The following is a 70,370-nucleotide window of genomic DNA, read 5'->3' as shown; positions in this document are numbered from 1 at the left end:
AAAAGTATTTGTTTATGCCAATACGCTGCGTTTTGATTCGTTAATTGTCGAGGCAGAAAAATTGTAATGTTTACTGAAATGTTGCAGAGGAAAGTGGGAGAGAATTTAAAGATACGATGTTGAATCAAGAAACGATGCACGTTGAACTCCCAATTGCCTCAAACTCCACTGCTCCCATGCAATTAGGTAATTCAATATGATTGGATCAAACAGGATGAAGACGTTGATGGAAATTTGATTTTTTTTTTCTTTTCTTTTTCGATGATTGATTAATGTGAAGCTGCCGGAGAAGCCATTCGAAGGAGGAAGCCACTGTGCGACGTTTCGGACCCGCGAGTCGACATCTGCGAGATGAGCGGCGACATCAGGATCGCCGGAAACTCTTCCTCTATCCTATTTATTGAGCCCGAGGCGGCGGCGCGGCCGCCGGAGCAATGGCGAGTCCGCCCTTACCCTCGGAAGGGCGACGACACTTGCCTCGGCGGCGTCAGACAGTTCGCCGTCGTCAGCGCAGGCAGCGACGGCGCCCCGCGGTGCACAGTCGACCACGGCGACGTCCCGGCCGTCGTCTTCTCCGTCGGCGGCTACACCGGCAACCTCTTCCACGACTTCACCGACCTGCTCGTGCCGCTCTTCGTCACCGCTCGCCCCTTTCACGGCAAAGTATGTTAAAATTACCCGTAATCTTCGATGTTCTGATATAAATTAATGATCCCAACGGATTTTGTCAAGATTCAATTCGTCGTCGCGGATTGGAAGAGCTGGTGGATCAACAAGTATCTCGTCGTCTTCCGTAAATTGACAAACTACCAGTTGATGGATTTGGAGCAGCAGAGTGCCGGGCAAGTGCATTGCTTCAAACAGGTGGTGGTCGGACTTCGAGCTCACAAGGAGTTCTTGATCGATCCTGCCAGATCGCCCAATCGCTACACCATGGCACGCTGCATGATTTCGATCTATTCGAGAAAACATTCAAATTCAAATTCAATAAAACAGCACTAATTTGACAATGTCTAACAGGTGGATTTCAAGAGGTTCATGAGGATCGCGTTCTCGTTGGAACGAGACGCGCTGAATAACGCCACCGACGGCGGCCACCTCCCCCCGCGCCGGAAACCGAGACTCATGCTGATCGCGAGGAAACAGTCGAGGGCGTTCACCAACGTTCCGGAGATCGTGGCCATGGCAGAGGAGCTAGGATTCGAGGCCATGGTGGCGGAGGCGGACGCGGGGTCCGACCTGGCGCGCTTCGCGGGGGTGGTGAACTCCTGCGACGTGATGGTGGGCGTGCACGGTGCCGGGCTCACCAACATGGTCTTCCTGCCGGCGAACGCCACGGTGGTGCAGGTGGTGCCGTGGGGCGCGCTGGAGTGGCTCGCCATGCTGGACTTCGGGAACCCGGCGAAGGCGATGGGGCTCCACTACGTGCAGTACAGCATCGGGATCGAGGAGAGCACGCTGAGGGAGAGGTACCCGAGGGGCCATGCGGTGTTCACCGACCCGATGTCGTTCCACCGCCGCGGCTTCGCCGTCGTGCGGTCGACGTTCATGGTGCGGCAGGATGTGAAGCTGGACGTGAAGAGGTTCCGGGAGCTGCTGGGGAAGGAAGTGGGCCACATGATCCAGTAGTTCTTCTTCCAGTATTTAATGTTTATTAAAATTAATAAAATCATAAACATTGCAATTTTCAGTGGAAAATTTAAAATATTATTTGTGATTATTACACTTAAATATCTATAGTTTTAATTGGCATATATTCAGCTTAATCGATTAATTCATTCTACACTTATTATTTTTTTTATTGATCGTATTTCAAGCAATATTATGGGTATTTTATTTTCGAGCAATCAAACGGCCCCAATTGCACGAGCGAAGGGGCCCACTGGACTTTCCAATGAATGATATTTTTATACATTTTAAAAACGCATAACTAATATTTTATGGCTTTGGCGGTTATATAATACAAAGAAACAAAAGGAATTTTCTACGCTGACAAAGACACGCTACATGGATGGATTATCGTCATTGATGGGAGGTGAATTTGCTAATTGTAAATTCGAATTAGGTGAAAATTACTTTTCCTTTTTATCTAAAATTTTACAAATTAATATAATGGCTCTAATAAAATTAATCTTTTCGCCTAGAATTAGAATCCTCTATGTTGGTAATTAACATCGCTTAATGGCATAAGAGGACAGGCCTTACTACTAGTTTAGCCCCTAAAACTATAAGTCGGCCATCTTTTGATTGAGATGGCGGGCCAAGTGGAGAGCGATGAACATATTGTGTTCTATATAGCAATAAGACAAATTGGACCACACCACTTTGATCGAAACTAATTAATAATTTTTTTCCTCTTGATTTATAAAAATCAACTCAAATCCAAATTCCTCCCTAACTCGTCCAACATATCGGGGCCGAACCGGGCGAATCTACCAAATAACGGCCAGCATTTCGTGGCGCTGTAATCGCAACAAAAAAGGGCTCCGGAAAGAAAAAATAAATAAAAATCGTGTCGGGTTTTCCCAGGACGATACCGTTACAAACTCGGCAGCGGCGTAGCTTGCCACGTCATCGAATTTTCACAGAATGGAATGTTTGGAACGGTGTTGCGTGGCCCGGAGAGAACACGGGATGCATGCTTTTTTATTTTTGATATCTGTGGGGGCGACAGTTGGGATACAGTCGATAGAAGCGATTCGGGTTTAAAATCGAGGATATTTTCGGTGTTTTACGACAAATTGTTTTCTCCACGTATTCTCATGCGTTGATATCTCCTTTCGCTCTCGCTCTTTCTGGCTCGCAGCTGCAGGGGCAAGAGAAAGCGGTGGCCGAGGCGTCTCTTTCTTCTTCTCCTCGTTGCTCGCTGTCTCTTGATCATCCGCGTTTCGATTTCTTCGAATTTTCTTCTCCGTTTTAGCTTGGAAAGGGAGAGTGAGGGAGAGAGAGTTTGATCGAAGTCTAGTGAAGGAATGCTCGGCGGAGCTGCCGGAGACTAGGGCGTTCGCTTGCAGAAGGTGGGGGCGAAGGCGTATGTAAAATGCGACGTCTTGTCGATGACGAGGGAGTCGCTAGTACCGCGGCGGAGGACTTTGCAGAGAAGTCCCTTGTGCAAGCGAGGGGTAGATCTCAGGGTGGGGGTGGGGGAAGACGGGTGACTCCCACGGTCGATCTCGCTGACGACGGGGAGGATCCGGCCTTGGAGAAGGCGCTGCCGAACGGGGATCTGTATACCGGTGGATTCGCCGGCAACGCGCCTCACGGGCGTGGGAAGTACCTGTGGGCCGACGGGTGTATGTACGAGGGGGAGTGGCGAAAGGGGAACGCCTCCTGGCGCTTCCTACGAGGGTGAGTTTCGTTCCGGCCGGATGGAGGGGTTCGGCACTTTCATCGGTGCTGACGGCGATACCTACCACGGTCAGTGGGTGGCTGACCGCAAGCAAGGATTTGGCAGCAAGTCGTACGCTAACGGAGACCACTACGAGGGCATGTGGCGGCGCAACCTCCAGGAGGGCCACGGCCGCTACGTTTGGCGGAACGGCAACCAGTACGTAGGCGAGTGGCGTGGAGGCGTGATCAACGGCCGGGGTGTACTCATATGGACCAACGGAAACCGCTACGATGGCCAGTGGGAGAACGGCGTTCCGAAGGGGAGCGGCGTGTTTACCTGGCCCGACGGCAGCTGCTACATCGGCAGCTGGAGCCGCAGCGATCCCAAGGCTCTCGACGGCACCTACTACCCCGCCACCGCCACGCCCCGGAAAGAGATCGTCTCTGGTAGGAGAAGCTCCTTCTCCTTCTCGCCGCTGGACGATGGATCACCGATGGCGCCTTCGTCCAGGAAGCGGTTGTCTGTAGACGTAGTCCACCGGTCGCCTGGGCGGATCAGCTCGGTGGCTGAGAAGAACTTCCCCAGGATCTGCATCTGGGAATCGGACGGCGAAGCTGGGGATATCACTTGCGACATCATCGCCAACGTCGAGGCATCGTTGCTGTACACGGACAGATCATTGCACGATCATGTCAGTGGGACTCTCATAGGTACCGTGCAACGGAGACAGTGCTCCCTCCCCTTGTTTACGCCGGAGGTAAAGAAGCCAGGGCAGACGATATCGAAGGGGCACAAAAACTACGACCTGATGTTGAACCTTCAATTAGGCATCAGGTTAGATGGTTAAAGAGATGAGTTGCGAGCATTGACCTGAGAATACGTTTTCTTAATTGTTTGGTGGTGTTGGTTTTGATTCAGCTACTCAATTGGGAAACCCTGCTCGGCACAGCTGAGGGAGCTACAGCAGGAAGATTTTGATCCAATGAAGAAATTCTGGACGAGGTTCCCTCCAGAGGGATCAAAGAGCACTCCTCCGCACCAGTCACCGGAATTTCGATGGAAGGACTATTGTCCTATGGTCTTTAGGTACAGTTTGTCGTGAGATTTATCCAATGTTCTTTCTAGTTTTTTTTTCTTCTTAACAGCTAAATTGAAATGTTTGATTTGGTTCCTGGATTGCAGACACCTAAGGAAATTATTTTCAGTGGATCCAGCAGATTATATGTTAGCTATCTGTGGAAATGATGCACTGAGGGAGCTCTCTTCACCTGGGAAGAGCGGGAGCTTCTTTTTCATGACCCAGGATGACCGTTTCATGATTAAGACGGTAAAAAAATCAGAAGTGAAGGTTAGATACTTTCTGACCTTTTTCCATTTGACAAATTTCCTTGAGACGACTTGTTGATTTTAAAGGTATAAATATCCAACCAACATGTATTTCTTGCTGTGATTCTGAGACTCCATTCTGAGTATTCTTCTTTCCCAATCGTTGACATGTTCATATTTGGAATTTGACTTCATTCACTGTTTCTCTTAGTATTTTTCCCATGAGTGTCGATGAACTTCAGTCGGTGGATCCACAAATTGTGTATTAGATCAGAAAATTACTGAGTTGTATTGACTGCATTTAATTTGAAACTCTCTCAGGTACTTATTAGGATGTTGCCCAGTTATTACCGGCATGTATGTCAGCATGAGAGGACTCTAGTGACAAAATTCTATGGAGTTCATTGCGTAAAACCCAATGGTGGCCAAAAGGTTAGCAAATGCTAACATATGAATTGATTCATGCATTTGTTATCCTCTGATCTTATCCACATGTTTGATGAAGCCAGGTCCGGTTCGTTGTTATGGGCAATTTGTTCTGCTCCGAATATCAAATACATAGGAGGTTCGACTTGAAAGGTTCATCCTATGGGCGGACAACCGAGAAGACTGAAGAAGAGATTGATGAAACAACTACACTCAAAGATCTTGACCTGAATTTAGTATTTCACCTTCAAAATTCTTGGCGCAAAGAGCTACTTGAGTAAGTTCTCATCTTAGACCTAGAAGTTTAGTTTATTCTCTTGCATCTCTGCTTCATTTGGTCTAAGAGAGCTATGCTGGTGTAGACAAATCAAACAGGACTGTGAGTTCTTGGAATCAGAGGGGATCATGGATTATAGCCTCCTTGTGGGAGTACACTTCCTATCACCACTTCTTGCTTCACATCGTAAGTTGATAGTCTTCTGGAAGCCCAATTTCTTCCTTTAACACTATTGGACTAGTTGACAATTATCTAATAAAATCAATGCCGCTTAATCAGAGTCATCTAAGGAGGAATCATTTCAATGCGGCCTATCTGTCTCAACATTCAAATGCCAAGATATGAATCAAATTCCAGACACACGGTATGTGTTTCCCATTTCAACCTTGATTTTATTTTATTTGATTAACAAAAAGCTTAGTGGTGGTGCACTCTCCTATAAGCAATGTCAATTTATATATCTATATAGCCATTATAGAGATTATTTCCTTCCTGGTTCAGCTTCATTCATTGCGTTGAAAATAGCCAATAATGTCTTCTCTCAATGATCTTGTTGCTAATTGGTCAAATGCGCATTTCTGAACCTGGCTTTAGAAACTTATGGTAGAGTAAATTTAGGAGTCATTGTCTGCTACCATCCAATACTGGGGATTGCTGTTGTTAAATCCTGTCCACGTTTTTATTTGTTTATTTTTATGTTTTCATCCGTTTGTATTGGATCAAACGATTCGATCATGCCACCCACGAAATAAAGGCCTAGCTTTTAAAATTCACTGTCGCCAACTTGTCATCAACCAACGACCAATTCTGTTCCCATGGACGGACTGCCTAATGCAATTAAAAACTCGTGGACTCTACTGCTTCTACAGACCCCACGTCAAAAATTTAAGTGGCGCAAGTGTAGCTTTCATTATGCTGTAGCCCTATTGTCATTGTGGAAACCTGGGTGTTTGCTCCAACGAGAATATATGGTCCCTCTGCTAATTTGTTGGATGACCTTCTTTCTATTTCCTAGACTTTTTGTTTTTGTACATGCTGAATAACAAGCTTTTTTGATGATCAGGAAACCATTGGCCCGGTTGGGTGCGAACATGCCGGCGAGAGCAGAGCACGCTGCAAGAAGCGCAACAAACACTGGAATGCCAACGCCTACAGCAAGCGGCGAACTCCATGACGTGCTGCTCTACTTTGGCATAATCGATATCCTTCAGGACTACGACATCACCAAGAAGTTGGAGCACGCCTACAAATCGTTGCAGGTCGATCCCAACTCCATCTCCGCGGTGGACCCAAAGCTCTACTCTCGGAGGTTTCAGGACTTCGTCAGTAGAATATTTATCCAAGATGATTGACACACGGTAAAAGAACACAATTGTAGAGCCTTTTTATTAAAAGCAGCACTTCAGTGTCTGCTACAGTCGGTGGTGGGTAGTGGGCTGAATTTTGAAGCTCAGCCATGGATAGATTCTTATATGTAAGTAAAGGGTGTGTTGAATTCCTTTTATTTTCACATTTCCTTCTTGAAAGAGTGAAGGGATAGTAGAGTTTGATAGGGGATGGATGGAACAATGGTTGTACAGATGGATAGTGATGCTGATTGTGCACATTACAAAGAAAAAATTTTGATGCATGCCAGTCTCGAGCAGCTGCCTGTGCCCTCCTTTTCCAGAACTAAAACGGTGAAAGAGAATGGCTTTTGCAGAGAAGCTCTTTGAAGGACTGCAGGGCAAAGTCAAGAGGATGGTAAATAAATAGCATGAAAAGAAGAGAAAGTGGAAGATGGAAGATGCGGTGGTGATCCAATCTTCTCTTTCCCTCATGTTTCTTTATGTTTTTCTGCACTGCCTAGGCTTTCCCTGTTCCTAGGTCAGGTTGAATAATTCTTCTTTTCTTTGTTCTTTTTGACCGTGGAGCAAATGCGCCATCTCCACGTGGCTGTTCATGGTGTCTTGACTCTTGAGGTCGATATGCCCCACTTGCTGAGTTAGATTTATTAGTCTAGGCGAGTCCATCCAACCAAATCAGGCCTGCGCAGTTCAATTGTTGAGATTAGAGTTCCTCCGGATCGAACGGCTGCACAAGGAGATCAGAGTTGCCTGGCTCCGTACAATTTCGCTCTTTGCGGGTGTAGAATCAGTCTCTATAAAACCCGACAGCAGACCGCGCGCGAAGGGTCTGATCTCGGCCCTGTCTCCGCTCTCTGGCCACCCAATAAATGTGATGTCGGCATTTGACTCCGTCCCCGTCCTCGCCGGCGACGACGCATCCCGTGACTTTCGCCTCTCTGTCAGGACTCGTCTCCATCGCATGCACGATCGAGCTGTGTTAATGAATCTGCTGCATATTCATACGCAGGATCGGCATTATATTCTGATCTTTCAAAGATCGGCATCATTATTCCCTTTACCATCCGTCAGCTGGCCGTGACGTCGTCGTCGTCGCACTCGCATCGATCGGCGCAATAAATCTGAGAGCTCCTTTTGGGTCACTGTGTGACTTTGCCGCTCTGACGGGCTACACGAAGGGAACCGAGGTTACTGACAGAACGTGAAGGTACGCAGGCATTGAAATGGTTCATTAATGCTCATCAGCCACTGTTGAACATGCATGCGTATTCATGGAGAGATCGAGCTCTTTCTGTCTTCGTCCTGCATGTTCCCTTATCTACTCCTTGCCGAACGAGCTGCAATTCATAGGGGATGTTTGGTTGGATGAAATGAGAATAGAGAATGGAAAAAGATTAGAAAGTTGGTGTTTGGTTGAGGGAAATAGCTAATTTTAAAGTCAGTTTATTTGATTTTGATAAAATTTAAGTAATTTTTATAAAATTGTTAAAAGTATTTTAATATTATAGTATTTTATGTATAATAATGTGATTAAATGAAATAGCTAATTTTTTATAATGTAGTAGTTTCAGGGTAGCTATCTGTAATAACTATCCAGTAGCTAGCTAATAAATAAATATTTTTAATATAAAATATCTAATGGATGTTTTTTTAAAAAAAAATAAATTTAGAAGGCATCCTTTACATAATTCAAAATGCCCTTTTAATTATTGTTCTAATTATAATGCACTCCACCAATAAATGCATGCAAGCTTGTTTAGAGTGGTCATTGAAACCATCCACACAATAACATTACTAAGTTAATTAGCTATAGTTAACGCTAATAAAATTTAAAATTTGAAAAATAATAAAAAGAAAAAGAAAAAGGTTTAAGTTGTGTTGCATCTGGTATTATTATATTGAGCACTTTGAATCGTACCATTTACTTGCTTGGTTTTAAATTGTTGATGGTGTCGAGTTAAGCACAACAATTCGATGAGTTAAAATATTTGAATACGGGTGTAAATAAATTAAGTCGTTCATGAACTATTTGAAGTTCAATTCGATAAAAATTCATTTATACTCGTTTAATGAGACTCTTTAAGATAAACAAATCAAGCTCAAGTTTCATAATACTCAGGTTCATTAGCTTGTAAACATGTTGATTAATAAATTCATGAATTAATTTTTAAATAAAATAATAATAATTTTGATATTAAATTTATAAATTTTATATTTTATTTATGAAAAATATAGATAAATTTTTAAATTGATTTATTATACTAAAATTATAATTTTAATAAGAATATTATAATATTTTTTAAATATATAATTTAATTTTTAATTAATATTTAAATTTAAAATTTATATTTATTAAATTCGTTTAGACTCAATAAAAGTTCGAATAAGCTCATGAGCTATGAATATATCCGTTAAATAAAGTTCTAATCAACTCGATTATAAAGACAAACTCAAATATTTAAAAATACAACTTAACAGCTAAACGATTACACCCTACCTCTGGTTTACTTTAGAAGTCATTTTTATGTATGTATTCAATGAGTTTGGGTCCGTCTCATCATGTTAGATCTATAGACCCATTTAAAGCCCAATACACATACATTGAATTCAATTTAAATCCTATTAGGGTGCATTGGGTTGGAGGAATGCATGTTCTCGCGACAAGTTCTGATTCCTGAACAGTCGAAGCACATGACACTCCACGGCATTCACGAGAGCACCGAAGAAACAACAAATATGGCAGATTGAACGCCAGATTTAAGCTCCAACGTCTCGCATTCGTGGGGCCATCATCCACAAACTCTCTCATTCCTCGGGTTAGATAGATCTGCAGGTAGATTGTCTCAATTTAAACAGCATTCCAAGTGCACAGGTTGATTTTAAGAGCGGGAGATTTTGATCGATCCAATGGAAGTTTTTGTTGGCATTTGTGGTTTGGAGCTACACTTTGTCAAAGTGCGGCGGATTGTTCTTTTAGAATCCAAATGCGCCGGCGAGAGTTTCCAATTTTAGGTACGTGTTTTGTGGATTTTGCTTCCGGATTCTTTCCTTTTCTGGTTTCTTCCTCTTCCTCCTCCTCTCGCTTTTTGTAAACCAGAAGAGAAGGGAAGCGGCAAAGAAGTAACCGAAGGCAAACTTGAGGGATGCAGCCGCGCAGGCCGACGCCGACTGCCCTCTCGGCTTTCCGGTGGACTCTAATGCGCGCCGTTGGAGCTGTCGCCGTCGCCGCCCTCGTGGTCGTGCACGTGGTCCTCCTTCCATCCGCCACCACCGCCCCCGACGCCCAAGAGCTCCCCCAGGCATCTCCTTCTCTCTCGTCTCCCCCTGTTTTTATGAAACCTCGAGATGAACTTTCTTCTGCGAGCATCGCGTGAGGCAGCTCGATTTCGTGGGCTTGTTTTGGTGTTTAGGAACGTGAAATTGGATACCGGTGGAAAACCAGCGAGCTCAGATGGATGCAGGAGTTCGCTCCGCCCCAACTCCCCAAGCTCCCCATTTCTGCACAGAAGGTGATTCTTGAAATGCCAGTGGTTCGTGTTAGGATGGAAAAGTTCAGTATTGCCATTGATTTTCATTCGTTTTTCCCACTCACTCTCTTCGTACTCTGAACTCTGCAGGTGGGCAGCTCGAAAGGAGATTATGATCTTGCCAAGCTATGGAAATCATCTTCAAACGGAAACTTTCTGCAATGTGTAGCACCGAGCTCATCGTATCTGCGTAAGGAGCTGCATCAGTTCAGATTTTTGATTTTGTTATTCGATTAGTCAATGCTTTATGTAGTTATAAGATTTACACATCCTTATCTTTTTACTGTTTTCAGCTCCTTTGCATTCAAGAGGGTTCTTGCTAGTTCATACGAATGGTGGGTTAAACCAAATGCGTGCCGGGGTACGATTTGCTCTCTCTTTTTCATGTGCATTGTAGGCTTCATCCTTACAGAATTAAGTTAATTCATATAAGATTTTAGCCACAAATGATAACCATATCGCAATCAAAGGGAATCCATCATCTGCTTATTGGATTCGAATAGCAAAATATCCACGAGTGATACAGACCTAACAATTGCATTGCAATCGAAGTAGATCCTTCACCTTCTCACTTTTTAGATTCAATATGTGAAGATGAAAAATTCAAGAGGATAAACACCTTGGTACCTCAAAGTCTCCACCTCATTTTGGCACCTGCTTTAAACGAAATCTTTTGATGGGTGGAAATTGCCAGTCCACCTTACCATGTGTTCACTTATGTTCTGTTATGATAATACTCGAGACTGAGTAAAATTAACAAAAGGATAATCTTCATACATAAAGTGCATTTTAGCTTGGGAATACTGCAAATTTTAATATTGGTGTCTTCCTGCAAATTTTAATATTGGTGTCTTCCTGAAAAGCATTATTTTCTGGTTTATCTTTGGAACTCAAAGAATATTGAGTATCATGAGGAAACTCTTGTTTTTCTAAGTTAGTAGAAAAATAGTTTATTTTAAGTTGCTTCAGTGTCACATTCATCAAGATTGTTCAAATTGTTGGCGCAAGTAGACCTGTAAGAGGGGGGTGAATTGCCTGTCAAATAAAATATACTTTTCTCGATCTTTTAACTTTAATTAGTAGCACAATTATGCTAAATTAAATTAACAACTAAAAAGAAGAGGCAAAAAGAGTTGATTACAACCCAGGTGGTTGTTAATCCAAGGTAAATAAACGCACTAAAAAGTCTCCTTCGTTGAAGGCGGAGAAGCCTCTTACACTCGTTGAATGCTCTAAAAATTGCTAGAAAATGAATACAGGAGTTGTTGCATATTTCCTAGCTCCAGGGTTCTTTTTATTGCCTCTGGAAAATTCTATTCGCAGCTTGAAAGAGCCTTCAAGATGGTCCAAGGCGCCTTCCATTAGCTAAGTTTTATTCATTGAGGATACAACTCTATCTGCAGCTAGCGGAAGGCGTATTCCTTCCAATTATTGAAGACGCATTCCAAGTGACAGATCAACTCCTTAGTGGTTGATCTCTTCAAGTGGGTAATTCTCCGGCTAACTGGAGTTGAGCTCACCCGAACCCAACTCCGTCCTTCTCCTCGAGCAGACTTTCTCCCCGGCTTCTCGTCCCTCGAACGTCGCGCATGTCCTTTTCGTCCACCGGTATACTCTTCCGCAACATCTCATCCCTTAGATGCACCGAACCCGTCGACTCTTTTTCCAGTGCCATCCTTCTCGCTAACTGCATCTTTTGCTCGACTTCTTGTGTTCCTAAGCTCCTACACACTTAGACACAAGGATCAAACACAACAAGACTTAATTGAGCTTGGTTGACCACATCAAAACTACCCAGGGTACTTATAATCTCCCCCTTTTTGATGTGCATCAACCCAAGTTCAAGTTAGGGTTAAAAATGTAACACATAACTAAATAGATGTGAAAACAAGTAAAAAGTGTAAATAAAAAAAATCTCCAAATTTATACCTATTTCTTCCTTGATCACATTAAAAAAATAGGGAAAATAAAATAAGTGTTAAGCGAATATTTTTAGTATAATAAAGCTTCCATTTTGACTGAAATAATATAAAATTACTTTTCTATTTTGAAAAATCTTGAAAATATTTGTCGAATCTAAGCAGAATAAGTTAGATTAGTAGAAAATTTACATGAAGAAATACTTTGTATTTGAAAAGAAATAAATTATTTCAGTCTGAAACTAATTTTTAAAAATAAATCTTTTTAAAATATTTTTTCGACTAAAAATTCAATTATTTTCACGGATGTATGAGACATTGTTTAATGGGAAAAATAAAATTTTCAAAATTTCTATTTCTTGAAGGATTCGAACCCGTGACCTTTTGATCACATGACAACAACTTTACCGTTGCGCCAAGACTCCCCTTCTATCTTTTCAAAAAATAATTTATAATAAATTAGACATTATTTGAAAAAATTTGACAATATTTTTAAGGATAGAGAGTATTATGTTTTATCACAGAAAAATAATATTTTCAAAATTTTATGTCTGCAAAATAAATTTAAATTTCAAACTATGATTTTTGTTAATAATTTTATAAAAAATAACTCAACAGTAAATAAAATTTGAAGAAATTTCTGTTTGTAGATTAAATCATCAGATAATATAGAAAAAATTTTCAATTCGAAATACGAACAGAAAAAAAATTCTAAGTAAGACAATTTCTATCCTAATAAAAAGAATTGGAGTTTTAATCTAAAAAAAATTTTGGAACCCAATATAAGTTCCTTCCTACTGGATTTACTAAAAATTTTGGAGGTACATAATTTTTAGGAATTTTCTAAATTTCTCCCTGGTGATTTCTAATGTACAGTTGATTCTACCATAATTTTAAAATTTTAGTTTTTTAAAATCGTTTGAACATGCATGGTCATTTTTTAACTTTTCAATTTTTCATTTTCTATCTTTAAATTATCAAACATATCTAAGGGGCATGAATTTACTAAGTTTAATTTTAACCTAGCATTTTCTCTTTCTAATTGTACTATATTCTTAGATAACATTTTGATAAATTCAAAAGATTGCTTGGGAAATAGCGCACTTACCTCACCTCGTGTTCTGATGCTCCCCCTTCATCGCAGCTTTCTTCTGAAGATTCTCCCTCTTCGTTGATGCTCATCTGTGAGGAACTTTCGGCGTCCCTCTGGTGGTCTGCCATTAGGGCTAGTTCGGTGTAAGCTTCAATCTCAAACTCAGACGATGATGTCTCATCCCATGTGGCTTTCAAGATTTTGTGCTTTGATTTTGTTGGTCTGCTGCCCTTGTCTTTCTCCTTCTTCTTTAGTTTAGGGCAGTCGTCCTTAATGTGTCATTCTTCTTGACAGTTGTAGCACCGAACTTTCCTTTTACTCCAAAAGTGCTTTTTCGTTTGCGACTTATTAAATTTATTAGATCTAATGAACTTACTAAATTTTCTTACCAATAATACTGCTTCATCTTCGTCGATTGATTCTTTGGAGTCTGGATCTGGTTCGCCTTTCTGGTTGGACTTTAGAGCTATGTTGTGGGTCGTCTTTTCTTCTTTATTTCGTAAGTCTACACATCTTGATTTGTGAAGTTCAAAAGTGAAAAATAAATTTTCTAATGAACTAACTTCGAGGTTTTTAGATATATAAAATGAGTTGACTATAGATGTCCACTCGGATATCCTAGGAAATACATTTAAATCGTACCTTAATGAATTTCGATTCGTTACCTTTTTTCCGAGATTCGTGAGTTCGGTGATGAGTTCTTTGATTCTCGAGTGCAGATGTGCGATTGTTTCGCCTTCTTCCATCCGGAGGTTCGTTAGTTGGTTTCGGAGCAGATCCCGTCTCGCTAGCTTTGTTTTGGAGGTTCCTTCGTGTAACTCCAAGAACTTCTCCCAAAGTTCCTTTGCTGATTCGTAATCTCCGATCCGATTGACTTCCTCGGGTGGAAGTACGCTGAGCAGGTGGAACTCGGCTTGTCCGTTCGCTACGAAGTTGGCTTGATCTTTCTTGGTCCACTGGTACTCTTCTTTTTCGACTTCTTGTTGATCCTTGGGAGCTACAAAATCATATTTAATAATTAAGAGTAATTCAAATTCTATTTTGAAAAATATCTCCATGCGTTTTTTTCATATCGCAAAATCCCCCTCAAACTTTGGCTGGTAGATTGTCGATTCGGCCATCGTCTCGGTGCTTCAGTCGATAGTTAGTCCTTCTGAGGCGTTCTGGCTCTGATACTACTTGTTGGCGCAGGTAGACCGGCAAGAGGAGGGGTGAATTGCCTGCCAAATAAAATATACCTTTCTCGATCTTTCAACTATAATTAGTAGCATAATTATACTAAATTAAATTAACAACTAAAAAGAAGAGGCAAAAAGAGTTACTTGGTTACAAGCTATGTGGTTATTAATCCAAGGCAAATAAACATACTAAAAAGTCTCCTTCGTTGAAGGCGGAGAAGTCTCTTACACTCGTTGAATGCTCAGAAAGTTGCTAGGAAATGAATACAGGAGTTGCTGCATATTTCCTAGCTCCAGGGGTCTTTTTATAGTCCCTAGAAAACTCTATCCGTAGCTTGAAGGCGCCTTCAAGAGGTCCAAGGCTCCTTCCATTAGCTAAGTTTTATTCATTGAGGATAAAACTCTATCTGCGGCTAACGGCTACTGGAGGGCGCCTGCAAGAGCTGGAAGGCGCCTTCGCACTTTTCATTAAAGGCGCCTTCCAGCCATTGAAGGCGCCTTCTAAGTGACAGATCAACTCCTTAGTGGCTAATCTATTCACATTGGTAATTCTCTGGCTAATCGGAGTTGAGCTCACTCGAACCCAACTTCGTCTTTCTCCTCGAGCAGGCTTTCTCCTTGGCTTCTCATCCCTCGAACTTCGCCCATGTCCTTCTCGCCCATCGGTATACTCTTCCGCAGCATCTCGTCCCTCAAATTCATCGAACTCGTCGGCTCCTTTTCTAGTGTCATCCTTCTCGATAGCTGCGTCTTCCACTCGACTTTATATGTTCTTAAATTTCTACACACTTAGACACAAGGATCAAACACAACAGGACTTAACTGAACTTGATTGACCGCATCAAAACTATCTCGAGGTACTTACACAAACTTCCACTCAACGCAGCAAAATTATGATTCTTTCAACCTTAACTAAACCTTTGACACCTGGACCTTTAGACTACACTCCCGACCTTAGAGCCAGAATTCAGATTGAATTGCATTCACAGATTAAAATTCCTATATCCTAGGATCTCTCTGTTCATGAGCTATACTTTTTTGTATCTCTTTTTTCCTTATGGATTAAAAAATCACGTGTTGTGATTTTGAATGGCAGATAAGTGACATGGTAGCGGTGGCACGATTAATTGACGCAACACTTGTTATTCCTCGGCTTGATAAGAGATCATTTTGGCATGATTCTAGGTACAGATGCTTAGATTTTATCTTTTTCTTCTTTTTTATCTTTTCTTTTCACAGGTTGCACTATCTGAATGATCTTTAAGCTCGCACATAGTGACAATATATATCATGTGCCATATTTTATTTTCTGCAGTATTCCTCCAGTATTCAGTTCGCATATTTGAATTCTCGTATGCACGTGTTCTCTAATGCCTTTAGTAAATATGTTTCAGTAATTTCTCTGCAACATCGATGTTTTATCTTCTCTGCAATACTTAACTGGACGGTTCATCAGTTCATATATACATATAGTGTTCTCTGATGCTCTTTATGATCATGTTCCAGCAATTTCTCTAACGTGTTTGATGAAGAACACTTTATCCATGCTTTGGCCAATGATGTCAAAGTTGTAAAGAAAATACCGAAAGAGTTGACACCAACCGCGACTGCAGTAATACACTTCCGAAGCTGGTCAGGAGTGGACTACTATCAAAATGAGATATTGCCTATGTGGGATAATCATCTGGTACACTGGCTGCAACCAGAAGTTCATCTTACATCAGTCTATGACAATGTTGCGGTTATAGCTAGTAATGTTTTTCTCATGCCAATGTTCTTCAATTTTCATGGAAGGTTATAAAAGCTGCCAAGTCAGATTCGCGTCTTGCGAACAATAACCTTCCTGCTGACATACAAAAACTTCGCTGCCGTGCTTTCTTTCAGGCTCTCAGATTTGCTCCAAGAATTGAAGCACTAGGAAAAGTATTTGCCCTGTTGCTGTATATTTCTTTTACAGCTTTATGGTGATCATGGTTCGATATAACATCTTTTTTTGTTTTGTTCAAACTGCAGTTATTGGTGGAGAGGATGAGATCTTACGGGCCGTTTATTGCTTTGCACCTTCGTTACGAGAAGGACATGCTTGCTTTTAGTGGGTGCACATATGGCTTATCACCTATTGAATCTGATGAACTAGCAAGGATTAGGCATGCTTTTGATGTTTTAGAGGATACTCATTCTGGATTTCTTTCAAGTTCCACACAGCATGAACATGTTCTCTATTTTGCAGAGAAAATGTTTCATATTGGAAGATCAAAGAAATTGTTGCCCAAGACCAAAGGGCTAAAGGGTATTGGCCTCTGACTTCAAAGGAGGTTGCAATTTTATTTCTTCTCTTGGATATCCACCAAGCACTCCAATATATATCGCAGCTGGGTCAATATACGGAGGCAGTTCTCATTTGGCTGATTTGGAATCCCGATTTCCTATTTTGTTGAGCAAGGTATTGAATTTGTGTTTGATGTGTTACAAACATTGATTTCTCCTACATTTCTATCACTTTGCCTTTGTCTCATCCGATCCGATCCTGTTTATGAACTAATTTTACAGGAGAAATTGGCATCAGCACAAGAGCTTGAAGCTTTTAAACATTATGCTTCACAAATGGCAGCACTAGACTACATTGTATCACTGGAAAGTGATGTTTTTATCCCATCATATTCTGGGAATATGGCGAGGGCAGTCGAAGGTCACCGCCGCTTTCTTGGCCATCAGAAAACAATTAAGCCAGACAGGTGACCTGCTTTGAACTCCAGTTCTTATACATCGAATTCGCGAAAGGCTACCTTCTTCATTGAACCTTTATCTACCTTCATGAGTGTAGAAAAGCTCTTGTTCGTTTGTTTGATAAGATCAATCGAGGATCTCTGAGAGAAGGGAGGAAGCTATCCAATATTATTGGCGAGATTCATAAAAGAAGGTAAGTGACTGTGCAAGTTATATCCATGACTACTATGTTTGAATTTCAATACCTCTGGGAAGCTTAATGTACATTTCTGGTACGTTAGGCAAGGTTCTCCTCGCAAGCGAAAAGGGCCTGCTACCGGCACAAAAGGCATGGAACGATTCCGCACTGAAGAAGTATTTTACGAGAACCCTCTACCTGACTGTCTGTGCCAGCAGCAACCCTGAGAATTGGCCATTTAACTTGTGCATAGATCGCTAAATGGCACAATCAGTTCATACACCTGACTGCATAGCAAATTTGATACGATCCAGTTAATGTCCTGACAACAAGACTCGAGAGGAGTGACTGGGGACTCACCTGTTGTAGTAGTACCAGATGAAGTAGTCATTCTTTAGAATGAATAACTGTACTTCAATGCTGCTACTGAAGCTTACTAAATCCTACCAAACAATGTATCAAGCAAACTGCAAGAATTTTTCAATAAACAAACTAACTACGATGATTAGTATAATTGGAATAAACCATTCTAATGATAGTATCACAACAAATCATTCAATCACAAAATAAAACTGAACCAAGCATCGTCTTATTTTAGTGTTTAAATCATCCTCTTTCTGAGTGTCTAGGTATCACATCTTCGAAATATATGCATATATCCACCCATGTGCACTGGATTAAAAACACAAATTATTTAATAAATTACAACTAGAGAATCATGTTCTTTTCGGGATCGCTAAATACTACCAAGCTAAAACTGAAACTCCGCTGCAAAACCGCAATCCAAAGAGGAAAGGAAATGCAAAAGAAATAAAGTAATCGATCCAACCAACCATTGTCAACCTGAGGGATCTGCTAGTTTCCCTGCTTAAAAAAACATGGGATTCTTCTGATTATCAAATACATCAGAAGCCATTTGCATTGGGCACACTGGCACTGATCATATTGTAGTCGAATGCTGAACTCTTTGGCATTCTTAGCTTTCATGGTATTCCCGTATGAATCTGTATTAGTAACCTCACCAATCATCTGAATCTCTGATGGTCAACTGAAAAAGATACAAGTGAAATCTCTGATTATGGACGACGAAAAGACATGTTTTCTTATGATCTGAATCGGACAACAACACATGAAATGTCATCTTTGCTGTCTCTAGTCAGTGCCTCGGTGGTCAATTGTCTTGCCGCAGTTTGTGGATCCTTGAACCTTCTAGCAGTCGCAACTGCCTCTTCATTGTTCATGACCTAAAATAGAATTTGCAATAAAAAAAGAAATATACATGTTCTTAGATGATTCCCATGCATAATTGGCATTACAATAGCATAATTAGTTTTAAGGTTGAAGAAGAAACCTTCCATATACCATCACTGGCAAGGATGAGTAGCTCTGTCTCTGATGTAATGTTTAAACAACGAATATCAGGATCTGATCGCAAATGTGATTTCAAATTCTTGTCTCCAAAAGCACGGGATACAGCTAACTGGCCATTAACCCTTGGAACGTCTCCTGACAGAGTAAAAAAAGAAGAAATATGTGAATTTTTAACAGATTGCAGCCAAAAAACAATGATGATCTACTATATTTAGGTTTTTGGCTCCAGTCATCACTATTGAAAATATACCTTTTCTTGGAAATTGGTGAACTGGGGAAAAAGTAAATTCTAGGAGTAAAGAATCAAGCTATTATGCCTGTCTTTATGATAGTATAAAATAAATTTTAGGTAAGATGTGTAACTATCAAATTCAATTTACTACATCAGATCACAGAAAAAGAAGCCGAATGCTGTTTTACTCAAATTCAAGGTGATTACTTCAATGTCATGCTTAGACACCACAGCATAATTGAGCTAAGATCATGTTCAAAGACAAGGCAAGAGAGATTAATTCAGAATGCTGTTCTGCTCACATTCAAGTTGATTGCTATAAAACAGCACAAAATGCATCAGATGAGATCCTGTTGAAAGAAAAAGAGAAGAGACAAGCTGACCTCCAAATTACAAACCAGAATTTATCGACTTCAGCATCCTATCAATCAAGGTCCAAAAAATTACCATACTTGGTCTTTTCAGCAGATGCCTTGATGATGCTGCTACTTTCCCGAGCTCAAACTATCTAATCTAGATTTGGCTTTGCAGCCATAAGTTTAGCTTGCCCACAATTGCAATTGATAGTTTTTATTTTTTAAGACCGGTAATTATAATTTTTTCTACATATCATCAAATAAAAAATTTATTTGGATTCATTGTAAGACTTCCAAGTTTTCAACATGTTGTTCCAGGAGACTTTGCCTAGTCGTCCAATGTTGGGGCCATATTTCAGCAACTGTATCGATACACTTCTTCGATGATTTTCTGGAAGATTATATCAATTTCCTAAAAATTTTAGTTTCTTAAATAGAATAGATCAATTGATCCTGAGTCTAACAGTTATGAAAAAGATCACCCATGTCCTTACGGGATGCCCAGTTGGTTAGATGATGACAGACTTACTACAATGGGGCATCAATTCCCAGCGGGCATGCCCTCGGGAAAAACATCCCTCCCATCCCCTAGCCAACTTTGCGGTCGGCTATAAGTTGACCCTATGATTTTCCTTCTTTCACATAATCTAAGAATGGGCTGTGAGGGATAAATAATAATAATAATAATAATAATAAGATCACCCATGCTTTCAATTTACGGAGTGGGATTACACTATCCTGAGCCTTTGACATGAGAATAAGAGGATATGAGAATAGGAAGGTCCCTCCTGCCCTTCCTTCATGTCTCATATGCCCACCCAAGATCAAGCTCATATTTAAAGGATCGTCATATATACCAATTATACTAACTGAAACAATAATGCAACTAACTGGCCGAAGAAAGCATGTTATTGTTCACACTTACAGAACATTGAACATAGAGTGGAAGAGTTGAAGGGACACCAATTACTACTAACTGAAACAATAATGCAACTAACTGGCCGAAGAAAGCATGTTATTGTTCACACTTACAGAACATTGAACATAGAGTGGAAGAGTTGAAGGGACCTGGCATGTTTGAGACGAAGCCGCCTCTATTCTCAATACTTCCACGCTCGGTGTTGGGGTCATGATCAACTGACAATTGTATCACCTGTGGACCTTTTGCAATAACTGCTCGTGAGTCACCAATATTAGCTATGCATAACTTTGTGCCATTAATGAGGATTGCGGTGACGGCAGTTGATCCGCCTCGACCAAGATCAGGACTGTGTGAAAGAATTGCCTTGTCGGTCTTCTCGTAGGCTTTTGAAATAGCTACATCTGGATTAGTCCAAAATTCTTCCTATATTTTGGAAATGAAACAAATGTCACACTATTAAATCTCTTGAACTTTTCTATAGTATGGCCATAGAACATACATTCTACAACTCTATCTGTAAATCAAACAGGAAAAATAAATATGATAGTGATGCACCTCTTTCAAAATGTTTGAAAATAGATGCTTCTGTAAATAGGCAGGTACATTATTTCCCAAGTGTCCATCAAATATAGCAAATAGACCAAGCTCCTGTCCTCTCATATGAATGAACTTAGCAACATGATAATCCTCCATGGGATGGTTTGTTTTCCCCTTAACAAGACTAAATCCATAAGTGATTTTTGAGCGACCCTGAGAACTTTTCCCTTTACCAGCATCACATGAAGAACCTGCAAACTACACAAAGAAACTTTAAGACTGGATAATCTAAAACAACAGGGCTTTTCAGCACAACAATCATACTGAAGCTTAGAACTCTTATAATATAGACATTTTGAGGAGACAAATTGGCCACAAGTTAATTTATTTTCAAAAATAAAAATTTATTTGAGATATGATATAAGACTGGATCACAGGGTAAGTCAGAACCCAATTAACCTATATTTTAACTCTTCTTTTTCATAGATCACATGTAAAGTGAGAGAGCGGCAAAAAAGCGTCAATAAAAGAAGTAAACTGAAAATAACTTATTAGAAATGGACTAAAAAAATGCAGTTTAGGCACCAAGAACCACAACTTTAAACAACCCAAGAATGTATTTGACTTGCAGAAGACAAAGCAGACTTGGAGAATGTTGCCAACATAGGATATGAGCAGCCAAGGATTAATGCTAGTGCTAATCTGCTAAATTGTCTTCTTTAGGGGTTGGATAGACCAAGTTGAGTTGGTCAGCCCAAGTTCAGTGTGTATAACTACAGAAGGCTTGTCAGTGAAGCCTCATATCAAGTGAAAGGCCAGGATAACAATAATACAAGGGGATCAGGGACAGCAGGCCAGTCAAGCCTGACTAAGGCAAGTGAAGAATGAATATCCTTGTCCCAATTCACCAGAAGGATGCTATAGAAGGGATGGAGAAGATGCCACCATTTTGACACAAGAAGAGAAGCCAAAGTTGAATCCTAACGCATTCATGCAATTTTAGTTGCATCTTTTCAATGAGATTCTCAAGATTGTCGTTAGAGACAACAACAACAAGATTATGGTTCAAGTTAAGAGTTTTTGTATATGACAAAGGCCACCAATAAACTCCATTTGAAACAGAAGAATATTTCCATCAGATGAAAGAAAGGACAATAATTTATCTTAATGATGAGAGTAGCTATGCAAATAAAAAAAACCTTATCAACTACAATGATGGGAAATTTATGCTCGTGCTACTGTTCATTGTTTCTTGTATATCTAAGAGAACATATTATATGGATGAGAAACCATAAAAGGTGAAGACCAGGAAGAAGGATTTACAACACTCCCACTGAAATTGGTAAAAATTGAGTTCTTAAAGTTTCACAAAATCATTCTCATAGCTTTTACAGGCAGAATGAAAAATAGTAAGCTATACTTCATGGATAGTACTATCATTGCTGGTGATTCTGTAGTTCAAAAATCACTTCTATTGAATTCGAAGAGAATCCAATTCTGACATGTGACTTGGTTAAATGAGTCTGAGGAGATTAGAAAGGGATGAACAAGATACATCTCCTGTATAGGCATCATACAAGTGAGTTATTTTGCAAAGAATGTGTGTTCGACAAGATGTAGAAGGTCAGTTTCATGACAAAGAGAATCAGCCAGGACATATTGGATTATATCCGATCAGATGTTTGGGCCTATCTTAAATTCCTTCAAAAGGTGGATATTGATAGAGCAACTTGGAATGAGTATCTAAAAGTGGTGTATCTTGAATTGATTAAAGCTACATCAAAACGTGGGATGTTAAGATGGCCATCACATAATTAGCAAGTCACTTCAAGATATCGGCTTAGGAGATTTGAGTGCATTATGTGAATTGCATATCTCATGGTCCAAGCCCAACATAATTAAGCACATGCACTTATTGTGGACTAGGTATATTCTGATGGAAGTAACACTGATAGATATTGAAATGGATTGTGAGATCCCTATGACGCAATACAAAAGAATGATTGCAATTCAGGCTTATTTCGAGCCGAGCTCGAACCCGAGCCTTAATTCGAACCGAATTCGAACCAAATATTTTGAATTGTTCGAGCTTCGAATCGAACTCGAACTCGAATATACCTAATTCGAGCCTTAAATTTTTCTACATATTCGGCTCAATTCGATTCATTTACATCCCTAATTATCACATTGAACCCAATTATATGGTGACATTGGATGTGATGAAGAAAGCAATTTAAGTGAAGAGTTTGCCAGTGAACTCGTGTTCCTTGTCTAGTCTTGAACAATGAGAATTGGAGTATTGCATATCTGAGCAAGGAGCCAAGGATTAAATGTTTCATGAACAAGCAAGTATATTGATAGTTGGCACTGCTATGAGCGTGATGTGATATCTAAAAAAGAAGTCTCCTTGGGAAAAAAAAAAAGATAATAACCAGCAGATATGTTTAAGAAGACTCTTTCAACCACCAAGTTATATTCATGTTGGGACTTAGTAGTTGTAAGTTGCAATAGGTGAGTCCCATATGTGGATGTTGGAGGAAAGATGTAGAGAAGAAGTTCAGTTGCTTGAACAGTCAAAGCAAACTTAAGAAATGCTGTGTGTAACTCAAATATCTGACTTGTTGATGATGTTTGAGAGTCAACTGAAGGATATAGGTAATCAGATGTGTTGCTGACCTTAAGGCTGGTAGGTCATACCAGTATGGTAGCAGCCAAGATATCAAGGTTGGCCTTCTAAGTTGTCAACCTAATGGGTCAGGCAGAGTAGGCAAGCTCAAGCAGTCCGAATCAAGTGAACAAGAGTTGCAAAATGCTTAAGCCAATACAGTTTCAAGTCAGGGCATGGTAAGGCAACAAAAATACAAGGGGCATGAACAAATTGACTAAGCTTAGCTAGGATCTGCCAGCAGGCTTCAACATGTAGCAACATATCCATTAGGACACCAGAACCTGAGTATACTATCCCTTAGGGCTTCGTTTACCATATGCGGTTTAGGATTTATGAAGGTGTTGGTGATCGTTATAAATATATGCACACAAGCACCACACAGTTGAATAAGACACAAAATAGACAAAGGTCATTGCGGAGAGCTTTGGCGTTGTAGGACAAATCATCATCCCCTGTGAAAGTGAATCTTGGAATTTCCACCTAATCACAGTGTTTGTAGTTATCTTGAATCTCTGTGTGTATTTTGTGTTCTATCATACGTCAGTAGCAAACTGGCCTTACTACAGCTTGGATCCATAACATCAACTGCAATAAATTCAGCCATCAAAATGTTATGAACAGTATCCAGGTCACTCTTTAATAAATATAGTAAGCTGTACCTTTGACCAAAAATTTCATATAAGAATCATGAGTCTGATGTAATCCACAGTTGTATAGTTGGCATGAGTTAAGCATTTGAAACAATTTTGCCCCCTCTTTTTTTTTTTACATATGAATGTTTCTAAATGATAACTAGAAATCATCTTCTCGAGACTAAGACGAACAACAAACCTATAGATTACAGATAGCAGCAACACGTTAGAACAATAAAAGGATGTCTTTTCTAATACAGCCGATGCCAAGTAACCAAAGAAGAGATTTGAGAAAGCAAGAAAAATTAACAAATCGGAATCGGTACGAAAACGAATCGTTTATAAGGTTAAAAGGTTTCTTCTACCGATTTTTATAAACAATAACTGCAAAAGGAATCCAGGAGATTCAACACAGCTAAACCCTCGAATCGGAAGCAGACAAGATTAGACAAAGGAAAGCATACCAATCGAAAAACTAGTTCAGTAAATCCCAAGGTCAAGGTCAAGGTCAAAGTCAAGGTTCAAATCCCTAACCTTAGAGGACGAGCCTCTGAAGCAGCACAACCACCCCATCAAAGTCCAAAACTTTCTCAGCCCGTCAATCTTCCCCGATCCGGCTCGCAAAAGCTTCCACTTTGACAAGATCGAACCTTGACAAAAGAGCCGATCGCGACGACGAGAGAATGAAGGAAGAGGCGATGTATTGGGCGAGATGGAAGCAATGAACAACGCCTCCGAAGGAGAATCCAACCTCGGAAGAAAAAGGAGAAGAAGACGCAACTACTGCTCGTCTCCGAACAATTAAATAATCAAATAAATTATAGCACGCAGCGAAATGATGACAATGGTTGAAAAAAAAAAAAAGAGAAAAAATTTAATTAATTATTTTCAGGTGGAAGCTTGTAAGACTTGATCATGACGCATGCTCGTGGACCTGACAAAACCACCGGAAACATTTGACTTATGGTTTCACGAACTCAACCAATCAGAGCATTTTGGGGTTTGACTGATAAATATTTTCTGGTTTAATATTTACCACATACATTAAATCGGTAATTTTATTTATATGGTAAGGATTAAACCAGTAAATGTATTTACATGGGAACTAGGGCGGTAAACAAGTCGAGTCGAGCCGAACTTAAAATGAATCAAACTTTTAATTATTTGATTAAGATTAAATCATTAAATTTATTTACATGGCAACGTGCTTGGATTAGTCAGGTCGGCTATTTAATTTTTTCATATAAATAAAATAAAATGATAATAAATATTTTAAAAATTAATAAATAGAAATAAAAAACCATAGAAATATTTTTATAAAATAAAAAATATTTTTATGATTCTTTATATATTTTTTAGATATTTTATTTTTATTTTTTTTTAATTTTAAATTAGAACAAGAGGGTGCTTGATTTACTTCTATTCATGATTTATGGTAATTTGATCTTAGACATGTAACATTAAAGTTTCCTCTCCATTAAATAATTTAAATTAAAATTTTCTCAATCCATTTAAAAATAGATTTAAATGGATCAGGGAGTCAACCGATGATGGACTTGGATTGATCTAGGGTTAAGGTAGAGAAAAAAAATTAAAATTAGATTATGAATTTATGATGATAAGTATTTGTTTGCGGTGAAAATTATGATTTTTTTTTGAAACATGTATGTGTGTTAAATTAAGAATTATGAATTTTATTGGAGATTTTTATAAAAATATTTAATTATAAAATGATCAAGTTTGATAAATTATAGAAATTTGATTGTATTAGATTGGAGATTTTTTAATCCGTCTTATTAGATGACAGACTTTTGACGGGTCAACTCATCACATCACGAGTCGATTGAGACAACTCTTCATGGCATGTCCCTAATAATATAGATTGAATATTTCTTCCTAATATTTATGGTCTTATATCTATATCATCAATCAAATATCTCATTCTTTAAATATCTCAAATTTCATGATCAAATATTTCAACAATCAAATATTTATAAGATCCACCTATTAAATATCCCGCTATCAAATATTCTAAATTTAACTATTAAATATATATTTTTAATTTTTTTATTAAAAAAATTAAGAGAAAAAAATCATCGGATATAATTGTATTTTCAAATCTCCTATCTCCTTCCTAATATCCCATTTTAATAAAAGATATTTGAGATTGAGAATATTTAAAGAAATATTTCTTCTAAATATCCCTATATGAGTGTTTTAATAAGATCTAGGTCATGTCATGTTGGATTAGATTTGTTTCGAAAATCAAGTTATGCATGGTCTAGTCCCAAGTTGTGCCCCATATGACCTATGTATATATTAAGCCTAATTGTATATTATTTTTCAAAAAAAATTTCTATAATTGTCATAATTTTATATAAAAAATAAAATATGTTTATTATTTTATTTTAAAAAATGGGCAGGTCCATGTACCAATAATAATTATTATTGTGAATGCGACACTAGTATCGTGGGTCGGGAGCAATAGTTAATGCGACAATAATACATACTAAATCAACACAAACAGTGAATGCGACAAATCGTTCGTACTATAATTCACGCATCCTGGCAACGGTGACAGCTGGCTGTATAACTATGATATAATCTTTAAAATTCTGCATTGTTTGATCGATCTTCAGTTTCTCACATTTACTCTTATTCAGTGACTGACTGGGAATGCATCAGAACTCAACTCAGTAGGGTACCGGCCATGGAGACGTAACTGGGATTTTTAAAGTGTAGCCGTTGGATCTCCTGTTGGGACATATTTGATACTATATTTAGTGATTTTTTTTTTGAATATGCACGGACAAACAAACTTCACGAATTTACTTTCACTACTGATTCGGTATTGCACGATCTTATAGGCAGGGACGATGGAGATCGCTGAGGTCAGCTGTCAAGAACTTGATGCTGTGTTTCTATGATTTATGGAAGTTTTATGTGAGGTCTGATCGGTCATCTTCATAATTTAATTGGTTTAGTAATTAAATATTTAAATTATTAAAAAAAAAGTAATTAGTCCATACCCCTGATCTATGATGCAATATTAAAGGATGAGATCGAGAGTTCAAATCTTATCTAGGACACATTATATCTTAGGAGATTGAAAAACTTATAATACTATATCATCCATCGACCATCATACACAGCATTATATGTCCGATACTGCTGGCACTTTGGCTTCCATGCGGTTAAATCATGGGGTGGACTGCAATTAAGATGCTGCAAGCAAAATGACACTATAAAAAATCAATCATTTAGAAACGAATTTCAAAAAAAAAAATTATTGTAAAATGCATTCGCAATGAAATTTACGACGAAAAGTTTTCATCGTAAATCAGTCGTCCCTAAATTTTGCGACAAAAATTGAAAATTCATTACAAATTTTATAATGAAATTTGTTGTTGATTTTGCGATGAAAAAAAATTTGGTAGCAAAACTTTTCTTCAACCGAAAATCTATTTTTTGTAATGAATATAAAAAATTGTCTCAATTTGCAACGAATAACAAAATTCATTGCAAATTGCGACGAATTTAGAATTCGTTGCAACGAATTTTGATATTCGTTGCAAATTGTGATGAATTCAGAATTTTGTTGTAAATCTTTAAAAAAAAAATCTGATTTTGTTACATATTCACAACAAATACAGATTCGTTACAGATTTACAACGAATTCATATTCGTTACAGATTTACAACGAATTCAGAATTCGTTACGAATTCGTTGTAAATCTGCAACGAATTCAGTTTTTTATTGCAGATCCGCAACGAATCTAAGTTCGTTGTAGATTACGACAAATATTAATTTTTGTTGCAAAATTTCGATAAAAATAATGTTTTACGATAAATTTATAACAAATCATTTTTTATTACAAAACTCATCGCAAAGTAATAAAAATTACTAATAATTTTTCTTTTTCGGTATTTACCATATATTCATAAAATGCAACAAACTGTATTATCACATAAATATAATAAAAATGAGTACAAATATAATAACATAAACGAAAGCATTCATCATCACAAATATATTCAAACATGTTCCATATCTCCAAATACAACTAACAAACAATATGTTTCATCAACCAAGTTTCGATACAGCATACAATTAACAACTAACCAAGTTACAATACAACTAATCAAGTTAGAATAGTCAACAATACAACAACAAAAATAAATACAACAAGTTATAACAAACATAATATCTAACAATCTCATATCATAATGTCTCAAAACTAGGGAAAGATAAAATAAAAAATAATCTGGTACTTAGGAGATCATTCTCATTCCAATCTTTTTCTACTGCCTGCATTAGAAAATAATCATTTTTAACAAAACAAAAAATCCTATAAATTAACACAAAAATAAATATATAAAGACCAGACTTACATATTTTTACATGGATTTCCAACTAGCCTCACCAACCCTGCTTGAAACAAGATAATAGTGTTAATCAAAAATATAAAAATCAAGATTTTTCAATCTCAATAAAATAAAAAAATAATAAAAAAATACTAATTACAAACATTCATGCAATATCGTCATTGTCATGTTCCATATCACCAAATATAACTAACAAACAATATGTTTCATCAACCAAGTTTCAATACAGCATACAACTAACAACTAACCAAGTTACAATACAACTAATCAAGTTAGAACCCATACCTAATATCCTTCCCCCTTTGACTCCTCAAGACGCCTCTAGCCATAACTCCAAATTATTAGTAACACCCGATTCAGATAGGGCATTGTTATCGCCATCACCTGAACTTCTTTGTGATAGCGATAGTTGATCATATCTCTCCTATAAAAAATTTAAATTTTAATTATAGGAGGTACAAAATTAAAAAAATCTAAATTATAAATTAAGATTAAAGACTAACTCAAACCTTAATGGTTCTAGCTCGTCTCCGCTCCAAATTTTATCTTTTTTTAGAAATGTTTGAACGAAAGTATCTATAAAATCTGTCTCTTTTCTCAATTCCATGGACTAAAAATAATACCGTTAGAAATAATGTAACAATTTGAAATAAATTAAAAAACTAGATGTAGAGTTAAAAAATTACTAATTTAATTTGCATGAATGTAACTCTAACAATAATTTCTAACTGGATGTTCCATTCTGAGCTCTATGACAATAATTTGTAACTCTAACAAGTTCAATTAATTTAATTTCCTTTCTAACTCTATTACTTTCACTTTATTTAAAATACATCTATTAACTTAGCCATGAAAAATATATATATTTGGTTAAAAAATTATTTGAGGACATTTACATAATTATGAGAACGAGACGAACACATAGGAACTTGTTTCATCTCATTCCGAGCCTAATGTCCGAATTAATTGCCGATCTACAATGAATCTAGATATTCATTTCAAATATTTGCAATTAATCCAGAAATTTGTTGCAAATCTGCAACAAATCCAGAAATTCATTGCAGATTTGCAACAAATTCTAAATTCGTTGCAAATTTTAATTCTATAAGTCCGAAGTCGGTTGATAGGCCCAGAGATGTCGGAATTGGATGAAATTAGTTTTTATGTGTTCATAAATTTGTCTTGATTATATAAATATTCTCAAATATTTTTTTAGTTAATATATTTTTTTCAATGATTTTTTGATCACCTATGTCCGAAAAATATATTTCGGGTTTAAAAATTCACAAATCCAAATCTATTAGATTAAATTGATTTATGAAGATATGCATATAATAAGGAGAACTATACGGATATATAGAAACTAATTTTGTTCGCGTCTCAGCTCGCTGACAATAATTTGTAACTCTAACAAGTTCAACTAATTCAATTTCCTTTCTAACTCTATTATGTTCAACTTCATTTAAAATACATCTATTTGACTTAGCTATGAAATATATATATATATTCAGTCAAAAAATTTATTTGAGGGCATTTACATAATTATGAGAATGAGACGAACACATAGGAACTTATTTCATCTCATTCCAAGCTCCCTAGGTCCATTAACCGACCTCAAAGTTTTTTTTTATTACCAAGGTTAGCAACAAATTTCAAAATTCGTTGTAGATTTGCAACGAATACAGATATTTGTTGCAAATGTTTGCAATGAATCTAGAAATTGTTGCAAATATGCAACGAATCCATAAATTCATTGCAGATTTGCAACGAATTCTAAATTCGTTGTATATTTGCAATAAATTCTAAATTCGTTGTAAATTTTAATTCTATATGTTCGAAGTCGGTTGATAGACCTAGAGAGGTTGGAATTGGATGAAATTAGTTTCTATGTGTTTGTATATTTGTCCTAATTATATAAATATCCTCCAATATTTTTTTTAGTTAATATATTTTTTCAGTGATTTTTTGATCACCAATGTGTCCGAAAAATATATTTCGGGTTTAAAAATTCACAAATCCAAATCTATTGGATTAAATTGATTTATGAAGACATGCATATAATAAGGAGAACTATACGGACACATAGAAATTAATTTTGTTCCATTATGAGCTCTCTGACAATAATTTGTAACTCTAACAAGTTCAACTAATTAAATTTCCTTTCTAACTCTATTACGTTCAACTTCATTTAAAATACATCTATTTGACTTAGCTATGGGAAAAATTTATATTCAGTAAAAAAAAATATTTGAGGACATTTATATAATTATGAAATGAGATGAATCGATAGGAATTTGTTTCATCTCATTCCGAGCTCCCTAAATCCATTAACCGACCTCAAAGTTTTTTTTTTCATTACCAAGGTTTGCAACGAATTTCAGAATTCATTGCAGATTTGCAATGAATCCAAATATTCATTGCAAATGTTTGCAACGAATCCAGATATTTGTTGCAAATGTTTGCAAAGAATCCAGAAATTCGTTGCAAATTTTAATTCTATATATCCGAAGTCGGTTGATAGACCTAGAGAGGTTGGAATGGGATGAAATTAGTTTTAATGTGTTCGTAAATTTATCCTTATTATATAAATGTTCTCAAATAGTTTTTTTAGTTAATATATTTTTTCAGTGATTTTTTTATCACTTATGTGTCTGAAAAATATATTTCGGGTTTAAAAATTCACAAATCCAAATCTATTAGGTCAAATTGATTTTTGAAGACATGCATATAATCAGGAGAACTATACAGACACGTAAAAACTAATTTTGTTCCGTTCTAAGCTCTCTAGCATAAATTTGTAACTCAAACAATTTCAACTAATTCAATTTCCTTTCTAACTCTAATACGTTAAACTTCATTTAAAATACATCTATTTGACTTAGCTATTAAAAATATATATATTAAGTCAAAAAAAGTATTTGAGGATATTTACATAGTTATGAGAATGAGACGGACACATGGGAACTTATTTCATCTCAGAACCATTAACCGGCCTCAATGTTTTTTTTTTTCATTACCAAGGTTTGCAACAAATTTTAGAATTCGTTGTAGATTTTAACGAATTAATCCATATATTCATTGTAAATGTTTACAGTGAATCTAGAAATTCGTTGCAAATGTTTGCAACGAATCTAGAAATTCATTGCAAATCTCCAACGAATTTTTGGATTCGTTGGAGATTTGCAATGAATACTAAATTCGTTGTAAATTTTAATTCTATATGTCCGAAGCCGGTTGATAGACCTAGAGAGGTTGGAATTGGATGAAATCAGTTTCTATGTGTTCATAAATTTGTTCTGATTATATAAATATCCTCAAATATTTTTTTAGTTAATATATTTTTTTCAATGATTTTTTGATCACCTATTTGTCCGAAAAATATATTTCAGGTTTAACAATTCACAAATTCAAATCTATTGGGTCAAATTGATTTATGAAGACATGTATATAATCAGAAAAACTATACAGACACATAGAAACTAATTTTGTTCCGTGCTCTTTAGCATTAATTTGTAAATCTAACAAGTTCAACTAATTCAATTTCCTTTTTAACTCTATTACGTTCAACTTCATTTAAAATACATCTATTTGACTTAGCTATGAAAAATATATATATTCAGTCAAAAAAATTATTTGAGGATATTTACATGATTATGAGAATAAGACGAACAAATAGGAGTTTGTTTCATCTCATTCGGAGTTCCCTAGGTCCATTAATCGATCTCGAAGTTTTTTTCTTCATTACCAAGGTTTGTAAATTTACAACGAATTTCAGAATTCATTGCAAATTTGCAACGAATTTAGATATTCGTTGCAAATGTTTGCAACAAATCCAGAAATTCACTGCAAATTCCAAATAAAAATTTATTTAAACAATATTTGCAACGAATTCCGAATTTGTTTCAAAATCTGCAACGAATTTGAGTTTCGTCGCGAAATCTGCAATGAATATTGTTTTCGTTGCTAAATCTGCAACGAATAGTTTTTTATCCCAAAAGTTGTGACGAATAATTTTTTTTGTCGCCGATTTTGCAACAAATATTTATTTGTCACCAAATTGGAATAAAATTTAGCGACATAATTTTTTTTGTTGCTGATTTGTGACAAAATATTTCGTTGCTAAATTAGTTGCTAATTAGCAATAAAATTTATTTTTGTCGTAAAATTCGTTGTAAATTTGGGACGAAAATTTTTGTCGCAAATGTTCATCCCTATATGACTGAATTTTTGTAGTGTGATATTAGTGTTGTCGGAGGTAGCTAGAAGTGAAATAATTTGGAGAAGAGATGTATTGATGTACTGCTATTTGTTGAAAAGAATTCGTTTTTAGCATCTAGCTAGAAAAAACAATGAGAAAATATGTACATCAAAACCTTGAAATATAGTTCTGCTATTCACATATGTGTAAGCTGTGTGTAAGTGTATAGTAGAGATAAAATCTTATATAGTTGGACCTTAATTTCACCACAAAAAGTTTAGATAGCCAAGAACCATCCTCAATGGCTAGGATAAATAAAAAATCTATGAAAACAAACATTGGTCTAACAGTCGATTTTCAAAAATCAACGCCGACTTTCAAAAGCATATATATTTTCCTTTCTTCAGTTTGCATATATAATAAATGGAGTAGCAATTAAAAAATATGGAACTGTCACATCAACGCCACAGAACTATGTACTCCTCATCTGTGCTACGCCTGGGGACAATGGAGTAGCAATTAAGATTGAATACTATGGATGATGAGAGAGATTCTTAAATGAGGTGTCATATCTTAATAATAGTCTTTTAATAGTTTACCACAATAGAAACCATCTATTTATACAGATGTAAACATGAGAAAAATCAAAGTAAATTATAGCGAGATGTATAAAATCATCGTCTTGGCACTATTCCTAAATTTTGAGATTTTTTCAAAGAAGATAGGATTTCAATGTCGTATCCTCACCGAATGGAAAAAGTTAAATTCATTGATAACTCTGTGGGTATCACACCCTATATATAGCATGATATTCACTAATTGTTATTAATCCATTAACGATAATGGATAGTAAATTTAAAGTAAACGAGTCGGCACATTTAATATCCACATCCAAAAGTAAACTCAATAATACATCAATTAGATCACTTTAATGAGTTTGGACTTAAGTGGTAAAATAGTGGATTATAAATTCACAGTAAACCCATTAATGGATTATCAGATATACTTATAAAATATTCAACAACCTTCCATTGATTTGAACTACATGTGAAGATAACGAAACACACAATAAATTCTTTAGTTACATGTAACAATATCAATTTTTATGGAGAAAAATACTCCTGTAAACAATCTAGCCCATTAGTTTCATTAGTAATCACTAAAAAGTTATAACTATTATAACTATAACAAGTCTCATAGTAATCACAATACGAACTTCATTAATGACATAAATTGGATGTGTATCTATAGTATGAAAATTGCATGAAAAGTAAAATACACGTGCACATTCTCAACTGATCCACATAATGACTCAAAGGGTCCATGTCATGTTTACAAATACCTTAAGTTGTAAACCATGACCTATCTTTTGTAACTCTATATATAGTCCATATCATATTTACCATACCAAATGCTAAATTACATTAGTGATATCTTTATTTTAGAGTGGTAATTAAATTCATTATTGTTGCAACAAATAAGAAATTGTATGTAAAAAATAAACATATATACGTAATAAAGTGTTCATTACATAGAACAACAAATGACAAACATAAATACATATTCTCATTAAATAAGTACTTCACCCAATAGAAGTCTCTTCATATATGCGACATGCTCATGAAACATCTTGAGTTACAAGCATTGAAAATTAATTAATTGATCTAATTCAAAATTTAAAATTAATTTTCAAAACTTTAAGTAAAATTTTAAATTTTAAATTAATTTTAAACCTTAAATTAATTTTCAAAACTTAAGTAAAATTTTAAAATTTTAATTAAACTTTCAGAACTTGAAATTAATTTTAAAACTTAAACTTTAATTTAATTTTTAAAATTTAAATTAGTTTTTAAAACTTAAATAAATTTTTAAAACTTTAATTAAATTTTCATAACTTAATTAATTTTTAAAACTTAACTTAATTTTTAAAACTTTAATTAAGTTTTCAAAACCTAATTAATTTTTTCAAATTACATTTATACTTTGACTTTAGGGCTATACTTGTACATAAACTTTTACCTAATCTTTAATTTTGAAAATTTTTCCCTTAAACAAAATATTTTTTTTCTCTTCAATAAATAAATTACTTAAGAGTTTTTCAATATAAGGCATTAATAGAAGGGAGCTGAAACATTAAAGTTTTTTTTTTTAAAAAAAATAAATATTTTCAAAGCTAAGAATTTTTTTTTGAAATAATTTTTTTCAAAAACTATGTATTTTCAAAACTAATTATTTTTTCAAAAAAATAAAATTTATATGTTTTCTTTCAAAGTTTTTCAAAGTGCTATGAAATGAGAGCTTTTTAAAATTTCAAAAACTAAGTAGTTTTTCAAGGGAAGTATGATAAAAGATGTTCATACTTTAAAAATCTTGAGAAATTCTCACTTTGAAAAAATATTTTTCTATACTTTGAAAATTCTTATGAAATTTTTTATTTGTTGTTAAACTTATTGAAATACAATCTATGCTTAACTTTGAACCATATTACTATAATCAAAAAAAGGAAAGATTATTGGTGCAAAGAGTACTAGATGATCGAACCTGAGTTTTGATATTGACAAATGGTTCAAAGTTAAGTCTTATTATTATATTGATGATGTTGACTAAGTGTGCAGGAAAGTTCTAAGTGAGCTTAGGCAAGGTCAAAGTCCTAGTGAATACTAAGCATGTAGAAATCCCTAGTTGCAGCTAGGTAAAGAAGTCCTGGTCCAAGGGACTGGATAAAAATTTTAACAAGTCAAAGACATCAGGCGGAAAATCCTACTAGTCGAGGACAGTAGGTGAAAATCCTGGAGGTCGCGGACATCAGGCGAAAGACTGGACGAATTAGGGATTGGACGTCCAACGGAAAGTCCTGAAGTTTCGGATGCTGAGCAAAAGTTCAAACTGTCTGGAGGGTCAGTTTGATATCAGATAAACTCTTCTGAGAGGAGTAGGTGAGGACGTGCTCTTTGTTGAGAGAACAGTAGTCGTAGTTTCAACCTAGGGTTTCTAGGAAATCTGAAAGTCAGAAATGGATAGTTCCGAGACTATCAAAATACTATGTTTTGCTTATTATTCTAAGTTTGTGTTGTAGGAAGACGAACATTTTACAGGTTGGGATTTTGACTTGTTCAGTCGATTGAAAGTTTGGATCAGTCGGCCGAGCCCTAGAGATCATATCAGAATTTTAGCTCATGGTGAAGATTCGACCGAGGGATCGGTCGACCGAACATGGAGATTCGGTTGACCGAATGGTGGATAATAATGGGATGATTGAACCAAATAAGTCGGGGAGGATCAAAGGAACGATCAATCGAACTGTGGAATTAGTCCACCGAACGAAGACTTTATCCAAAGTGACAACATCTAGATAGAAAGCTGGGCTAATTTAGAAGAATCAGTCGACTGATCAAGGAAGATCAGTCGACCGATAAAAGTCGATCCACGAACAGTGATCCTGAGATCAGTGGATTAGATCATGTTCAACTTGACTATAAAAAGAGGACTCGACCATCAGTTAAGAACAACACTTTAAGCTACAACTTCTACGCTCAAACACTTACCGCTTACCGCGCTACTCTAACTTCTGACTACAACACTGGTCCAACAACTAGATTCTACATCGGATTTTCATATTGTTTGTATAATTTATATTATAAAAACTTTATTAGTTCTTTGTAATCACTGGATTGTCAGTGAATTGCTCTACACCTCGGAGTGGAAATCATCATAAACTAAACCAAATAAAACGTTCCGTTAACTTTTTATTTTATTTTCATTACTTTTATTTTTCTAAGTATTTTTATTAAAAAAATATAAAATAACCACGATACTATTTACCCTTTCCTTAGCACTTTTACCATCCTACCAAATCTACCCATATAATATGCAAAATCCAAAAGCAAATCAATAACACAAGGATCACTTTAAAATGTTTGGACTAAAGTGGCAAAATAATGATTTATAAATTCACGATAAATCCATTAACAAATTATCAGATATATATACAATATAAGCATTATTGAATTCACAACCTTCATAAATCACTTCTACTGTTACTCGTTGCTTTTCACATACTTTTAAAATTCGATCAATTTCTTTTATTTAAAAGTTATCAATTCCCTTGCAAAATCCAATACGTTCACCGTATAAGCTAGAATCCAATACAAAGATGCAGAATAGCACTTAAATCTATGTAAAGTCAAGCAGATCTGATTCTATCAATTACAGAAGCCTGAGTTAGTGAAAGTCCCGATATTCCTTCTTGCAGAGGCTCCAATATTGCTTGCAAGAGTGGAAATTTAAAAGAGTTTTACCAAAAGAAATCCACACTAAACGATAGGGGATGATACAATTACCCCTTATATAGAAATATACACAATTTCCCCACTTTCTGGATCTATCGCGATGATGTGCGATACATGTAATGCATAGAAAGAAGATCGAGGAGTTCAGCATTTTCGTCTCATGGTTACCTTGGGCCAGATAATTCAACCGGACGAAGGTTATCGGTGGAGTCCAATATCCACTCACTGTTGAGATGTCGGGGGATCTCCTCCAGTCTTACCACTTCGACTTTTTGCCATTCCTCCCATCTCTCGGCAAGACCATCACCTTCAAGCATCCTCACTACTTCCGACATTTTTGGGCGTTCCATTGGGGAACCCTGAGTGCATAACAACGCTACCTGTATGAGAGACTCCACTTCAGCTTCGACGTAGTCCTTCTGCAAATCAGGATCAACCAGCATTTCCAGCTTTTTCTCTTTCAGCAATCCTTTTACCTGAAAGGAAAAACAGGGTGTGGGTTTAGTCACTTGAATAGGAACGATAATAAAATTACATGCACTTAATCCCTAGGGTAGCAGGAAGCTGGAAGGAAACTTTCTCTGCGTCATCAAGGTTCATCAAGGCTTGGGTTTAATGTGGCTAGCCCTCCTGGAACACACAGACCCAAACCTCAAAGAGGATCTCAATTGCTATAACCCACGCACAGATAATTACAAGATGGTTCTGGATTCCAAGCAACAAAGAACCAAACACAAAACCTGGTTCATTCTAGCATCCTAAAGTTTAATGCGATCAAAAGGAAATGATAGACGATGCTTACCCAGTCAAGCAACATAACATCATCATCATTTGCAAGTCGGGCAAGGTCAAATGCTCTTTGCCCTGTAATTAATTCCAAAAGCATGATTCCATAGCCAAAAACATCAGTCTTCTCTGAGGATTTTCCAGTCGAAAGGTATTCAGGGGCTATATGTCCTATAGTTCCACGGACAGCAGTGGTCACATGAGTATCCTTGTAGTCCATTAGCTTTGCCAAGCCAAAGTCTCCAACAACAGCTTCAAAGTCCTCATCTAACAAAATATTTGCAGCTTTAACATCACGATGAATAATTTTAGGATCACAATGATCATGCAAGTAGGAAAGCCCTCTTGCAGAACCCAATGCAATCTTTCGTCGAGTTGCCCATTCAAGAGGTGGCTCGGATGGAGGACGCTCTAGAAATAAACATAATGCATAAAATTAGAATCTATAAGAATTTAATTTCCCTTATGAAATTTCAGGATTTATGAGTGATCCAGCTGAACATTAAGATTCTATAAGCAAAAACAGAGATATTAAAGCATAACAGGTACCTCTTAAACGTGATGCAACACTTCCATTGGCCATATAGGGATAAACAAGTAGTCTCTCAGTTGGCGTCATACAAAATCCTCTCAGCCTGAGTAAGTTTCGATGCACAGCCATGCTGATCATCTCAACTTCTGTTTGGAACTGAAGCTCCCCACCTGGAGTCCGTTCTTCTTTTAGCCTCTTTACTGCTACAAGTGAACCATCTGCAAGTCGTCCTTTATATACTTTGCCAAATCCTCCTCTCCCCAGAATATTCTTGTTGCTGAAGTTGTCAGCTGCAACTTGCAATTCTCTTAAAGAAAATCTTTTAAGCTGACCCAAATGAACTTCTGGGTCCTCTTCGGCTGAAACAAAAAACAATACATTCATATAGGGGAGGAGATGACAATAGATTTATGGATTTATATATTTGATACTAACCAGGAACATCAAAAAAGTGTTCTTGTGGTTTACGACGCCGCCACCATGCAAACAGTATTGCAGGGGCTGCAAAAATCAAAGCAGCACCTGCAGCAACTCCCCCAGCAATTGCTCCAGTGCTAGAAGCACTACTTCCTATTCAATGATATTGAACAACCTTTAGATTTTAATCCAGAAGAGAGTTTTTAATCATACCCATATAAGAGCTAAGATGCATGGAACAAAGCAAGAAAAAGAGTGAAAAATGTCTCCTCAAGAAACAAGTATCCGAAAATTCCCAAACCATCATACATTATAGGCAAATAGGTGGCTGAGAAATTAACATCCAAACTATGAATCTGCTGAAATTCATGATATATTGACCTTCAAGCAGCAACTATTTGAAAGTCATCATCATCAAGACAAGTTTATCCCAACTATCAATTATTTGTTGTCCATATGGATCTTATCTCTCCATTGAAGACTATACAAGGCCAAATCAGTATATAATTTCAATCAATTAATTTTTTATCAATCATTAACTAAAATTTTCTTTAGTCTCCCTATGCTACTTGCATCATCCACACTAATTAATTTGACTCTTATAATCATAGAATCTAAGGTGACTTTTGAACATTTAAATGTCATCTCAAGCTCTTTTCTCTATTTTATCATTTCAACCATTGAAAAACAATCACACAAAAGATTCATTGAAACTCTCCATTTTGACCATTCACACAACATCGGCAAAGAGATGGTTGAAAACAAAGCATTCACCTTCAAACAACAAATATGTCACCCTATAAGTAGCATGAGTTAGATAAATTATCAAACAAAGCAACATGATGATATTATCCACATTATTCTAAGCAGGATAAATTCAACTTGAGCACATGGTTGACAATATCAGACAGTATTGATGTTCCAAAACCCTAGGTATTAACCATATCAGATTGATTGGACCATTGGCACCAGAATTAAAGAGGAAAAAAAAATTAAACAATAAAATAAATATGAAAAGAAGAAAATAAATGTAAGACATCTCTCTCAATCCCTCCATCATATTATCTGGATTGTTCTAAGTACATTTAATAGTAAGTTATTATTGATAGTTAAGTATTAACAATGATCATTAATACAGATATATTTGTCAATCAACATAAAAATGCAAATTAATATTATTGTAATTCCATCCATGAATAACCTTTTTTAATAAAAATAGATATCAACAAAAATGTATTAATTATTATCAATTATTTTAATTAAGTTCATCATCAATTTTGAAGTTAAAATAAATATTAAAATTTTATTTTAATTTCAAGTTATGATACTAAATTATGGATAATAATTTCAAAATATTAAATATTAGAAAAAATTTAGAAAGCAAGCACTATTTTTAAGTCATAATATTGAATTATATAATACTAATTAGGCAAAGTTAATAATAGAAATGTTAGTTAATTGTATTAATATGTATTTATTAAAACATTTTATATTTAGTATGCTTAAAAGCCCTAATATCTCTCAGTATCTCACTCCTTCACCTTTCCTCCAAGATATCATCATTATTCCCTTGCCTCACGTTTCAGATCCCTAACACACAATCACATAAGTAGGCAATCTTCCACCAACAACATCGACAACACTCAATTTTACCACCTTTGCTGCTTTATTGAATCGCCGACACATCAAGGTTGTCCTTGAAATTGTATGACCTTTGCGGATTTCAGATCAATTTTAGGTTTTTAAGGCTTTTGGTCTATTTTCTTCGTTCTTTTTCCTATCGTTAAGTGGAGATGCCTGAGAAATCTGATAAAATCAGATTGGACTCAGCAGATTGCAATTCAACTCAGCCAATCAGGACTGGGATTGGCTGAGTTTGCCTATCATGATGAATACTGCAACATAATTGTTGGAGAAAGAGAAAGGAAGAAGGAGAAGGAACTTTGAATGTAATTGCTAGACAATACAAATGCATTGAAACAATCACAGCTGAAAATATATATCAAGTTCACCTGAAATCCTGAATATGTAAAGCAAAATCACCATAAAAATTCAAAATGATCTCTCGTAAGAACCACCACATTCTACCTTGAGATGAAGGTGGAGTAGGAGGAACAAATGGGGGTGGTGGAGATAAAGGCGGAGCACCGGGACAAGCCTTTGTTGTACCAGGACCACATAAAAGAGGGTTGTTGGCAAAACTGAATAGCAAGTCATCAGTGAAAACATACAATTAGCAAATCTTATAGCCATTAATGAATCGACAATCTTTTTCATTGGAAAGACAAACACCTGATTGGAGTGAATAGAGAGAAAGATCCAGTTGATGGAACTTCTCCTGACAAGTTGTTATTTGATAAATCCCTGAGCGTTCAAAACATAGTCAAAATCATAAAATAGAAAATAGTTTACAGAGGTTAACATATTACATAGGCCCAGATTCCACAACTTACAGAACTTGGAGAGCAGTAATATTAGTCAAAGACTTGGGAATAGGACCAGACAAACTGTTATTGTTAAGCCGGCTATCCTTCACAGAAATTTTAAAAATAAGAATAATTCAAATATTTAAGAAGATGCTTAAAAATGTAAATAAATATGTCAATCATAGGGGAGAAACCACAACTCTTGACAGCAATTCCCTTCTACTGAAATAAACCTTTGTCCTTTTAGTTTTAGCTAATTCAACACAATGAGAAGTGCTAGAAGTCAAACACCCTCCAAATTGTTGTGATAAATGAGAAACAAAAATACACAAAGAAAATAAAGCACAAAAATAAATAAATTCGACAAAATACATATTTTATGTGGTCCAAAAGAATTTCAATGTCCACAACCACACTTAAAGAGCCCTATTATGTGGTCCATCAACACAAACATTACCTCACATCCAAAGATGATTTGTCCCTCCTCTAAAGCAAAGGGTCTAAGCATTTAGATATAACTCAGTCGAGGATCATGAGAAAAACCAGATTAATATTTATTGAAATTCAGACCTTCATGTTGAAAACACATATATAACTGAGACTGGATCAGTATAGCATCAGGTCAATTTGTGGAGCAACTGCTTGGGTCAAAGTCACCATGGGTTGCAAAATAAGAAATCAACTTCGGTAGGAAAAAATAGTCTGCTCAAAGGCTTTGGATGTAATCCTTTCTGATTCAGAGTAAGCTCCTATACTCTTAGCAGGGTCGTATTGCTGCTTGCACCTGGGTGACCTCACAGGTAAGATCACCCCTTGAATAACAGCATAATGCATCAATCAACCAGTTTCGATTCCGACAATAGGAAGACCATAAAGACACATTTATAAATGATCAGCTAAACTCTTAAGCAGATTAAATGAGGCAACTTAGTTTTTAGACTTGAAATGTGCTGAAGTGCACCAAAGTGAAACTAACCACTGAACAAGAAATTAAGAAAGGGTATGTCCCAATTTGCTAATATTAGCATTCCCTTGTACCATTAACAGGGAAGTGCTACAAAGTGCTACTCCTTGCACCCCAGTGAGCTCACAGGCAATATCACCCCCTCGAATAACAGAATAGTACATCAATCATGGGCATGGCTCTACTCCAACAAGAGGAAGAACTATAAAGACACATTTACAAATGATCAAGTAAATTTTTATCAATTCTTGATCAGCCAAATAAGGCAAGTTTCTAGAAGAAACGTACTGACGTGCACCAAGGTGACACCAACCACTAAAATAAGAAATCAAAACAAGATATGCTCCATCTTCCAATATTATATATTTCAAAGTCAATCTGAATGGCTGCAGACCCATCTATACTACTACGAACTGCATTCTTCTAGTCCCAAAACATACCACTCGATAAACAATTTCAAACCATCATGAAGTAACAATACTTTGTCACTGCTTTTTAGTTTAAGATGTTTCAACTTTTTAGCTATATTATCTAACTTTATATTCAAGTTCATGTACTAAAGTACACAGAAGATATTTGTCCTTTCTGTGTACTTAAGGTGCAGATAAAAGAAAAACAAGAATCAATGATTCCCAACTTGTAGCTAGGTACATGAACCTTATCCCATCATTGGATTCGAGGTAAGCAAGGACAGAACTGAGATTAAGTTGGTTTTTGGAAAAACCAAATCCATGCTGAAAAATTCAGGCTTCCAAATATATATATCCAGTTCAATTTGGGTTTGGGGCTTTTAAGGTGCGCGGTTCAATGCCATGCCAACATGCTTTTGAAGGATCTTGATTAGGTTTTTCAAGCTTTTCAATAAAAACCCCAAAACTCAAGACAATGTTCAGATTCAAAATAATTGAAAAAAATCAGAAAAGAGAATCCAGATCCAATGGGCCATTTCAGTTCAATTTCCAAGTTGAGTTGGGTAAGTCGGACATTTCTATAATGCTATTAATACCCATATCTTCTAAATCATTTTAAATTGTGTAATAAAATTTTCTTTGATCTTTAATCCTTTACACCTTTAGATGATTCAACTTTCAAGCAATAGAATATATTGGTCATCTTGGAACATATTGGTATTGTCTTATCATATTTTCTTTTACTTTATAATTTATTACAGCCACACCTAATTTACTCTTAATAGAAATACTTTTATTTTATCTTCTTTAAATAGTATACATTAAGGTTTAAAATTTCGACCCATGGCGAGGTTTCGGTTTTTGACTGGAACGATATAGTTTCGGTACTGTATCGTGCCATGCCGATATAGTTTCGGTATTTTCTAAATATAAAATATATTAATTAAAAAATAAAATATTTAACACAAATATTTAAAAAAAAACAAAATAAAAAAATCTTTAAAAAAAGGAAAATATATGAAATAGATAAATAAATAAATAAAAAATTTATTATAATTTTTAAATTAAAATAAATAAAATATAAAATTAATTAGATAATTTTATGAGAGTTTAATAAAGTCTTTTTAGATTATCTCCATCATAACTACGAGTTGATTAAAATAATTAACCTAAATTTAATTAAAAAAATCTGAAATTCGACACTACTCGCAAGCTCGTGCGACTTCGGCGCTGTCGCAGGATTGCACGACCCCTCAACCATGGCTATGAGGATCGCGTGACTCCTCTAGTGCTACCGCGGTGGTCCCTTTGCAACGGCCGCAGGGTCGCGCGATGTCTCTACGGAGGCAGCGGAAGGGTTATGCGACCCCTCCACTGCTGTTGCGGGGTCAAGCAACCCCTCTGCTACGACCACGGGGTCGCGCAACATGTCGCAGTTGTAGGTCTGGTGTCGAGGTCGTGCCGGTTGCCGAGTGAAACGAGATGTTTCGCCCGTTTCAACCGTCTCGACACGACACTTTAAACCATGGTATACACATCCATCTTAGCATTTTGTTCTATTTTCACCAACTTTTTGTTTATGTCATTCAATATCCTGACCAATAAGGTATGATTTATCAGCCTATGATTGATCATCCCACAATTGTACTACACCACCCAACACACTACATCAAGGTGCACATAGCTTGCTGTTTTCGTCCTTTAAAACTAGAAAATGCTAGGCAAATTCAATCAATGTTTAACTAACATATAGTATAACTGTATAATACAAATGCCCAACTTAGTTTGGTTGAGAATTTTGACCAGTTAATTAAGTAACCTCTAGTAGATAGACCTACAAGATTATCCTCCATTAGCAATATTGTGTTGCAATGATGCCCACGAAAACCATTGTTAAGAAGGGATCACCAGTTCTCAAATTTTATAAAGCTTTCAAAAAGTAGCCTGACAAACCAATATAGCAATGCGACATAATATAAACTATAGCAAAGCATTCCATACAGCACTATTCAAAAACTAAATGATCATAGTCAAGGAAGAATATAGTCATACAGGAAACGCAGCTTTGTTAGCTTCCCTAATGAATCTGGAATTTCACCAGCGAAGCTGTTCAGGTAGAGATCCAAACTGACCAAGTTTGTCAGATTGCCAAGGTCACTAGGAATAATCCCACTAATGTTGTTACTATAAAGTTCTCTGCCATTCAAAGAATAAATAATTTTAATGATAACAATATATAAAGGTACAATTCTAATTTCTGCAATTAGAGTCATAATTCATTGTTGAAACACATTTCAATATCCAATAAGACTCTATCTAATATTAATGACAACAAAATATAATTACAGTTCTAATTTCAGCAATTATAATCACAGTTCATAGTATGACAACAACATATAAAGGAACAGTTCTAATTTCAGCAATTATAGTCACAATTCATAGTTGGCACAGATTTAAATATCCAATAAAACTCTATTTGAAAGGAAAGGAAAAGTGTGACAGATAACTATTTGAGCAAGCTGGGGATAAAATAAGTATAACATTAGAATTTGGTAATTCAGGTTCAAAATTTCATGGAATAAAAAAATATAAAGGTAGAATTCTAATTTCTGCAATAGTCATGATTCATAGTTGAAACACAGTAATAACCAATAAGATTCTATTTAAACACAAACTATATGCACAACAGAAAACTATTTGAACAGGCCAGTGATAAGACAAGTATAACAAAGATTTCAGTAGTTCAGGTCATAAAATTTGTGAAAGCATCAGAACTGTATATCAAAGTTGAGACTTGTCAATTATCAAGTTTGATGTCTCAAAAAAAAAAAATCATGTAATCCAGAACATATAGCACAGAACTTACAAATATTGCAGATTTTTCAATTGACCAAGCTGGGGAACCAAGGTACCAGATAGCTGTGCATTTCCAAGATCACTACAAACAACTAAAGATGGTAAATCAATCGATTTCCATAACAATACATTTAGAGTATAGAGAGATGAGTTCACTTACACTCTGATAACACTATTGTCATTATTGCATGTAACATGAAACCATGTGCACGGATTAACCAGGGTTGGGTCCCAGCTCTGTAGCACATTATTAGGGTCAATTAAGTTTGCCTTCAAGTAGTGCAAAGCATCACCTGTGCACATTATACAAGCATGAGACACATGAAGGATATATAAGTGGTCCAGGTCGAAAAGAAATTCCAGAAACGAAGAGAACTGGCACTGAATTTGACGAAGGATTTAACTACAGTCATTTGAAACCACCCAACCATGCTATATGATTGACGCATTTATAATATCCTCATCAAGAACTTTAACCTTACAGTAACTTTAACATAAAAATTCTTGTAATACAAAATAACACGTATAATTGATGAAAATCACTAAAAAAAATGGAACTTTCTCTCAAAACAACCACAATTTTATCTCTTTAGCTTCGCTGATAATTGACTGTATCATCTAGGATAACAGATCACTCTCAAATCATACGTTATCGGAAAATTTGACACTCGATTCACCAATTTGGGAAGTAACAAAAGATATCATAATGTCCAACTTTCTCTAGAAGGCGACGTTACAATATAAAATTAATAGAAAATTTGACCGAATTGCAAAGAATAGATAAATTCTTTCGCAATACCATTCCATATTTGACCAAAAATAACTCGATCGAAATTAACTTACAAATCTCAGTCTCGATATCCTAGTAATTGGTTGAATAATCTTACAAAATGGTTGTGCCAGAATTAGAGTGCCAAATAAGTCAACCAAATCCAAAATTAGGAAAGTCAATGATCCACATGGGTAAGAAGAGCAGCCATGTTTGGATCCGACCTACGATTTGCGTCCCTTTCCAAATCCAGCAGACCATGCCGAGCAACTAAACCTTCTAGCATGTTCCGACCGTGAAGACTCGGCGAGAAAAAGAAGTGAGGGGAAAAAAACAAAGCTTGGAATTTTATAACAATAATGCCCACATCCCAATCACTCGACTCAGATCAAGCGAACCGCAAAAACTATGGTACAACTAAGGAAGCTGTGTATTTCAGAGCACCAGCATCGGCACCAGAACACAAGGAAAGATCGTTCCGTACCTTCCATATTGGAGAGAACCCTAGAGAAGGGATAGAACACGAGGACGAGCCAGATGAACCCCCGGAGCCATATCACCCATTCCACCCGCGCCATTTCACTCAGAGGAAGATTCGGCGCCCTCCTACAGAAACCGGCTCTGGAAATCCATCCCCAGCTCCAGCGAAAACAGCCCTAGATAGAAGGATCTGAACCGGTACTCACCACCATTCCTCGCGAGAAGCGCGTCCGGAGAGTGGAGACGGAACCGGCAGTTGGCGGAAGCAGTCAGCTCCGAGATCGGAGTGCCACAGGGAGCGAGGAGGAGCCAGGGAAGCTGAGATCCAGACGGCGAGCGTTTAGCTGTACCCCTGCTTCGCCGCTTCGCTTTTATTTTCTTTAACGCAGCACGCTTGAAACAAGCCGAAAGAATATGCTGTATCTTGTAATACAGGAACCACGACCGAACTAGACTCGTTAAGTGATAGATGACGTCATGTACAACACCCGGACGCCATCCACATTTCACAACCGTCTGATTTGGCGTTTCCTGCACCAATACTCTCACAGTGGGGGGACGTTGGGAATCGCCAAACCAGCTCAGGTCAAACATATTCGGAGCGGATAAAGCAGTGGAGGGCGTGGGTGTTGTGCGGGTAGACGTGGGAGAGTTGACGAAGCCACGAGCGAGTGGAGCATATCTAAGGTTGCTGTGGGGCCCGCCATACAAATCTGGGGGCACCCGTTGGGTCATTCTCAGAATTATCCGTTAAGTCATACGTACGCTCACTAAGATCTTGATTTAAATTTTTTGATAAAATATAATTAAAAAAAATACTGATTTACTAAAATTGAAGAACAGATGTGTGCGTACAAGATAATGTATAAATAAATAAATAAATTGAGAAAAAAAATTAGTTCTATTCATTTATGGATAAAAAGTGAATAGTGTACCTTGCAATATAGATCTTGATCACCTTAGTCGTTTCTAATTTTGATTCCTTTTAATTTTCTCGTCAATTATTATTTTTTTATATGCTAATTTTAGAAAAAGAAAAATCTTATAACACGTTTTAGTAATCCACTGTCACCTCTTTCTCATCCCATTAGATGACGTTTCGTTTCCGGAGTCGCTGCCTAAGTCGTGACTTGAGATCGTGCCCCTGTCGTTGCGAGATCAGCGTCTCACCAATCACCATTCACCAACGCCTAGTTCTCATCCGCTCCAGCTCGGATCCCTATCCATCAATCCGTTCTTCCTCGGCCGTTACGGTTCTCCGCCGGTGCGAATGGCCCACCCCTCCGCCGCCGCCGCCGCCGTGGGTGATCTGATCCCTGGCATCCCAGACGACGTTGCGGTGCGTTGCATCGCCCAGGTGCCCCGCTCCCATCACCCGTTTCTCGCTGTAGTATCGCGATCCTGGCGTTCCCTACTCGGCTCCCCGATCTTCTGCGCCGCCCGCTCCCAACTTTCCCTCCCCGACCCTCCCGCCCTCGCCCTCGCCCTCAACCTCCGCTCACCCACCGACCAGTCCTGGTTTCTCCTCGATCCCTTCCTCCGATTCAGCGGCTCGCGGAAGAAGTCGCCGCCCCCTCTCCGCCTCCCCTCCCCGCCCCTCCCCGCCATCGGTTCCGCTTGCGCCTCCCTCGGCGGCTCCCTCTTCCTCCTCGGCGGATCCGTCGCTGACGTTCCCTCCCTCGCTGTTCAGATCTTCGACGCCCGCCTTCGCAGGTGGTCCTCCGGCCCCCGCATGTCCGCCGCTCGCGAGTTCGCCGCAGCAGCCGCCGTCGGCGGCCGCATCTACGCCATCGGCGGATGCCTACCCCGGGCCGACGCCTGGGCCGAGTCCCTTGACCCCTCTGCTGGAGGGAAATGGGCCGTTGTTCCCAGCCCGATGGTCATCAGGGAGAAGTGGATGCACGGGTGCGCTGTCCTCGCGGGCAGGATCCTCGCGGTGGCGGATCGGGGCGGCCTGGTGTACGACCCGGCGGCCCCGTCGAATGATGCCAGGTGGGGTCCGGTGCCTCCGGTTCTGGACAACGGGTGGAGGGGGAGGGCGACGGTGGTGGGAGGGATACTCTACTCCTATGATTTTCTCGGCAAAATCAAGGGGTACGACCCGGAATCCGACGAGTGGAAGAAAGTGGAGGGGGTAGAGAATGAACTCCCCACCTTCTTGTGCGGCGCGACGCTGACAAACCTGGGCGGTTTGCTCTGCCTTCTGTGGACAGGCAAGGACTTGGCGAGCAGGAGAAAAGAAATGGTGATCGAGTGGGCTGGGATCGAGATATCGAAGACGACAGATGGAAGGTTGCAGGGATCGCTTCTGTGGCAGGAACCTGTTGTCCTAGACGCTCCCAAGGGATCATACATTGCCCACTGCGTGCCCTTGGATTTGTGAAACTGCAAAAAAGATTCAACCTTTGCGATGTGAGTACCATCCCTTACACCTCCTGAGTTCTGCAACAGCATTTTCTCATTGTCTTTCTTTTTCTTCTTTTCTTCCAGTTGCGCTTGATTCGAATTTCATGGCCAAAACCCCACTAATTTGCATCTAGTTAGCTACTCGATTCTGGATTGCTGTTAACTTTTTTACAATAACGAGAGTATCCACAGTTGCTTACAACTCTGCCTTAGACACCAATAGGTAGCATGATAAGGAGGAGTTGCTTGAAACATTACTAGGTTTCTTGCGCCCCAAATTAAGAGAAACATCAAATTGATGAGTGCCCCTTTAAAAAAAAAAAAATCAAATGGATGCCCCGTCAGTGTTTGAAAATACCCCTTGACCTAGCGCTATTGTAGCATCTACTAGTAGCTGCTATAACGTGTAAAGTTACTCAGTAGCTGCTACAACGTGTTCAAGGTGAGTTTAAGATTTAAGGTTTATGGTTTACACCATGAAGAAGATACCGAGTTACTACGTGTTTGGGATGAGTTTATGGTTGTTACAACTACATGATAACTTTTACAACTATTTTAAAGTGATTTTGATGAAATTTAAATAATTTTAACCAAGTTGGTAAATAGTATTTTGATATAATAATGTTACCCTAAATGTTAAACATGAAAGCCTAATTCCTAAATTCGAAACTCACCCTAAACACGTTGTAGTTACTGGGTAACTTTTACATGTTGTAGCAGCTATTGGATAACTTTTACACGTTGTAACATCTACTCAGTAGTTTATATACGATGTAAACCCTAAATTCACCATAACCATGTTGTAGTAGATATTTGGTAGCTTCTGCAGATTGTAGCAGCTATCGGTAATTGTTACAACAATGTCGGGTCAAAGGGTATTTTAACCTTACAGTGGCCTTGTTTCTTTTCAGAATGGAGAGTTGCTTCTTGAGGGAACATGTGGATATGCAATGCTGCAATAAAGATACATTAGGAGTAGCTTGGTCGGTTTAGGTTGTGGACCTAACACCATAAAGTCTTGATGATGATGATTTTGTGTTTCTTCATTTCCTTGTCTTTTAATTGTTGCATTGATCGTTGCTAGTATCAGTTTGTTTCTGCAATATTCTTCTCTCTATTCTAGATGTTTACATGTAGTCAAATAGAAGGCATCAAACTTTAACTGCTCACAAGAATTTACTTTGTGTTTACAGGTTCTTGATACTCATGCTGGCTGCAGATTGTATAATCCATAAAAGCTAAAAACTTGTCTAGCCAATGCTATTGCAATCTGGAAAGCTACAAAAAGTGATGCAAGTTTGATGCTGCGATGTGTTTGGCCAGTAGTTTCAATGAAGAAACTTATTGCTGCGTGTTTTTCCAAATGATTCTTAGCGTAGATTCTATTGGAACCATGCAAATTCGAAATAGTTGGTTCATGCTGAATTGAAAGCATTTATCAGGCCAAGAAAGTGCAGTGCGAAGAAATAATTTGTTTGGTTCAAGTATCATGTGTATTTATTTGCTGGAAGGAAACAATTCGAATATGCCTAATAAACTTGCATTATTTTCCCTACTTACATAATAGGGATCTATCTTCAGAGAAAGATTTGGCTTAAAAATAAAAAAAATCTAGATTCGCTATATTAACGACCCTCCAGTGTCGATTTCAAGAATATAGAAATGTATATGCAGGTAGCGTCAAATGTATGGTAGGATAAATTTCAGATGTATATGCAGGTGGCGTCAAATGTATGGTAGGATAAATTTCAGGTTGTCAGTTTCTAAGAATCGATCTTTGATCATTATGTTAGAGGTATTATGTATCCATCATCTATGTTATTATGTCAGAGATATCATACATTTATCGTCTATGTTATGTCTTGAGAATCGACCCTGACTTTCAATTGTCATGGGATTGTTGACCTCAGATTGAATGTAGACTAGTATTTTATCCAGATAGAAATAAGCTAGTCACATAAGAAACTGAAGAACACGGCTAAGAAACATGCACGAGGATATAAGAATTAATGTGGATATTAGAATTAATAGTTTAGTAGCAAGTTAGGTATATGATGATTGAGTATTACATAGAATGTATGAATAAGTAATATATGGTTAGTTATGATCAAAATTATTATATTTTTATTTTTTTTAAAAAAAAATTATTCAAAACATCATAGAATTTATCACTTTATTTTTTAATTTATGATATTTTTTATTCTTTATATTTTTAAATACTTTTAAAATTTATATCTCTTTCTAAAAATTTATATCATTTTATTCTAAAAAAATATATAATTTCTTGATATTTAAAAAATAATAATTCTTGTAAGTTAAACACATGACCTTATTATTTGCGTGAAATAATATTTTTTATAAGTTCGAGTTGCTTGAAATAATATGTTTGTTCCATTAGATTGATGCAATGATTGAGAAAGATATTATCATATGAAATTTCGGAGTAAATTGTCTTTTTACTCCATGAGTTGCAAAAACCGACTCCCAATGTTTTCCCGAGATCCGCACTAATCAGAGTTTCGTGACTGCTATTTTTTTAAAAAGAATTTAACAGAATTACAAGAATAAATTTAACAGACTACAGAGAGTGGAACGTTTTTCTTTTAATGATAAATTAAAAGAAACGCAAGATTCAGTAAAAAAATAATCAATAAACAAAAAAATTGTTTTAAATTTTCAATAAAAAGTTCATTTGCTCCATCACACCCTCTACGGTGATCTCATTTCACATGAAAAGGTTAATACAAACACCTATAATATAAACATTTGAGGGGAAAATTGAATTTACTCTGCTACAAAACACCTTTGGGATAACTCGCAAAGCTTTCAGATAAGCAATCTATCAGAATATAAATTAAATTTGCAGTAGAAACAAATTCAATACAACTGACTTGAAATGATGAAGCGCTATCACACTGAATAGGCCATTAGTTCATATAAGAAAATAAATTCTTAATAAATGGAAATAAACAACATCGCCGACAGTTCATACATATTTTTGGTCTTTATAAGTTTGTCTCTCCACCAAATCCTGCGACGGGAGCAAATTATTTGGCACGAAACAAAAAACTTTTCGGCTGTGAACTATGATGACGCTGAGCACCAATTGGTGAAGTATACAAGGTTGTGACCTATACTGAAAACCTCCCACGCCCCATCGCAGCAGAGAGAGATCTATGTAATCAAGAATAATGTGTAAATAAAGAGAAAAAGAAAAAGAGAATCTCGCATCCATAGCCATATATGCACATTTTAAACTCAAGATATCATATGCTGAGTATGATAGTATCGAACAGGAAGGCTAGCAAGGTCCATACACACCAGAGCCAAGAAAAATTCAAAAATGCAGGCAGGCAACTCAATGTCTCTTGCAAGTAGCTTTCAGACACAGTTTGTTTCTTCGTTCCTCATAGGATGCTGGAGTTGACAACAGATGCATTTTAGAATGTTAAAATAAGAGCAAGTGTTCCAGGGAGACATCAAATCTTGCAACTATTGGATTAATACCTATGTTTCCAAACAGAAAGTAATTATGTTACAAATATGAGTTTATCTCAAATCCTTACTCTTGTCACATGTGGTTTGATGATACATCAGCATTATAATTTTAGGAGATGTGATCAACACCATGATCAATATACAGAGTTAGAGATGTTCAGCAAATGCATTTATAATTTAATTGGCATTGCTTAGTATTAGAGATCAAATAAGCAAGTTGTCATTGTATTCAGCAGTGATCAAATCTATGGGTTGAGCAACAACAAATTTTGCATGTGCAGACATTACTTGTCAGTGATCAAATGAGCAAGTTGTCACTTTATATATTGAGGAACAAAGTATTTTCCATACACATTCGTGAACCTAAATGACCACATTAGGAGTACAACTTAAACCAGTTTGACTTACGTTCAGTTACTCGAAGCAGTAGCGGTATGTGACCTTTACCCTTCCTCAAGGATCCTGAAGATTCTCCTGTAGAGTCCATGATCCGTGAGGATGCAAAATACACACCAAACTGTAAAGACTCATGCGTACCAGGGGTCAATAAGCAATTTAGTGCTTCATCAAATATAGCTGCTTGGAGAATGTATCTTTGGACTTCACTCTTCAAGTGTTCATGCAAAGCTCGGCTGGCATCTAGCAAAATTCATTTCAATCTGTATGTTAATTTTATGCAATCACCAAATTAAAAATAACAATGACAACTAGTTTTTTCCTGATCACTTTCAACGAGCTAAATATATTCAGGTATGATGTTCATAAAGTTGTTATGCTAAATTGCACAGAATTTAACATTTTAGAACTATATGGTTGTGAACTACCTGGTGAACAAATAAATTCAAGATTTTCAAATTCACAAAACCGTAGGATTAAGGGGGCCTCTGGAGCCATATTGTATTGAGGTTTTCTAGGGGTCTTAATGGTGTCCAGTAGTGCATTGATAACCTGTATGAAAATTCACTTCTTGAATGAGGTTACAAAGAGATTCAAATTCTGAAATCGAAAAAAATGAAGTAGAATATCAGATAAAATGTCAAACCAACATAATAGCTTAGTTGCATTGCATGGAGATTATTTTACTATATCCAAATTATGGTCTTAAAAAGGCCTTCTTAGGTGCATATCCAGCTGCCTAGGTAAATTTTGAAGGCCACATAACGATAGCATATGGCATATGTGGTCTACATGTGTAGTTAAGAAGCTTATCCAAACTATAAAAAAATTAGTACGATTGGATAAGCACCATACAAGATATGACTACAACAATACTTGCCATTGGCACAAACTAAAATGTGATCACTAAAACCAAGGTAAAATAATCAGTATGCAGGAATAAGAGTGGGAGAAGAAGGGAGAATGAGGGAAGAGAAAGCTGAACAGAAGGAAAGAAGAGGTGCAAATAAATTCAAGTGGAATTATTAGTTGTTCTTGTTGTTGTCCAAATTCAAGATCCATGGATTTTTAGGTCCTGATCAATTGAATGTGATAATATCCAAGACAACCTATATGTTTGATAAGATACCTATCATGTACCAAGGCTAACTTTCCAATTCCAAAATATGACTTTGAGATTATTCTGTAAACAAGGCCTAGAAAGTAGAAACTATGCCAAATCTTTCGCGAATTGGAACAACCTCAATGAATCACAAGGCATAAACAATTAGCGGAGCTAATAGGTGCATATTCATACACCTATTAGCGGTGAATTCTATAAATTGAACAAAATTTTCTGGAGCTAATATGTGCATTTCTTTCTATTAGTTATTTAATTTCAGTACCCGTGTAGCATGAAAGGAGATATATGAAGACAAAAAGCCCTTGGAGAGTGAATTACCTATTCATGGTCAGCAAATGTGGGTTTATACGAAACTGAATTACTTATTCATCACAATTTCTTAACTCCTTATGCCAAGAGATATTACCATAATGTAAGAGAGCTCAGAAGGGGATTATGTAGAGGTTAGACTGGCCAACAGCAATCTGACCAAGGTATTGAAGCAATCACAAATTTTATTTTATGTATCTCTTTCTTTTGCTCTAAAATCTCTTTACACTGCTGCTTTCTCTCTGTATGTCTTTTCCACTGTCCTTTTACTATTTGATTCCTTTTAATTGAAGCAGAAAGCACAGAAAACACAGAAACAGTGAGCTATCTCCCTCTTTTAACTTTTCATCAGGCAAAATAAAGAAACTTCGAACCTCTGCTTCTCTCCCCTTTTTCTTATCTTCCCTCGTACGACTCTCCCATACTCCTCACCTTTCCTTCACCTACTCCTTCAACCTCCTCTCCCGTCCTCCTCTTCTCTCCTCTTCTTGATCTCTCCCTACCTTCCCTTTGCTGCTGACTCATACCAATCTACCAACATATGGTATTTTAAAGAAAGGTTGCCCAACCTAAATTTGAGCCAACCAGTCCTAATTTTGACTCACCTACATATCTTCCATAACACAGTTCTATGCAATGAACAATCTAAGTAAATTTCAAGTATAGTATACCACAAAACAAATCATCAAAATCAATATTAGTATATCTATTCACATGTCTCACAGATCAATTCCGGCACATTACACTGACAAACAGCAAGTCCATTGAATTCAGTGAAAAACAACAAAAAAATATATGGCATTGGCAGTTTGCCTCACAGTTCAGCATATAGACAGAGTTCCCAGCTAAAGTGCATCTACTAATTAATAAACCAGCAGCCATTATTCTCCATGTCGTAATGAGCCCGTGAGTCATTAATGCACATATAAAACAATTTATCTAAAATCACAGCTTATTAAAAGAAACTAAACCTGATGAATATTCCTAGGGTAAATAAGCATCAAATGTTGGTGTTGTAAGTACCAGCTAATCAAACTTAGTTTTAATAATGGCAAAGGGTTCAAAGTTAAAATGTGTTGTGATTTAACAAGTTTCCCTAAGTGTGCAAGCAAGTTCTAGTTGAGGCTAAGCAACAAAGTTCTAGTCAAGGGAATGGGTATGAAGTCCTAGTCAAGGAACTGGGCACTCGTGCCCAGTCAAGGGATTGGACACTTTGCAGATCAAGACATCGAGCGGAGGCCCTGGGGGTTACGAACACTAGGCGAAAGCCTAGGCGGGTCGAGAATCAGACGTTTAGCGGAAGTCCCGAAGCTCAAGGTCGGATGCTAAGCAAAAGTCCAAACGAGTGTTTGGCAAAAGGTCACTCTCCTGAGAGAAGTAGGTGAGTACGCGTTCCCTCTTGAGGGAGCAATAGGTGTCGGTTCGACCTAGGGTTTCACTAAAAATCTAAAAATCAGAACCGGACAATCCTAAGACTATTAAAATACTATATTTTTATTATTGTGTTAACTTTGTCTTGCAAGGTATCTTTTTGTATTTAGACTAACATGTTTTGTAGGAGTAAAAATGCATAAGTTAGTCTCGGATGAACAATGCCCGAGGCGCCTTGGAGCTGCATGAAGGTGTTTCGAAGCTACACAGAGGGGCCTTGGAGCTGCGCGAAGGAGCCCTGAATAGGGGCGGCGGAGGCGCCCCCCAACGGATGAACATTAAGGATAAAGTTCTTGCCGCGGGAAGGCGCCCTGGAGCGCATGGAAGGCGCCTTGGAGCGGAGGCACCTCAGAGCGCTTGGAAGGCACCCTCAGACAGATAAAGGTCGTAGTCCGCTAAACTTATCGCGATCGAAGCTTAAAGGATCAGATTTACACCTAGAGGCACCTCGGACAAGACTGGAGGTGCCTTCAACGTTTCATAAAAGCCATGTTCGACCAGCCCTTTGGATAAAACTTCAATACAAGCGACAACAACTTTCTACATCTTCCATCCTTGAGCGCTGCTCTGAAAAGCTCTCCATGATGCCTGAACGCTGCCCCGACGACGACTACGCACGAGCTTCCATTTCAAAGTCGTCAGTGTAATTAATTTTAGTTTACTTGTACTTTCATTTCAAACTAATTGTGTAAATGTTCGAAATTTTAGTGGATTGCGTAAACACGAGTGTGGGCCTTGGAGTAGGAGTCGTTAAAGTTCAAAACCCAATAAAAACGTGTTAGCTTGGTTTTTGTTGTTCTGTTTTTATTTCTTTTTTCCACTATATTTTCTCTATTGCTTTACGAAAAACGTAGTGCTTTTCGATCCTACATTAAAGATAAAAAATAACACCATTTTACGAGCTTCCATTTCAAAGTCGTCAGTAAAATTAATTTTAGTTTACTTGTACTTTCATTTCAAACTAATTGTGTAAACGCTCAAAATTTTAGTGGATTGCGTAAACACGAGTGTGGGCCTTGGAGTAGGAGTTGTTGCAGCTCAAAACCCAGTAAAAACATGTGAGCTTGGTTTTTGTTGTTCTGTTTTTATTTTTTTATTTCCAGTGTATTTTCTCTATTGCTTTACGAAAAACATAGTGCTTTTCAATCCTACATCAAAGATAAAAAATAACACGATTTTGCTCAAATGCAGATAGAGACTAAGACATTGATTGCCAGAAATATATGCACACTCACATCAGGTGATTCAAGACCTTGACCGATCATAAACAATACTGCAACCATGCAGCGGACTTGGTGCCACAAGAATGCACTACCCCTGACAGTCATTGCCCATAGTTCATCATCAGCATACCTATGCAAAATAGTGACAAGAGACTTTAGAAAAATATACTAAAATTGGAGATTTTAGGAAATTGAGTAAAAGCATTTTGAAACAAGATGTAAAGAAAAACAAAGTCTCTGATCTGTATGATAAATGTGCACACCAAACTGGAATATTTCCATGTAAGATGAGAATAACCAGTGTTTTATACCTACAAAGGAAGTTGTATATTTGTGCTACTATAATTTCGTTACTTATTTACATGATTGTTTGATCTAATGAGTTGCAAGTTACTCCTGACTGAGAGAAAAAAATGGAAGCATAGTCAAAAAATAAAAAAGATTCAAAAATATAATTTGAGTTTATTTGAGCTGACTTCCATAATAATAACTTCATGGAACCTAAATAGTGGTTATGAGAAAATTTATATTGGCAACATAATTAACATTTTAGAGGAAGCACACAAAATGGTATTGCATATGGTATTCATAACAGGTGACCACCAACTTTGTGATATATTATCCTTGGTAACCATCTCAAACATGCCCAGCCAAAACAAGTCATCCAACTTCCAAACACAGGAACACGTAAATTTTAATTAAGTGCAGCTCTGTAGATAGAGAGAATACAATTAGAAACATGTTAAAAGGTAGGTCAACTACTAGTGCATCTCTTATGACACAAGGAGCAAAGTTTTCTATTACTCCATTCTCTAAAGTTTTGTTCAGTATGAGCTTTGGTTGCTCAAAATTTTATTTTTCCATAGAGAAGTGTTAACCATACCTTTTCTTTGAAAGAGATATATCAAAGAATGTAATTTTTCGCCTGTAGTTATTCACATTTGCAGCATCCATCTTACAAAAATTTCTGAAGTCATATTCCCCAATGAACTTTCCAGCAGCTTGCTTCATTGCCTGATTAAAACCAGATAGAATATTTGCCTCTCTCTTTGAATAGATATATGTGTTAATTAGTAGAAATATAGGAACAAGAATAGTATACCAATATGTCCAAATTTCCTTTCCAGAAAAGGTACCGATATTCTCTGCTCAAACAGCTAAACCTGAAATATCAAGTAGTAGGTTGACAGAAAACAAACTAAATTATTTAGAATATATCACCTTTCAGAATAAGCTAGCAAAAAAATCAGGCTATGTATGATGATAATAGAGAACTATGAAATTGCGATATCAAACTTTCAGTCTTTTAATGTGTGTGTGTGTGTGTGTGTGTGTGGTTGTCAAACTGACATACAATTAGACATACAATCAATGAAGATCCACAAACCGATAGACATGCGTCTGTAGTTTGTAGAACATCCTATCAATGCCAAGTATATCATTCTCAAAACGACATCTATTGCGACATTCCCACAAAAGATAAATCATAAAACCGACTAGTATCGCGCCTTCATAATGCACTGGTTGCCTCTGTAATGCTGCTGGAAAATCTGCATCAGTCTTCCAGTTGTTCATATTGAATATTAAGCCATCTTCTCACCTTGTTCCATAGAGCTCGGGTAATGGAACACTCAAAGAAACGTAAATGCATTGTTGCAGTCTTTTAAGCATTTATATGTTGTGGGATGTAGAATCATAAATAATGTAAATGCATTCAATATTTATCCTATTTATGAAATTAATATATTCTATAAACATTGTGCCACACAACTGATTAAATCAGTAAAAGTTATACAATAGCATCCCGTCAAACTTCGGAAACTATTATTAATCACTGATTATGTCTCCAATATATATTGTAACTTAAATCTTATTTGAAACTAGGATTTTGGTTACATTGAATGCACTAGCTGCCTATCTAACACCTTTATGATCATCAGATTATGCACTAGAAGCTCAAATAATGTACTTCTTTAAGAGGTGCATACAATCTAGCAAACAACCAGTCAATTAACCATAAAATTTGAAATCAAATACGCACAAAAACCTTGAATGGAAATCCGTAGGAACAGGACACCAGCCTACCACTCTTATATCTCCTGGAAGAACTCTATTCAGCACTCTCACATAATCAATTTCTGCAGATGAAGCAAAAGAACAATGAACAAATCACATGAGGCTAACTACTAAATCAAGTGAATGATGGACCAAAAGCAAATTATCTTTATGAATTAATCAACAGATTTTGGTTCAACAAGTGTTGCCAGGTTAGCTTGCACATTAACAATTAGAAACATACCACATTTCTGTTCCAAAGTACTCATCTGGTTCACTGTATTCCCTCCAGCATCCTTAAGGTTTGATCTTAGATACAAAGAAATTACCTGCCACAAAGATTTCAACTATCAAATTTGATTAAACGCCCACACAAATTAAGCAAGCTTCTTGCAGCATATGGCACCATCATAGTCTTAAACATACAATTTAGGTATTAGATAAGACAAACGGTAACATACACATTATTTGGAAATAAACCTCCTAAACATTGTGTTACGCATGTTAAAACAGTGGAAATAAAAATCAAAACTGTACTTGACCAGACGAAGAAACTCCCTTGTCAGTTCTACCACATCTTGAATATCCCGAACTCTCTTTCGTTCCAACCATAAGTTTTGTCCTCTCAAGTGCTTTAAAAATTTCAGACTGCAAAAGCAGGAGATGAGATCATTTTAATTGAATATTTTTTTACTTTCTACATCCTTCAAAAAATAGAGCGGAGGTTTATAAATGGAAACCTCAATAGTTGGATCCATCTGAGCCTCCGAGGCAAACCCATAAAACCTATAGAGAAATAATGAATTCGTGAAACCAACTTCATTTGTTATCCATTGTTATGTATTAAGAATTAATTATAGTATACTACAGAAAATTAAATTAAAAATTGCACATGTAATTATAGTAAGAGATAAACACTAATTGTTCTATTAGTTTTCATGGTTATAACTATATAATTTTAATTTTTTTATTTATTTAGTAGTAGAATTATATTAAAAAAAACAATTTTAGTCAATAAAAAGAAAAAACAAATTATACCATACATACATATAGCATTTGAAATGTTGCGCACCTTATGGTGCACACGCCGTGCTCATCGAGTGTAATTTTTTTATTTTAGGACTTAGGATTTAGGGTATAGTATTTACGTTAAAGGAAATTTTAAAAAAAAATTTACACTAGGTGATATATATATATATACACAATGGGTGTGCACAATGGTATTTAGGGTAACAAACCCGTGTGCGTATGTGTGTGTGTGTGACTGTGTGTATATATATTTGATATGCTGCGAACGAAGTGCTACGGACTTCGTCTGCGACAATGGTCAAGGCGCTTGGATTGAATTCAAGCGCCTCGATTCATATGATACCTTTTTTATTTTTTATTTTTAGCTCCGGGATTAAGTCAATTAATTGTCTTTAGGGTTTAGGGATTGGGTTGAAATGTTTAAGCTAAAAAAAAATTAAAACTTAAAAAAAAAAAATTAGGTGCTCATGAGGTTATATTTAGGGTGCCTAATAGCATTTTTTATTTTTTTGTTTATTTTTTTAGCTCCGGGATTAAGCCAATTAAATTTGTCTTTAGGGTTTAGGGGTTGGGTTATAATGTTCAAACTAAAAAAAAAATTAAAACTAAAAGAATTTTAGGTTTAGATCTAATATATGTATTTTGGGTGTTTAGGGATTAAATTTAAGGAATTTTTTATTTAAAAAAAAATCGAGCTGCCCGGATCAATTCCAGGCAACTCGACCAAGGAAACGCGGACTGTTCCGCAGCGAACAGTCCATAGCATAACACAACTGTGTGTGTGTGTATGTGTGTGTATTCAAGAATATGCTAATGAAATAGTTTTTGTTTACAACTAAATGACATTTCATAGTTTCCAATGTTATAAAAAAATTGATATGATCTCTCAAACATATGTTATTTTTTAAAAATATGAAAACGAATTCCATTTTTATTTCTCATCTGTTTTTCAATCTAATTTTTATTTTAAAAAAAAACTCCCAGATAGGCCCTAGTACTCTCATGCATTCCAAATATAGAATGGTGTACTCCACAACAGCAGCTTATTGGCATTAATAGTCACATTCATTTGGTTTAGAATAGATTTAGCAGGGAAAATGCATTTGGTCATAATTAAAAGGTAGGTTACCTCTGGCCAAAGTACATGATTTTCAGAGCAACATATCTCCTTGCAGGATGATGAATCTTCTGAAGACCTGTATACCATGCCATCCGAGTCAGCAGTCTTAAACTATAGCTTTGTCTTTACTGCTACAATATTCATCGACCATTTTTTTTTCCTTTTGAATGCAATGCAGGGGAGAAAAAAGTAACAAAAAAATAGTCATTCTAAAAGAAAGTAAATATATGGCACAACCAATGAAATTTCAAGCCCAGGAAAAAGAAACTATTGATGAATTAAATAGCTTAGTTTTATCACAAAATTTGATTGGTTGACTATTTATCCCGACGCTTAACCTGTTTAGGACTTGGGAAAAAGACCACTCCATTGTTTTTCTTTCCTATACAATTGCACTCACATGGCTAGAGGTGGATTAACTGCTCTGGTTCAGGCACAACACATGGAATAACTGTGAGTGTACATTTTCTACAGAAAGTAGTACAATTCAAACACAATTTTTCTTTCGGATCATGTTAAAATTATCCTAAAAGCCTAAGCAATTACAAAGGATCTAATCTGTATATTTATTTTATAAACATACCCAACTTCAACGAGGAAGCAAATATCTAAACATCTTTATCTTTCGAATTGGATGACACCTTAATCTAGAAAGCAAGTGATGAAGGCAAAATCTCAAATAAATGGGACCAATGACAGAAAATCACATATTACTATGTTAGATGAGTTCTTTTTAGTCAATAACGGTGATAACGTATGCTATTGGTGCATTTGATAATTATGGATAAAGTAAATGTCACTCCAAAAGAAGGTGGGTCAAAACAAGGAAATGGTTGCTTATATTCTTTAATTTAACTTTTTGTAATTTGGATGTTTGTGTTCTATGATCATTGAGTATTCAGTTAAATTGGAGTATGTGAAATTCAACTACAAGATAACCATAAAACACAAAGGTTATGCTTGGCATTTTCATGTTGATATGCTGTGTGGGCTACTTGAATTTTGTGAATAGAACAGAACTCTTATTGCATACTACAATATAAGAAACAGTGTATTTTATCTTATAAACACAAAACGGTTATTAGCATATGATAGGAAAAACATAGTTAACCTGGTTCCTCTCCTGTCTCACTGTTCATCAACATGAGTTTCTCCCCAAATCCTGTGATTGCCATATGTCCATTCTGTAGGCAACTTATGTTGTATATTTAAACTTGCATGTACTAAAGGAAAATGTTAACAATACTGTAATGTGTAGTTGAAAGTTTACCCTGACCGAATTATTTGAAGAAGCCGTGAAATTATCAGAAAGACAACCCAATACAGCTTCTAAATTTTCAATATTCCTAATTTCATCTCCTTTTGATTCTTTAAATCCTCCTTGGAAGCCTATGCATGCATCGGTAGGAGACTGAACATCTACCTAAAAAAATAACGAGAACTAGATGACTTACAAATTCTAATGCTGTTAGCAGGTTAATAACTTTTGGTATCTTATCCATATGATGGGAATAATAAATATTTTAATTAATCTCTGTGATTTCATTATGAAACCACTTTCTTGAAATAAATAAATAAAAAATCAAAGCATTGAGTAATTACATTTCTAAGCCATTTGATAACTTACAAATCTTAGGTTCCTAAGAAATATTAGTATGGCCTATAGCGCAATAGGCCCCATGGTGCAATAAGGTCTGATTACCACAAACATAAATGAAAAAACAACGAAATTGCAAAACAAACCAACAACAATAACAAAATAAAACACTGTTGAGGAAGATTTATATAGTACTCCCGATCCACAGATCCATTTATAGCCAAATATAAGAGCCTACAAACAGCAATCATTCAGGAATTTAAATTCACTTTGTAAAAGCAATGTCGTCCGCAGCAAACAAAATAAACCTCAAATTTTATAAAACTGCTTCATGCTAAGAAAAAACTAAGACGCGACCTATTAGAAGCAAACCTCGGAGCATTGGCATTTTGATAACCGAAACAGCAACCTCTTGTTCTCCCGCTCCAGTTCCTTAAGTTTTCAACCATAAATTGAAGGTCGAGTGAGGCCACAGAAAGACTGTGAAATTCATATCAACAAAACACGAGATGCTCGATGGAAGCGGGACGTACGCAAGGTCTTACTAGGTTTTTACCTCTACACGGTCGCGGAAGTAGTCCAACTGAGCTTGGAGCCCTGTCACGAGATCTAGACCGCCAAAACCTGCCATCCGAGGGACTCAATCAGTCCCTGCTTCCGCGTTCCTCTCGTCGACGGCGTTCCGTTGCCCACGGTGCGCGAGAGGGTTCTCTCCGATGTTCCTGCCGTGAAATTTCAGATAGCTCCCATAGTTTATCAATCACATTTTTCAAAATAACCCCCAAAAGTTTTAAATGTCCATGTGCACCCTTAATTTGTTCATTAGAGATGAAACATTAAAAATGATACCCTCCAAAACAAAAACAAAAGGTCAAGAACATCTTGTATATATCCAACAACATAATTTTAACATAATACAATATTATATAAGTATTTGGATGAATGCTTAAAGTATTTTTTTATGACATGCCTCTGGAGATTTGCCAATTCAAATTTTCCCAAATGTTGTCTTCTTTTTCTAAAATAATTTTTTTTAAAAAAAAAATTAAGCTCACTGTTCTTTCAATATCATGATAAAAGTCTTGTGACTCCTGTTTTCTTCGGTTTACCCCTCGTCTGATTTTCAGCACGTGCTTTGGGTAGCGTAAAACGATCCAATTGGACAGGTTGATGGGCCGGATCGTACGGAGCGAACCAATTAATTAGGCGCATCGAATGAGGTCAGTGGAGTACTGGACCAATTGAACTAACATGCATCGAGCAGACCAGACCAATTAAATAGGCTAAAAGAGACTAGACAGACCAAAAACATTAAATTAATTAATATAGTAAATTATTTATTTTTTTCGTGCGCGAATAATTTTATCGTTTGCATAATAAAATTCACCGTATCTATTAAATTCCATTGATTTCTCGTTAGGTCTGAAACGGTGAAATCCTGACCGTACGACGCGGGCACTGTTCGGCCACCTGCCTCCCCCTCTCCCCCTGTTCTCGCAGTCGCCGCAGCACCATCAATGCTCCTCCTCATTCACCGCATCGACAAAGGCACGCAAGCTGTCGCTCGCGGCACGAATTTGAGAGCCGGAATTCCGCAGCTCAGTCTGCTCCCCGTGGGCCCGGCGCCCACGAGTCACGCGGCCGCGTCGCCCGCCAATCGCGACACACCAGGCGACGCTGCGGCAGATCCTGACGCCGGCAGCAGCGCCCTCCCTCCTCGGAGCGCCGATGTCGCGCGGAGTCGACAAGGGGCCCACCCGATTTTACCGTTTGATTACCGCGCGCACCTCCTCAGGCCATTGATGGCGGCAGGTAAATACGTTGGGATCCTGGCGCATGCAGTGTGGTCGCGATGGGGTTTTGTTCCAGCAGAGCGGGAAACCTGCACCAGCTCCTTTTAATGGCGAGGTCCCCCCTCGTCTGCTCCTCCGGGGACACAGATTTCAAGACCCGTCGTTTCAAGGAAAGAGCTAGGCGTTGGAGATGCTAAGTTTAGGCATACCGACTGATAACGATGCTTTTTACTCTGTCTGATCAACACGATACCCTCTAGCTACGTAGGCCTACAAATACAGCCTCCTCCCATTTCCCCTTCACTCTTCCTCCCTTTCCACAAACACATACTTAGACAATGTCGAGCCAGAGAGGAAGGATTACCGACAAGGAAATCAACGAGCTCGTCTCCTCGCTGCAGTCTCTTCTCCCGGAGTCTCGCCGCAGGAGCACGAGTAGGGTACGAATTGAAGAAGTAGCTAGCATCCGATCTCTGTGATCTTAATTTTGAATTTTGATGTCAACTGATCTTGCATGCATGCAGGCATCATCATCCAAGTTGCTGAAGGAGACGTGCAGCTACATCAGGAGCTTGCAACGGGAGGTGGACGACCTCAGCGGCCGGCTCGCCGAGTTGATGTCGACGATGGACTCCGACAGCCCTCAGGCTGAGATCATTAGGAGCATCTTCCGGTCCTAATTAATAACGGAGTCGATATATATATATTTATATAGTCATCTCTGTACCATTTCATCAGCCTATTAGTGTTATATATTAGCATGCAGAAATTAATACTGCTGCTGCTGCTGCTTGATGCCATTGATGAACAAAATTTGCCAACATGATGAAAAAAAAATGCAGGCAAGGGGATGAATTAATTAGCATTTTACCGAACAAACAAGACAAAATTAACAAAAACGAAAAAGAAAAAGAAAAACAGAGCCCGGGAGAAGTACGCATGCATGTAGTTTTCAGATATAACTGATCAAATGTGGAAGAAAATGGCTTGGACAAGGAACAGAAAATAGTTGGCTGTGGAGCAAAGACAAAGAAACAATTCAAGTGATGAGTGTTCGAGAAGATGACTGATGGAGGTGGACCTGATTGAGGGATGTCACCTGCCGTTTACGTGGGTCAGTGTCCATGGAGGCAGGTGCATTAACAGTAGCGCAGGCAGAGGCTCCTGCTGTCGGGTCTTCGTCAACATCACCACTGGCTACGATTGGGAACCAATATTGAGATTTTATATATATCTAACACTCGGTTAGAATCTTTGACTGATCTTTGGGGCACGTTGGCATTTCGGCGAGCCAACTCTCATGTTTTGGAAATTAGGCCTTCGTTGTCTCTGCGACCGGAGAGAAGCTATAAATCAACGCCAGTTGGCCGGCCAATCGAGTTGTTGCCGTCGTTGCATGCCTTCCTTACGATAAAGACAATTGGATCGTTGTCAAACACTTCGTCACGTCTATTCCACCGTTTTCTTTTATAGTGGAGAAGAAGCGGAGATGGTTATGAAGAGGATCGAGAACGACGGCGGATTCATTGATGCAGGGGGAGCTACAGACCGTTCTTGCTAGTGTTGGATTCGCGGAGGGGAAGGAGTTGGATGCGTGCAAAAGGAAGATTCTTCCTGGGTTATTTGGGCTGAGTTATTTGGGTTTTCTTAGGTTGGGCTTTTTCAGAGAAGAAAGGCACCTGAATTATTTTTTAAAAAAACATTTAATTAAGATTCTATTTTTAAAACATTAATTGATAAATAAATTTTTTTTTTGGTCTTACATTAGCTAATGAGGGAGCACAGATCTTATGATTTTTTTTATGGTTCAAGGGATATGTCATTCGTATTTACGATCGGATCACGATCTTAATCCAACTACAAATTGTTGTGATCCCTTCTTGGATTTACTGTCCCATCATGTTATAATTTTTGTTCGAAGCTAGCGGTCGAAGACCGCCTGAAGATCTCCAGTGGTGGATAAGTAGCCAGGTTACTGGACATCAAGCGAGGATGTCCTCTGGACGATCTCCGGTCGTCCACTCTGAACAAAAACTATAACCTAATAGGGACGATGAACCCAAAAAAAAATCACAACTATTTACTTTTGGATCATAATTATAATCCAACCATAAATAAGGATAATACATCCCCTTATCAGGAAAAAAAATAGTCTAGGAGATCTGCCTCTTAATGAGGGAGTCAAAGGTAAAAGGTAAAAGGTAAAAGGTTAAAAGATATCAATAAATCACTCAAATTTTTTTCATAAAAAATAAAAACACATAGTGGTCCACTATAACTCATGTGTATTATGTAAGTCTTATTTGTCGTGAATTTGAGCACAGAGTGCACCAAAAAGTCTTATGTTTTATCGTCATATTATAGTAAAAAAATAATTATATTTATTTAAAACGTTTTTTACCATTCATCCTTAGATTATATAAAAAAATATAAATCATGAAATCAATTTATAACCCGTTAAAATTATGTCATATGATATACATGATCAAAATTTGTCTCCACTCTAATTAATTGGTTAAAAAACATTATAATGGTAAACCTGTGTCATGTGCATTATCTAACTAATTAATTAATTGTATTATAATTGTCCAGTAATAATAAAAAAAATTCTCAACAAAGACATCACGATCACTGCAAATTGAGACAAGATATCTTGAATCTAGAATAAGATATGAACTATTCATATTTATAATTGGATCTTGATCATGATTCAATCGTAATTAGTTGCAATCCTTTTATGGGGTCATCGTTCCCATCAGATTATAGTTTGATTCAAAACGAGCGACTGGAGACCACCCAGAGGAGATCCTCATTTGGCGCTCAGCAACTTGGCCACCAAATTATAACCTGATGAGGACGATAAACCCAAGAAGAAATCACAATTAATTATGATTAGATCACGATCATGTTCCAACTGTAAATATGAGTGGTCCAAGAAATCTGCTCTCCTACAAATTCCCCCACCTACATGTGATTTTCACATTTCTAAACAATTCGAACCTAATTAAACTTCTCCAAAATAGATAAGAAACACTCACAATATTAACAAAAATACATATGCTAATATGTATGCACAATTTGAATATGCACAATTTGTTACCAAAGTAATGGCTAAATCGATTTAATTAATAAATTTACATTTATTATAATAATAATAATTTTATTAACGAAATTAGCTTTCCTTTCCTGTATAAAAGTGTTCTGAGGACTTAGTGCATGATACATCACATCTCTAACGTAATTATTTGAATTGTATAATATTCAATTATTGATTTTAGTAATCGACCCAATGTAATATTTGATTACAATTTGTAAAGAATGAACATGAATCGAGTTTTTCGAGAAACTTATAGAGAGAATTTGATTTGATTAAATAATATAAGGTTATATTGGTTTTTTTTTTAAGTAAAGAATGGAATGGATTGTATTCAATATCATTTGATCAAGATCTATTTTTTGTTGGGATTCGATTAAAATTTAATATTGAAAATTTTTAATAAAGATCCTAGATTTAAAAGGATGTAGAATATTTTAATTGGTATAAGACCTCTATCAAGAGTAATGTCATAAAGGTCTAAGTCTAAAATAGATAATATTATATTATTATGGAAATATATAAATATTCTTTTGAATGTAACAAAGATGTTTGCAGGAGACTTTTGTTTTGTATAAGTTTAGTTAAGTACTTATAAAACGAAGGTTATCCTCAAGAACCGATGATTTAATTAAGATTTACCCCATCATCCACATACAGCTATGTATGTGTAATCTGTATTAACCTCCGTCTATAAAAGTGCTTCCCAATACGCCTGCCTCCACGCCGCTCTCCCTACACGGTTTGCATCTCAAACTAAGCAAATTCATGGCCGGAAAGCTCCACAGGATCAAGTCCATGCTCAAGCGGTGGCACTCCAGCAGCCGCCTCATCGCAGCCGACGAACGGCAGTACCCACCGTCACGGCAGCACCCCTGCCGTTCTCCACCCCGTCTACGTCGGCAAGTCCCGCAGACGGTACCTCATCAGCACCCACCTTGTCGAGCACCGCCTCTTCCAAGTCCTCGCCCGTCGCTCCGCCGCCGACCCTTGCGCCGCCGTCGTCGTAGGCTGCGAGGTGGTGCTGTTCGAGCACCTCCTTTGGATGCTCGAGAACGGCGACCCCCCGCCGGAGTCCGTCGACGAGCTCGTCCAACTGTATGCCTGCTGATGAGCTGACAGATCTTCAGATTTCATTACAGTGACTGAGTTCTGGGACGTTGTGCCTCGATCTCCAGTGTAACGGTTTCTGTCATTAATGGATTTATATATATGCTCGATCATCCATTTGATGAAATATTTATCATTAATGCAAATAAAATAAGCATCTAAAACCCCAAACAAGCAAAGAGACAGAAAACGTCTTCATGATAGAGATGGCGCACATGGTTTTTAGCGGTTCCGTGTATCAGGGAGCCAAATGCTCTGTTCCCAGCTGACACTGATTAAATCTTCTTCTTCATTCAGTTAAATCTAATCAGCAGGAGATTACGTGCACAAGATTGTGCAAATCCGATCTTTGTTGGTTCTTTCTGCAATGGGGGAAGAACCAACGAGAGGAAAGTTGGATCGGATATGGATACAGCAACAGAATCGATCGGTAGGAGAAGCATTGACTGCCAGACAACATTTGTCTGCATATATCTGCCAGGTTTATATGTGCTGGCAGCGAACAGGTTGTCCTGTTCTTAGATTTGCATGGTCCAGCGGATTGGATCGGATATCATCAGATCTAGACGGATCCTCAGCGAATAATGGTTTGATATCTATCTCAATGGTTGCAAACCGAACAAGGGATGTGATACAGTGTATTTGGAAAGTCTCCAGGTGTCCTTAAGAGTCAACTAGCAGGTCTAGATGGAGATGAAGGTCACGATAAGTCAACAGACAGATCCACTCGGGTAGCTCTCTTGAATCCTGATCGTTCAAGTTTTGCCTCTTAGCCCCGGTGAGTTTCTCCCCGTCAGTCCCACCGATCGGACATGTTGTGTTTCTCCCCCTGTTGATGTCGGTCCCATTGATCGAATGTGCTATGTTTCTCCCCTAGTCGGTCCCATCAACCGGTAGTGCTCCGTTTCTCCTCTGATCTGTCTCGCCAATCAGACTGTTACGTTTTTTCCCAGGTATGTCCCATCAACCGGTAGTGCTCTGTTTCTCCTTCAGTCGATCTTGCCAACCGGTAGTGCTCTGTTTCCCCTTTGGTCGATCTTGCCAATCGGGCGTGCTACGTGTTTAAAATTAAACTTAATTTTATTAATAAAGATAAAATATTATAGAGTTAATGGATAAAGATATAAATAATATCATGAAGTTAGTGGATAAAGATACAATAGATGAGATAATAATTATTGATAAAATAATATGGATAAAGATAGAATAAATGAGGTGATAATTGTTGATAAGAATGAATGTTCGTGATTAAAAAAAATGTTCTAGATTCAATGTATTTGAGATTAGCGGTTATGCAATAAACCTATAAATATATAACCTTTTCAATTAATGAAAGCAAATTGAGTTAACATTTTTTCTTATTTTCTTCTTCCACGTAGAGTGCATTTCTTCTCCCATAATTCTTTTTCTAACAAAGTAGTATGAGAGTTATGACAAATGGAGGTATGACTTACTTTCAAGATCTAGTACCTAAAGCGAGTAATTATGATAATTGGAGTATCAAGATGAAGACACTTCTTGGAGCTCATGATGTTTGTGAGGTTATAGAAAAAAAAGTTACGTTGAGCCGCGTGATGACTCGATGCTATCTTCGACTAAAAAAGACAATCTAGAGATTTAAGAAAGAG

The 70,370-nt window shown here is 37.0% G+C and overlaps 6 protein-coding genes and 3 pseudogenes across 18 annotated transcripts; 6 read left to right on the top strand and 3 right to left on the bottom strand.

Moving 5' to 3' along the window:
* Positions 1–24: 24 nt before the first annotated feature.
* On the top strand, positions 25–1,766 carry LOC122038686 (alpha-1,3-arabinosyltransferase XAT2-like). Its single transcript, XM_042598563.1, has 4 exons — positions 25–186; positions 281–663; positions 733–936; positions 1,021–1,766. The coding sequence occupies exons 1-4, from the start codon at positions 117–119 to the stop codon at positions 1,627–1,629; spliced, it is 1,266 nt and encodes a 421-aa protein (XP_042454497.1). The 5' UTR covers positions 25–116; the 3' UTR covers positions 1,630–1,766.
* A 999-nt stretch (positions 1,767–2,765) lies between these two features.
* LOC122038685 lies at positions 2,766–6,990 on the top strand (annotated as a pseudogene).
* Positions 6,991–9,388: 2,398 nt separating this feature from the next.
* On the top strand, positions 9,389–17,842 carry LOC122038683 (annotated as a pseudogene).
* On the bottom strand, positions 16,930–24,869 carry LOC122038684 (probable protein phosphatase 2C 41). 7 transcript variants are annotated; one of them, XM_042598560.1, is made up of 8 exons: positions 24,581–24,868; positions 23,895–23,999; positions 20,765–21,004; positions 20,356–20,632; positions 18,680–18,834; positions 17,689–18,572; positions 17,396–17,615; positions 16,930–17,290 (listed from the first exon to the last, which is right to left on the bottom strand). In XM_042598560.1, exons 3-6 carry the CDS (start codon positions 20,900–20,902, stop codon positions 18,432–18,434), a joined length of 711 nt encoding a protein of 236 aa, XP_042454494.1. In that variant the 5' UTR covers positions 20,903–21,004; positions 23,895–23,999; positions 24,581–24,868; the 3' UTR covers positions 16,930–17,290; positions 17,396–17,615; positions 17,689–18,431. The 7 variants fall into 7 exon arrangements, with proteins under 7 accessions (XP_042454494.1, XP_042454492.1, XP_042454493.1 ...); XM_042598558.1 differs by lacking the exon at positions 23,895–23,999 and having other exon boundaries at positions 17,689–17,795; positions 18,162–18,572; positions 24,581–24,867; XM_042598559.1 differs by lacking the exon at positions 23,895–23,999 and having other exon boundaries at positions 17,396–17,611; positions 17,689–17,795; positions 18,162–18,572; positions 24,581–24,867.
* Positions 24,870–36,783: 11,914 nt separating this feature from the next.
* Positions 36,784–46,905, bottom strand: LOC122038682 (LRR receptor kinase BAK1-like). 2 transcript variants are annotated; one of them, XM_042598554.1, is made up of 12 exons: positions 46,765–46,905; positions 46,563–46,684; positions 45,470–45,602; positions 45,320–45,391; positions 44,506–44,649; positions 41,107–41,178; positions 40,946–41,017; positions 40,742–40,854; positions 38,672–38,806; positions 38,254–38,595; positions 37,721–38,115; positions 36,784–37,394 (listed from the first exon to the last, which is right to left on the bottom strand). In XM_042598554.1, the coding sequence occupies exons 2-12, from the start codon at positions 46,654–46,656 to the stop codon at positions 37,083–37,085; spliced, it is 1,884 nt and encodes a 627-aa protein (XP_042454488.1). In that variant the 5' UTR covers positions 46,657–46,684; positions 46,765–46,905; the 3' UTR covers positions 36,784–37,082. The 2 variants fall into 2 exon arrangements, with proteins under 2 accessions (XP_042454488.1, XP_042454489.1); XM_042598555.1 differs by having other exon boundaries at positions 36,784–37,623; positions 46,563–46,894.
* A 765-nt stretch (positions 46,906–47,670) lies between these two features.
* On the top strand, positions 47,671–50,538 carry LOC122038681 (F-box/kelch-repeat protein SKIP6-like). 2 transcript variants are annotated; one of them, XR_006127931.1, is made up of 3 exons: positions 47,671–48,970; positions 49,876–49,957; positions 50,158–50,538. XR_006127931.1 is itself a non-coding variant. In XM_042598553.1 (2 exons), exon 1 carries the CDS (start codon positions 47,829–47,831, stop codon positions 48,939–48,941), a length of 1,113 nt encoding a protein of 370 aa, XP_042454487.1. In that variant the 5' UTR covers positions 47,674–47,828; the 3' UTR covers positions 48,942–48,970; positions 50,158–50,538. The 2 variants fall into 2 exon arrangements, 1 of the variants encoding a protein (XP_042454487.1); XM_042598553.1 differs by lacking the exon at positions 49,876–49,957 and having other exon boundaries at positions 47,674–48,970.
* Positions 50,539–51,880: 1,342 nt separating this feature from the next.
* On the bottom strand, positions 51,881–63,498 carry LOC122038679 (tRNA pseudouridine(38/39) synthase-like). Of its 5 annotated transcripts, none has more exons than XM_042598549.1 (17): positions 63,302–63,498; positions 63,118–63,177; positions 62,419–62,571; positions 62,260–62,332; positions 61,158–61,224; positions 59,740–59,785; positions 59,537–59,647; positions 59,244–59,328; positions 58,992–59,082; positions 58,047–58,107; positions 57,828–57,958; positions 56,957–57,074; positions 53,287–53,410; positions 53,000–53,101; positions 52,871–52,936; positions 52,286–52,381; positions 51,881–52,138 (listed from the first exon to the last, which is right to left on the bottom strand). In XM_042598549.1, exons 1-16 carry the CDS (start codon positions 63,374–63,376, stop codon positions 52,323–52,325), a joined length of 1,422 nt encoding a protein of 473 aa, XP_042454483.1. In that variant the 5' UTR covers positions 63,377–63,498; the 3' UTR covers positions 51,881–52,138; positions 52,286–52,322. The 5 variants fall into 5 exon arrangements, with proteins under 5 accessions (XP_042454483.1, XP_042454484.1, XP_042454481.1 ...); XM_042598550.1 differs by having other exon boundaries at positions 52,871–52,924; XM_042598547.1 differs by having other exon boundaries at positions 52,871–53,101.
* A 1,138-nt stretch (positions 63,499–64,636) lies between these two features.
* On the top strand, positions 64,637–65,398 carry LOC122038680 (transcription factor ILI3-like). Its single transcript, XM_042598552.1, has 2 exons — positions 64,637–64,978; positions 65,063–65,398. The coding sequence occupies exons 1-2, from the start codon at positions 64,877–64,879 to the stop codon at positions 65,216–65,218; spliced, it is 258 nt and encodes an 85-aa protein (XP_042454486.1). The 5' UTR covers positions 64,637–64,876; the 3' UTR covers positions 65,219–65,398.
* Positions 65,399–68,151: 2,753 nt separating this feature from the next.
* On the top strand, positions 68,152–69,792 carry LOC122013376 (annotated as a pseudogene).
* The last annotated feature ends 578 nt before the right edge of the window (positions 69,793–70,370 follow it).

The sequence above is a fragment of the Zingiber officinale genome, chromosome 1A (genome assembly GCF_018446385.1).
Source record: "Zingiber officinale cultivar Zhangliang chromosome 1A, Zo_v1.1, whole genome shotgun sequence".
NCBI classification, from domain to species: Eukaryota; Viridiplantae; Streptophyta; class Magnoliopsida; order Zingiberales; family Zingiberaceae; genus Zingiber; species Zingiber officinale.
This window is presented reverse-complemented; position numbering and strand designations above follow the sequence as displayed.

Excerpts from the sequence above, each read along its gene's own strand:
- LOC122038684 (XM_042598556.1), bottom strand. The coding sequence starts at position 24,619 with ATGGGGTGGTTGTGCTGCTTCAGAGGCTCGTCCTCTAAG. Across the intron at positions 21,005-24,580 it reads TCAGAGGCTCGTCCTCTAAG|TTTGCAGGTTCTTCATGTGA; the intron begins GTTAGGGATTTG and ends TTCTTTGTGTAG. Across the intron at positions 18,573-18,679 it reads CCAGTGATGGTATATGGAAG|GTCATGAACAATGAAGAGGC; the intron begins GTTTCTTCTTCA and ends ATTCTATTTTAG.
- LOC122038686 (XM_042598563.1), top strand. The coding sequence starts at position 117 with ATGTTGAATCAAGAAACGATGCACGTTGAACTCCCAATTGCCTCAAAC. Across the intron at positions 664-732 it reads CTCGCCCCTTTCACGGCAAA|ATTCAATTCGTCGTCGCGGA; the intron begins GTATGTTAAAAT and ends GATTTTGTCAAG. Across the intron at positions 937-1,020 it reads CGCCCAATCGCTACACCATG|GTGGATTTCAAGAGGTTCAT; the intron begins GCACGCTGCATG and ends AATGTCTAACAG.
- LOC122038682 (XM_042598554.1), bottom strand. The coding sequence starts at position 46,656 with ATGGCGCGGGTGGAATGGGTGATATGGCTCCGGGGGTTCATCTGGCTC. Across the intron at positions 38,116-38,253 it reads TGTTGCATCACGTTTAAGAG|AGCGTCCTCCATCCGAGCCA; the intron begins GTACCTGTTATG and ends GTTTATTTCTAG. Across the intron at positions 37,395-37,720 it reads ATGTTATGTTGCTTGACTGG|GTAAAAGGATTGCTGAAAGA; the intron begins GTAAGCATCGTC and ends TTTTCCTTTCAG.
- LOC122038681 (XM_042598553.1), top strand. The coding sequence starts at position 47,829 with ATGGCCCACCCCTCCGCCGCCGCCGCCGCCGTGGGTGATCTGATCCCT.
- LOC122038679 (XM_042598547.1), bottom strand. The coding sequence starts at position 63,376 with ATGGCAGGTTTTGGCGGTCTAGATCTCGTGACAGGGCTCCAAGCTCAG. Across the intron at positions 53,411-56,956 it reads AAGGTCTTGAATCACCTGAT|GTTATCAATGCACTACTGGA; the intron begins GTGAGTGTGCAT and ends ATTTTCATACAG. Across the intron at positions 53,102-53,286 it reads TGAATTTATTTGTTCACCAG|ATGCCAGCCGAGCTTTGCAT; the intron begins GTAGTTCACAAC and ends GAATTTTGCTAG.
- LOC122038680 (XM_042598552.1), top strand. The coding sequence starts at position 64,877 with ATGTCGAGCCAGAGAGGAAGGATTACCGACAAGGAAATCAACGAGCTC. Across the intron at positions 64,979-65,062 it reads GCCGCAGGAGCACGAGTAGG|GCATCATCATCCAAGTTGCT; the intron begins GTACGAATTGAA and ends GCATGCATGCAG.